Source organism: Schistosoma haematobium, chromosome 1, assembly GCF_000699445.3.
Source record: "Schistosoma haematobium chromosome 1, whole genome shotgun sequence".
NCBI classification, from domain to species: Eukaryota; Metazoa; Platyhelminthes; class Trematoda; order Strigeidida; family Schistosomatidae; genus Schistosoma; species Schistosoma haematobium.
This window is the reverse complement of record NC_067196.1, coordinates 29614884-29672136: the sequence shown is the minus strand read 5'-3', so window position 1 is coordinate 29672136 and position 57253 is coordinate 29614884. Positions and strand designations below refer to the sequence as shown.

At 34.5% G+C, this 57253-nt stretch overlaps 3 protein-coding genes across 4 annotated transcripts; 1 reads left to right on the top strand and 2 right to left on the bottom strand.

The window, feature by feature from the left end:
* Positions 1-3405: 3405 nt before the first annotated feature.
* On the bottom strand, positions 3406-9491 carry MRPL43_3 (39S ribosomal protein L43, mitochondrial). Its single transcript, XM_051215355.1, has 4 exons — positions 9423-9491; positions 7091-7291; positions 3890-3996; positions 3406-3850 (listed from the first exon to the last, which is right to left on the bottom strand). Exons 2-4 carry the CDS (start codon positions 7219-7221, stop codon positions 3528-3530), a joined length of 561 nt encoding a protein of 186 aa, XP_051073665.1. The 5' UTR covers positions 7222-7291; positions 9423-9491; the 3' UTR covers positions 3406-3527.
* A 4274-nt stretch (positions 9492-13765) lies between these two features.
* MRPL43_1 (39S ribosomal protein L43, mitochondrial) lies at positions 13766-24720 on the top strand (the record flags this gene model as incomplete). 2 transcript variants are annotated; one of them, XM_051215341.1, is made up of 5 exons in its annotated part: positions 15048-15257; positions 17405-17511; positions 17551-17868; positions 19579-24617; positions 24672-24720. In XM_051215341.1, the coding sequence occupies 2 exons, from the start codon at positions 17586-17588 to the stop codon at positions 19620-19622; spliced, it is 327 nt and encodes a 108-aa protein (XP_051073664.1). The 2 variants fall into 2 exon arrangements, with proteins under 2 accessions (XP_035587937.1, XP_051073664.1); XM_035730584.1 differs by lacking the exons at positions 15048-15257; positions 19579-24617; positions 24672-24720 and adding an exon at positions 13766-13956 and having other exon boundaries at positions 17405-17873.
* MS3_00007067 (uncharacterized protein) lies at positions 20909-54125 on the bottom strand. Its single transcript, XM_051215327.1, has 3 exons — positions 52810-54125; positions 24747-24909; positions 20909-23184 (listed from the first exon to the last, which is right to left on the bottom strand). Exons 2-3 carry the CDS (start codon positions 24774-24776, stop codon positions 21808-21810), a joined length of 1407 nt encoding a protein of 468 aa, XP_051073663.1. The 5' UTR covers positions 24777-24909; positions 52810-54125; the 3' UTR covers positions 20909-21807.
* Between the last annotated feature and the right edge of the window lie 3128 nt (positions 54126-57253).

Below are 57253 nucleotides of genomic sequence, written 5' to 3'. Positions count from 1 at the left end.
TGTGAATGACCGTGATGAACAAGTCAACATTACAAGATTATTCTGAAGTGAAAGAAAATAACATACGTATGTGCACATTCTTTTGTATATATTATACATACATACATCTGCAAATTATCTAAATACATATTTGTAATGTTAGTATTTAAAATATTCTCTTTTGCAATTGTTCAATGAATACTTTATAATGCTATATTCATAATGATATTATGAATCTAAAAAGAAATAGGAATATAAATCGAAATGGATATCGAAAATTTCCCACCTGATTGTTGTGTGTTTTTGTTCTAATTGCCTTCATTTTCTACCACAACTACTATCCTTTGATTATGTTTGTAATACGCAATTATACATAAACACACACGTATACTAATACACACGCAGACAGATACAAACGAATAAGTACACTTATACTTATTGTATACACTTATGAATTACCAATGTTCCTTTTTCTTATTGTTAATAATAAGTGAGAACAAAAACATTTGATGGATAAAAAATCATTGAACTTTTTGATGAACACCAGATTATTGAACACTTATTTAAAACCTTTTTGTCTGAAAAGTTGTTCATGATATACATTCGTGGCTACCTAAATTTTAGTGGTGATAAATTCTGTATGTTAGACAACTTAGTAAGATTTCATTGTCATCGTGGACAATAATATCAGTGTTATGTTCTTCGGTTACCCAACCACACACATACATACATACTCTCCATATCAACCCCAGTCTGGTATAAAAGTGAGAAGACTAGGAATGTGTGGGAAGCTCTAGCTGACGACCGAATCAAAGTGTACACGACTAATACGTACTCACATGCGTATGTCTCCTTCCACATATCTTACCTATTGTTTGACCTTAAGCTAGCATGTGCACACAGGAACGTGATATTTCTGCACTAGCCCACTTTATCAGTCATACGTTGACTTTGAAGTATCAGTTTGAGTTACAAAGCTTCTCTACTATCCCATGGATATTTAACATCGGTAATACGTTATCTATTATATAATGGAAGGAATGATCTTTATAAACTGTTGCTCTATATTTACTAACTTTTACTGGGTAACATTATTGATTATTGAATCAATTTATTGGAACATGTAACATCCGTAGCGTCACAATGATTCCACTTGTTTGTTCGTCGTAGTGTTGGTTTCTTATGATTGAATGTGGACCCGTTTACATTAGATAAAGAACACGTACAATCTGACTCAGTAAAGCCAAAAGCTTTTATACAATATTCATTTATAGAAATCAATGCTAACCAGTCTTTATCAAATACATTAAATAGATTCTGTCTAATTTAGGAATAAATTTTTCTACTGAGAATCATATTTCACCCAACTGTTCACAACAGATGTAATAGGGGTTTACGTGAATCAGTATATGGAAAATTGTGAATTAATACAGAATGAGTATTCACATTGACCAATCATATAATCTATATTACGATTTGGAGTTATATCTTCTCTACAACTGGCTATCAACATACGACCAAACATCCAGACCCTGTTATAATCACTTCCGTTTGGTTAGCCGAATTTCAATGTCTTTATGTGATTGGTGCAACTGACCTCAAATATGATAAACTGACCTGGACAGGTAGTGAATACAATGGAACATAATTTCTTTCAGACTAACCTTTATGATTCAGTCACTTATATGACGTTTATGAGAGTTCTCACAGTATAAAAGGCCCACATTTAAGAGATTCACCGATTTTGTGAATATTGTTAGTGCTGAAGTATACGAAGTTTGCAACTGATTTTGAGGAAATCATCCGACGCGAAGACAGACAGGGTTGACAAACGAAATCCTACCTTAATATTGGAAAAATAGATGACAATGCGTTACACTTTGCCGCTTATGTGTACAGACAATATTAACCACAATAACACTTCTTATTTTTCAATAAACTGAATTATTATTGTATTACTTTGTGAAGTAAGAAATACCATCTTATTCAGCCTTGATTAATTTCGTCTTCATGTTGACTGTAGATCTAAAGGCTAGACAACAGTTTAACGATAATTACGAAGTAGAAATCTAATTCGCATGCTAAATACAGGTTTAAGTATTCGGCTCTGAATCTCATTGTCCGCATGAAGACTAACTATATTGCCCATCTAGACAAACTTTAGTGCGTAGAGCAACGTCTGGACTTTCTTTTGAGATCATACTACTAGGTGAATTGGTGCAACGACGGAAGCACAACGCCAAGTACTTGGGGGCTCCCTTGTGGAAGAAATGAGTAAACTACAATCACTTAGTCATAGATGCTTTCAAAGCGTTGTTCACATTTGGTGGAACAATCGAGTGAGCCACGCCGCGGTTACCAGACGAAAATGAAAAACGCGTTGGTGGGACTGGAATGTGTACTGCGTGTGTAAAACAACCGCCTACCTTAGCTGGATTAGAGATAGATGGAAGAAAACCACAGGTAGCCAACCCAAGACATCCCACCAGTCCATGAAGTCAGTGTCCATCGGACTGAACCATTGTGTTAGGTGCGGACTATCTGGTTCGGAGGCATCGGGTGACTATAATGTTTAATACAAACAGGCTAAATCCATACAACTGTATACTCATTTCGACGGAACATGCAACTACCAAACGCATTACTTCAGTTCTATTGGTTAACTTCTGCTCAGTTGTGTAATTAGTTTGAATGCTACATATGCGAGTCCTTCTAACATACCAGTGTTTAGTTCCCCGTCTATCTATCTGTTAATTACATTTCATCATTACATTGATCTATAAATATTTGGGACACGCTGATGAGCAATTGAGAATCCGGACAGTTCGGACTCGTTTCAATTCACTGAAGATTAGACCAGTCTAATGCAATGCTGGATTTATTTCATCCTAATCCCTATACTATGGTTATTTCAGTCCAGCTGTGTTCGTTAAGTTTTATCATACTTTGATTGTTTATTATTACTGCACTTGTCAGTTAATTCAACTACTTGAATATACATTCAGGGCCATTCATAGTTGAGTTCTTACTTAATCCGTCCGTTCTCAGTCATCAAGTTGGTGACAATGAATATAACTGTGACATAGCTCAGAATCCGTCAAGCGTGGTTGCATCCAACATTCATCTCCTCCTACATCCTCGGCCTCGATATTGTTTCAAGATTGTTATGCTGTTTCAGTCAGCCAAAGAAATTTCACCAATTATCGCTCTTGAGTCAATTTTAAATAAATGCTTGCCTTGGTTGAAACTATATCGATTCACTGCAATTTTTACTTCGTTCACAAAATGAAGAAATAGTTTCACTGATAGTAAATAATCTCCCAATTGAGTGGCCGACATTTTCGTAATTTCTTCAATTACATTTATAGGATTCATGGTATGTACTTCAACCCAAAGAAAATGAGTCTGACAGAATAAATAACAAACTAAAAATCGTGCAAATACTTTATTTTTTCTAAGTGTTATGGAAGATATTTAGCTGAAGCATACATTATCCACAAAAATGCGCTGCAATGGTTTAGGTATAAAAATATATTACACTAAAATTACTAACTGGATAAGTCAGACAGACGATATTGTTGAAGTTTTGCTTTTTCTAACAGTACTTCTTCGGCTGATAACACATTTTGTTTATTTTGACAAAGCTGACCAATGTTTCTTACAATTTCATTGGGTGTTTTTAAAACTGTTTGATTATATAAGGGTTCGTAAAACGGATGCCACATGCCTTGAATTGAAGGGCGTTTAGTTGACCAGTATTTATACATTGGAAAAATATTCACTCCAGAACGAGTGCGTAAGAAATTGATCCAGTTAGCAATTTCTTCACAAGTCATATCTTTTGCACGTACATACTGCCAGTTACCACATACTGAAATAATAATGATAATTCGTAAATATTCAAACCTACGATACTCAGCAACTAGAAGAGGAGGTCTATTTCTTCGTGGCTTTACATAGATAACGGTTGCTGGATTATCTCGAGCGAAGTCCACTAAATGATTTTCAATATAATCTCTGTGTAAAAATCATTAATAGTAATAGCAAGAAGAAAATGCAAAATAATTTCACATTAATGGTAAAGGTTATGGGTCGAAAAATTTGGCAGTGCATATATTTCATGTACTAGTTACATTCAGATATGAATATCGAAACCTTATTATGAAACGATTCTAGAAGTGATTATTAAAATATTTGTTGACCACAAAACTCAAAGGCTATTGCACTATCAAACCTTTAATAACTTTATTGGTCGAAACTATGGACGGTTAACTTGAAATTACGGGGTTTTGGACCGAATGGATGGGGAAATTTTCGTCGATTGAAATACCACTAGTGGTTTATAAACCGGACACTTGTAGTTGAACCAATGAACTAAATAGGTGGAATGAGATTGATACTGACTTATTACTCAAGAAAGCTAGCGACAATCTACTAAACAAGAACTTCGTTTACTTTACCCAAAAAGAATTCGATATCCATTGACCATCTGAAATAATTAAGGATGAAGCCTGCCAACAGTACTTAACAAACTTAGTACTCAAAGTTCATGTCACGAGGCCATGCACTGGAATTCTGTTTTTTACTCGATTATTGGGGTAGTACTATTACCAATGACAACAACAATTAACCTATTCATCAGGTACTTAGGCATGAGTCACACTGTAAGCATGACGGCTGATGATACCACCCGAATACCTGAACCAAAGTAGGTGAGACGGGGTTCGAACGTGGCGTCTGCTGGCCGGGAGTCGAAAGTCACAACCACTAAGCAACCGTTCTGTAAAACTGTTCAGTCTTTGGTTAACTGAAAATCATAAAGAATGGAAGTCATAAGTATATGCTTGCTAATCACTAAGGTAAAAAGTCAAATACGGAAATGTACAACGATTCACTTAATTATGAAGCCAGGAATTTAACAAGACCGTACACCAGCAACAGGTATCTATCATAATCGATTAGAAAGTTAAAGAAAATATGTGTGCTGAATTATAATACTAGTAACAGCACAAATGTTTAATACGATATGCGTTCATTCGAATGATTAGACAATAACAGAATAAGATGTTAAACACATATTGTGGTGTTGTAACCAGTATAGACAAACGTATTTCAAAATGAATCAAATGAGTAAACTTGCCAAACACAACACAAAGACAGTTCAAATAATACGTTTGTGTACAGAAAGAGCAATTGTGTATGCACCTGAACCACTAGGACTGATTTAAAGCCACGTAGTATTATTATTTTAACACATAGATATTGGTACAAGAAGGCACCAAATACATATGCGCCAAACAAATCTCATTCGATATGTGTGAGGGCTGTGATACTGCCCGGGTGCCCAAACCGAAGCAGGTAATTTTCTTAGGGGGCCACTCCCCGAACCTTCGACCTGAAGGTCTGGTCCACAAGGCAGTGGAGCATCGTATGGAGATGCAGTTCCATGGAAGCCGGTGACCAACAATTGGTTCATATGCCATTTGTTCCTGCAGGATACTGGAGCACATGTGCACCATTGGTTTGGGATCCGGTTAAAGCGCCGGACATTCGCTTTTCGTCCTCTCATTTTCGTAAATAACACCCCCGCCACGAGAAGGCAGTGAGTAGGACTTCCCTGGCAGAGGCTATATACGCATGGCCATGTGAGGACATTTCGAGAGGGAGAGCGGACTCTCCCCACTCTCGGCCGTACCAGGGCATTTGGGGGCCACGTAAACCCCAATCGTAAATTCGATTAGTGCCCACATAGATTTGACTAATGGTCAATGATTTTATGGATAGTCCTTGTCTTGATTCGGTCACCCTTAGTCTTCATTCAACTCGCAAGTTTGTGCCTAATTTTTGAAGCGCATTTTTATAATTTTTATTGTCATAGATACCATAATTATTTCGACTTATTTATTAGTTTTACCTAGCTATGCTAATTTAGAATGAAGAATTGGGATGATGAATGTTTGTATCAGGTCCTACATTGATTATGAGAGTGATTGACCAAGCTATTCCTACACTAATAAGAATAGTGTGGAGACTTTGGTGGTGGTCATAAATCCGTGATACATATTCCAACCATCTTTATGGATAGACAGCTATGCAGGACAGTATTCACTTAGTAGACCCAATACAAGCGAGTGGTACCTACAGGATACATAGTATCAAATAATTGCAGTTTATGCATATACTCCACTTTCAGTTATTACGTCCCTAACTCATGAGATAATAAGGAAAGGATAGGCAGAGTACCCCCCAACTTACCTGTACGGGCCATGTGGGGGAAAATCCGCTTTCCCTCCCAAAATACTCTAATTACTAATTACTTACCCTTGTCAACCCTCGTGGAGCATAGGCCCCCAACCATTCGGCCATGTGTTTATGATTTCTGCCATGAAGGTATAACTCACTGACTTCACGAAATAGGGTGGTGATTACGAAAGTGAGAGGAAAAACGAAAACACTACGCTTAAACTAGATTAGTGGGTACGGAGAATCCACCAAGGGATGGAAAACCATGACTGCAAGTCAATGATGTGCGTAAGCCCCAGGATGCTGAGGGAATGAGCGATGAAAGAACGTATTTTTGGTAACTGGATACTATAGAGCGGCACCTACAGGCGTTAGTCCACTCTCTTGAGGTTAAAGGTTCGAGGAGCGGCCCCTTACATAAACTACTTACTCTGATTTGGATGCCTGAGCAGTATCCCATCTGACAAAAACTTATTTTGTGTGAAGCATACCACTTTTGGAGTCTAGAGGTGCCAAATTTTATAAGAACCAAACAAATAAACGGTGAAATAGCTCAATAAGAAACATTTACTTTTCACTTTCAACCCATAAATGTGAGCTGACAGAAGCTAAATGAAACTGTTGTATTCACTTCAAGATTTTACTAATCGAAAACCCGTTTGGATTGTTTGATTTGCCAGATTAAGTGAATTGGATAATAGTCTCATTTGCTCCACTTTTCTACGTCAAATTATGCATTATTTTTAGCTAACATAACTATGTCACCCATGTGCAAAAGATCAATGCAGAGTGAGTACTATTACCCCCAGTGATCAACAAAACCCCGACTAATCAACTGATGATAGAAAGCAAAGGGTTAGTAACATACCTGACACCTTGACTATCTCGTCGAAATTTACAGCACTTTAGTGTTATTCGCTGTAATTGAGGAACGAATCGTGGAGTTGTAGTTCCATAAACAGCATGTAATATGGCTCTTGGTAAGGCGTTACCAGACATGTAAAGTGATTTTAAAATCTATTTACTGATTAATTTCCAATACTGGGAATTTTTGTTTTTATGCTTTGTACTAGAAAATTGAAAAAAATATGCCGATTAAAGTGTAATTTCTACTCAATACAAAAGTACTTGAACTAAACAGAAGGCCATAAGGAAATAAGAAAAAGCTAGGCAATGAAACTGGGAAAGTTGTGAGAACCACAAAATTCTCTGATAATCATTGAAGTCGAACATATAGATAAGGAATGAATTTAAGTATTCGTTCAACTTATCATCGAGTTCTGGATCCTTTCTGAATTTCAGCACATAGAAATATCAAAAAATTTTGAAGAGTTTATCAAATCATGAATTTAATTCACACTAACTGGCTTATGTCAGTCAGTAACAACGTAGAACTTTGTACGTACGTACATCAGTTCGAGTTGCCAAACCACAATAACACAGAGATGCAGCTGTCGATTCAAATCCCGTAGTGGTAGAAGTGGTAAGAGTATAAGCAGTAATCGGAAAGATTAGGGTTTGGAGATGTTATTTAAAGAGTATAATCCAGTGAAATAAATTTGGAAACAGAAAAAAGAAAGGGACATGAAGAATTCAGAAGATTGGAATTTGGGAGAACACAAAGAGTGGATGCACCTACGCCATTGCAAACGATTTTGAGCCATGTCATTCAAGATCTCTAACCATTGGTTGCTATCATCTCGTGGACCCCAATCAGGTAGTCTACACCTACCAACATGGCTCAGTCCACTTGTCAGTGACTTCATGTATTTGTGCCATGTTTTGGTCTGGCCGCCCCTAGCTTTCTTCCAACCTACTCCTATACCATTGAACATCGCACGTCGAGGCAGTCGGTGTTTGTGCATAGGTAACACGTGTCCCAGCCATCTCAACTGATGAGGTTTCACTACTTCATCAATTGATTTGTCATCCTTACCTAGTATCCGTTTCCTAAGAACTGCATTACTTACTCGGTGGTGACAGGATATACGAGCAATGCTTCGAGGACACCTCTGCTCGAATGCTAATAACCTACTATATCTTCTACTCTTACCGGCCATGTTTCACTGCCATAAAGTAGGACGGAACGAACTGCTGCACAGTAAACACGTCCTTTGGTTGACAGACGGATATCTCGCCTACGCCATAAAACTGGCTTATGTTGGCGTGAAACATCAATAATAGATTAGCAGAAACAGAGTGGTATACCGGCAGGTCCTGGTTTTTGTTCAGCTTCTAATTTATTGTAAACTTTTTTATTTGTTCATCTTTTGTCTATCCAAGTGAATATGGGTGTTCTACATAAAATCATCACACCGAAATCATCTAAGATGGGACTACCCGTATTTTTAAGTAGGTAGTGCCGGTTAAAAAACTACTTTAAAACTGATACCTCGAGCCGATGGGAGTAATACATGGAGCTTTAACACTTGGCTGTAGAGTCTTAGAAAGAATAAAAATGAATTTAAAATGTTTGGGTTATGAATTTGAACGGAGAATGAACATGATACTTGGATATGTCAAAAGGCATCCCCGAATATTTTTTTCAATGGCAGGAATACGAGAAACATGATTCAGTTCCTACCTTTAGATACAGACATTTACACAAGCACGTATGGCAACTATCGAGAAAAGCCTATGATTAGGATAAATTAATCAGCAATTACTGGCTATAAGTGTCCGTAACAGAGAACAGGATCAGTCTAAAGACCGTTTATAGAAACGAAGAAAACCTCGAATCCAGACAAGTAAATATCAAGGACTTGAAGAAAGTGACGGGAGAAAACAACCAGCGGAGAGAAAAAGTAATGAATAGCCAGGGGAGATTTCTGTATAAAAGAAACTACTTTAACACCAACAAAATATCAGAAAGACGAAGAATGTTAAAGTGGATTGATATGCTCACAAAATACAATACTGTTTTCTTAAATGCAAGCTTTTCATCAATTTGCTAAGTTTTGGACTCAATACTTTTGTACTATAAGATACAGGAACAAAAGTAGTGGAAAAACTGGAGTGAAAAAACATGGATCTAAGCATTATATGACTTTATATATATATATATATATATATATATATATACTCTAACTAAATATTCTAAGTCCAACAAAAACGTATGAAACAAGCGAATCGTGAAGAGCTATAAATACAAACCATCATATCTAGTAAAATAGTGTATAATGAAAACCAACAGTATATACAACAATACGGCTCAAGAAAGCATCCGCTAACACACCGTAACGCAATTGCTCGAAAACTTTCCGTTGATTGTCCAAGTTTTCAAATCAACCAGCTGTAAGATAATTTTCATTTCTTGGCACATTGTTGTGGACAGAACAGAAGAATCTTTTGGCAATCGAGCTTTACGTTCGGAAGTAGGGCATCATCATTACTTACAAGTAGGAAACAAATTAAGAAATCAAAGACACTGTAGCGGTAAATAAATCCCCAAGATAAATAATTCTGAAAGTCTTCGACGTTTGATGCTGATCACATTAGTTTTGCTGGATACATCTAGCTAAAGGCGTTCGGTCACGCATCTTTACCGGATCACGAGTGAGTGCGCCGTGCTACACATCCCTTTCGACTGGTAGCCAGCTTATACCCAACGTTCCACGACATACAGGTAGCCTTCCGAATATATTTTCGAACTCCTTCATTCCCGTCTTCTGATTTGTCTGGATTGATATAGATGAATTATAGAAGTGTTGCTGGTAGGGGCGTTGTCAAATTATGAATACTTGTGACATCTTTAAAACACTAGCACTCAGCGTTTGACAACACTTGCCCGTTAACTGGATATGTGACTCGTGTCACTGAAAGTGTAAAATTTTGATCCATGTTGGTAATAATACACTTACCTTTACTAGTATAATAATGGATATAATCAAAACTTTAGATTTGCCATGATGTAACTATCTAATCTACAAGATCCTACGCTGTAGTCACACATTATCTATAGCTAATCGTCCTATCATGAAAGTAGGTAGCTGCCACTGAAGGATATATTTGAATTTAGAAGAGAATAATATATTTAATATGAAAAGCAAATAGTTACGTAGTGGTGGCCACATCTGCATAGTTGAGCCATGACCGAAACCTTTAAAACGTGACTACAACTCTGCTTGGGAAGATTAGCTAACTGTTCATTACTTAGGTTCTGCGTTTAGATAGTTGGAGTGTTTTCATGGTTACGGAGCAAGGCGAAAATTATCATGCTTACTATTCAAGGCGGGATATGTTCGGTTTTCGTCAAGCAGTGACTGATGTCTGCAATAAAGGTACTCTGTTTACTAGAAAGCGTGAAATGTATTGTTCATGAGGACATTTAAAGGAGGAAAAGTGAGTTAGTGACTCAGCAAGCGCACAAGACACACCTTATAGGTAAAGCAATTGGAAGTAATTAACGATGACACAAGAGTATAATAAAGACAATCTGATGATGAAGGCTAGAAACTAAAAGAGTAAGAGTTCCAATCCGTTGCAATAATTTCTGTTAGTCATGTTGTGTGTTGTTTACTACTGCTTTCTGTTTTGTCGCACTTCTCTATGTCTCAATTGACCTAAATATCCTTATTTATCCTGCTCTTATGTTGCTTGTGCTATGTTGTGCCTGATAAATAAAAATATTTTCGGTCTTTTATCGTAACGTGGTGGCGGGTTGTCTATGTTATAGATTTCCGAGTTCTCATTACCGTAAATAGTTAACATGTTTTAACGTAATAGATACATGTTCTCATCTCAATCCTTCATTTCAATGTTTTGGTTAACGCTGATTTCAGCACCAAACCCTTCTACCTCCTCGTATGGTATTGTCCTCGCTTACATATTGCGCTTACTAGCTTTGTTACTGAGGTTGCTTTAGTTCCTGAAATCTGTCTGTATGGTAACCAGGCTTTCTAGGAGCCACCATTCTGTTAGAGGTTTTTTACAGGCATGCATTGGTTTACTCAGAGGCGGTTATCACGCGATTAGTAGAATGCAATATAGATCTCCGTTTAGATTATTTAAATTATCCTAGGATTTACGGTTTGGTAACCATAACAAGCGAGTCGTCAGTTCGTCGTGGCATTGGACCCTAACCACACAGTCGGCGAGACTCTAATTTAGGGACGACCTTTGAACGAATTTTAAATGAACTTGACAATTATTAGCCAATCAGAAGATGGTTAGTGTAAAGTGAAAATATATTATAAGAAAGTAATGAATTACAGTGGATATTCTTCTTTTACACGATTTAAAAACTTGTTAAGGTTTGATAAAGGTCCAGAGGTTCTGAATTCATAATGCATAAGGTCCCTGAACCCTCAAATGATGCAAGATCAATTGAGTCAAACTTATTTTCCTATTCGTACCTTAGTGAATGAGATGATTCTAATTTTTACGTTACTTGGGTTTTTCTGACGTTAAATTTTTACACTTCATAGCGTAATTTCGAAGTTTTGTGCTCAGCGACTACAATTTGATGAACTTTTGAATTAATCTGTCGACGACTGGGACAACCTGGCCACGATACTTCTCTTAGACGTACTCTAGAGGAAGATGTTTAGGTGTGTTCTTTGGTCTTCCAATTTTCAGTTTCCCTTCAGGATTCCGAGTTAGTGCTTGCCTCGTGAAGCAATTTGATGGTTTCCACAATGAATGTCCTAGACACTTCCAACGTCTCTTCCTAGTTTGTTCTCTCCAACAGTAGGTTGTTCTTTCCCACAGTAGGTTGTTGCTGATGGTATCCGGTCAACGGACATTTAGTATCTTGAGTAGACACTTGATTATACATGCTTCTGCCTCTTTGATGATGGTTGTGGTAGTTCTCCACGTTTCATCTCTGTACAGTAGGACTGTGTTGACGTTCACATTGAAGATTGTGACTTTGATATTGGTTGATGGTTTTTCTGAGTTCTATATGTTCTTCAACTGCAGGAATGATGAAATTGTTTTTTCAATCCCTGCCTTTACGCCCTCATCGGATCCTCCTTGTTCATCGATGATACTGTCCAAATACGTAGCGATTTTGCACTTCTTCCAGAATTTCTCGATGAAGCGTGATTGGGTTGGTGTTCGCCGTGTTGTATTTGAGGATCTTGCTTTTTCCCTTGCGTATCTTGAGGCCTACTGATACAGGGGCGTCTGTTGCAGAGGTTGTCTTCATCTGAATTTGTTGTTGCCTATGGAACAGAAGGGATGATTCATCTATGTATTCTAAATCGTCTCGTTACATTCAAGCTGTCTACTTTACTCCGTGCTTTTTTTGAGATGTGGAAGTCTTCATAATCTAGTCAACCACCAGACGACAGAGAAAGGGGGAGAGTAAGCAGTATTTTATAACGCCGGTCCATACCTTGAATGCATTTATGAGCTACCCTCCCTGCAGGTCTTTATAATGTAGTCCGTCGTATGAATCTTGGATGATTTTGACAATCTTTTCAGGTACATAATGGTGTCTTTAGAATATTCTCATATACATACTGTCGAACGTTTTCTCATAATCAAAGAAGTAGATGTATGGTGACGAATTCCATCCATCTGATTGTTCAACGTCTATCCGTAGTGTTGCGATCAGATTTTCAATTGATGAACGTCCTCTCTGTTACGTCTAAGTTTTGCTCGTTCCAGTTATTGAAGTACGGACTACCGATCTACTTGCAAATTACGAACCCAAATTAACAACAGAACCAAGCTCCAATTTAGATACCAAATTTATTCGTAATTCACAAATAGTCGACCAAATGTCGTTCTAACAACAATTATTACAACATATACAAAACAAACCTTCAAATTTGTAGGTTCCCGGAGCAAACCTCCCAAATACCAAACCAAAGGCAAACAGAGCACCAAAATACCAAACCAAAATGTCCGAAATAATGATATAAACAAACAAGTTCAAAAGTTAAATAAAACAATTACATCCAAAAACACAGTAAATTATTAATGTACAATAAAAGTTTTTAATCCGCCAAAAGTCTTCAGTTCAGTGGTCGGTAATTAAACCCTTCTTCCCTGGTAAGGTTCCAGTTGGAGAATAGTTTTGTGTGGGTTCGAAAGCCCCTGAACTCCTAAGAAGCTTAGGTCGATGGGGGAAAAGAACTCATCGGACAGAGGTGTGATATACTGGGAATGAGTGGGCTGAGACTCCCTGGGTGCAGCTTATGGAATCTGTGTACTGTTAGATAATTCCGACCCATGATACCTAACGAGATATTTGCCTTATTTTTCGTAAGGCTGTATAATGAGGGAAGGAATGATATGAGGGCGTACTTGCTCTATTACATGTAGTTCAATTATAGTGGGACGTTAACTTTCAATTCATGGTTAGAAGAAATGTATTCCAGATTAAAGTTGTCTTAAATTAGTCCTCAGTGAGTGTACTCAGCTACATTTTCCGGCAAACCAAATTTTTGTACCAAGTGTCCGATATCAGTTGTCAATTCGGAATTACTTCACACAGAAAGAAGAGTTGAGAGACTGAAATCTTACACCGATAATATTTGAGGGAAAGTAATCTCAAAACCATCTCCAATTGCTTGAAGGAACCGACTATTCAGAGATGCTTCCAAAAACTGATATGGTCTGTTCTTCAGACAGAGTCGATTGGTACATCAGGAACTTACGAATCAAACAACAACAAAATCAAGTTCCAACTCAGTTATCTAAAGCTTATTCGCAAACTACAACTAGTCAAAAAACATTATTTAACAATAGTTACGACAGAGCCCACCATAAACCTTCAGGTTTTAGGTTTCTACAAATAAACTTCCTACACATCGAACCAAACCAGTATGGAACCGAAAATCTCCAAAACAAGTTCAAAATCTGAGTAAAACAAATATATTCACGATAACACTTAAGTCAGTTACATACCTTGAGCTACTTCTGTAGCATTTAGTAAGAAGAGTGTCTAAGTGGTCAAAAGGAACACTTGTCAGATAATAGCCCCAAGAAATTTTCATGCCACACTATAAAGAATCCTGTTTGTTTATACTGGCAAATGATACATGTGAACTCTGAGGGTGGTGTATGCGTAAACCGAAGCCCCACTATCTGGAGTGTTAGGTCTGTTTCCACAAAACAGCTGAAAGTCGTTAAGAGGAAGTTCATCTTTTGTGATGCCATTTGTACGACAAATTTTATAGAAATCCCTGATTGTCTTTCGTTTGTGAGCTCTCTGATCACCAATATTTTTGGTCATGATCTTGTACATTATAATATAAGCAGTGCATTGGAAAAGGAAAACGTTCGGGTAAAACAGATACAGAGTAAGTTACACTGAGAGTTATCACCAAATAAAATGCCAGTATTCGGTGGGCTGGATTCCTCACGTTTTTTGGAATAAGCAGATTTGATTTGCCAGTCTGAGTTGAACCACTCAGGTCTGAATTGTCAGATATACTTAAATAATCGTCCATGTCTAGCTTTTCGCTGTCTAGTTGTTCAACAGACAAGTACTGGATTTCTGGTGAAGCTCGTTTTAAGTTTCTCTCATGTTATCTGGTAAATTTGCGTTGGATCTCACAGGTCCCAAAATCTCCGGAGATGTGATATTATACCAAGACTAGTGGTGGCTGTCACTACATCAAAAGTGTCTAATTCATCTGGAGTAACACGGGTAATGATTGTAAGATTCATTTTCAATATTTTGTGTGTGAAAATTCCTCCATATATACACTTGCAGTTTGTTCCTATTGATCCCTTTAGTTGTACATTGTTAGTCTTTTTGATTCCATTTGAGTTGTTAATATTTGTATATCATTACAGTTTTTATTTTTCTTACGCCTTCACTAAGTTTCCGTGTTTCTTCCTGAACTGCATTTATGTTGTTTTACTTGGTACTTAGTCTTGACGGCAGCCATGTTGGTTTGTTCCTCCTTTTGATTGCGTTGCTTGTATTGACTGGAATTGTGCATTTTTGATTGTGAATTGAGGCACTCTTCCAGAATTGGAAACACTCTGTGTTACAAAGCAACCAAACATTATCTTTTGGACGAATCTGTACGTGTTCTATCCGGACAGGACAGAATAGCATTTATTTACTGTGACTGGTAATTTTCTCGCATCCTTTATCAACTTCCTTATTTATTGTGATTTAAATTTGATTATTCGAACAATTATCCGTTGGACAGCTGGGTGGTCATATTTGTTTAGGCAACGATGTACATTTAAATTTATGATGAATATTAGAACGGTCATTTTACCAAATTACTTTTTTTGGCTTCAACCGGGCGAGGGCGTGTATCTAACCCACCTAGACAGCTATTCTTCGGTCCAAGCCTCAGTTTGGATCTTACAATGATGATGAAGTAGGATGCACTGGTCTGGGGAGCCTTGAGACTTGATTGGTGAGTACACTGACAAGGTTTAGTATACCTTGAATACACTTCCATAGCATATGTCATGATAAAGGTTAGCTCCCATTGACTTTTCACCATTTCAGATATTTCGTCAATTAATACTAGAAATTTATAGTCTATGTGTGTGCCAGTATAATTCTGTAGTGACTGATAAACTGACCATAGCCTGCATAGTAATGTTCATATGATTAAGAGATTTTTAGTAGATAGTAGATAAGCATAGTAGGTCAACCATTCTATCTGTTAAGTACTGTCTGGTACTATACGCAGTCGTCTTAGAGATCCTTCTGGAGAGATATTACTGAGAACAAACGCTTAATTGCAGGGTAAACTGAATTCTCACTAATATATTACTCAACAGTCAACTGCTGGATGTCAGAGGGAGTACTTTATGAGTTTCTGTTACATTTCCTGACAATTCAAGAAAAATATCGAAATTTCCACACTACAAGCGAGACGGAAGGGTATATTCCCCAAGTTGAAGTGCAAAACAGGAGAAATTACGAAAATGTCGGCCACTCAATTGGGAGATTATTTACTATCAGTGAAACTATTTCTTCATTTTGTGAACGAAGTAAAAAATTGCAGTGAATCGATATAGTTTCAACCAAGGCAAGCATTTATTTAAAATTGACTCAAGAGCGATAATTGGTGAAATTTCTTTGGCTGACTGAAACACAAACGTATTATTTGAACTGTCTTTGTGTTGTGTTTGGCAAGTTTACTCATTTGATTCATTTTGAAATACGTTTGTCTATACTGGTTACAACACCACAATATGTGTTTAACATCTTATTCTGTTATTGTCTAATCATTCGAATGAACGCATATCGTATTAAACATTTGTGCTGTTACTAGTATTATAATTCAGCACACATATTTTCTTTAACTTTCTAATCGATTATGATAGATACCTGTTGCTGGTGTACGGTCTTGTTAAATTCCTGGCTTCATAATTAAGTGAATCGTTGTACATTTCCGTATTTGACTTTTTACCTTAGTGATTAGCAAGCATATACTTATGACTTCCATTCTTTATGATTTTCAGTTAACCAAAGACTGAACAGTTTTACAGAACGGTTGCTTAGTGGTTGTGACTTTCGACTCCCGGCCAGCAGACGCCACGTTCGAACCCCGTCTCACCTACTTTGGTTCAGGTATTCGGGTGGTATCATCAGCCGTCATGCTTACAGTGTGACTCATGCCTAAGTACCTGATGAATAGGTTAATTGTTGTTGTCATTGGTAATAGTACTACCCCAATAATCGAGTAAAAAACAGAATTCCAGTGCATGGCCTCGTGACATGAACTTTGAGTACTAAGTTTGTTAAGTACTGTTGGCAGGCTTCATCCTTAATTATTTCAGATGGTCAATGGATATCGAATTCTTTTTGGGTAAAGTAAACGAAGTTCTTGTTTAGTAGATTGTCGCTAGCTTTCTTGAGTAATAAGTCAGTATCAATCTCATTCCACCTATTTAGTTCATTGGTTCAACTACAAGTGTCCGGTTTATAAACCACTAGTGGTATTTCAATCGACGAAAATTTCCCCATCCATTCGGTCCAAAACCCCGTAATTTCAAGTTAACCGTCCATAGTTTCGACCAATAAAGTTATTAAAGGTTTGATAGTGCAATAGCCTTTGAGTTTTGTGGTCAACAAATATTTTAATAATCACTTCTAGAATCGTTTCATAATAAGGTTTCGATATTCATATCTGAATGTAACTAGTACATGAAATATATGCACTGCCAAATTTTTCGACCCATAACCTTTACCATTAATGTGAAATTATTTTGCATTTTCTTCTTGCTATTACTATTAATGATTTTTACACAGAGATTATATTGAAAATCATTTAGTGGACTTCGCTCGAGATAATCCAGCAACCGTTATCTATGTAAAGCCACGAAGAAATAGACCTCCTCTTCTAGTTGCTGAGTATCGTAGGTTTGAATATTTACGAATTATCATTATTATTTCAGTATGTGGTAACTGGCAGTATGTACGTGCAAAAGATATGACTTGTGAAGAAATTGCTAACTGGATCAATTTCTTACGCACTCGTTCTGGAGTGAATATTTTTCCAATGTATAAATACTGGTCAACTAAACGCCCTTCAATTCAAGGCATGTGGCATCCGTTTTACGAACCCTTATATAATCAAACAGTTTTAAAAACACCCAATGAAATTGTAAGAAACATTGGTCAGCTTTGTCAAAATAAACAAAATGTGTTATCAGCCGAAGAAGTACTGTTAGAAAAAGCAAAACTTCAACAATATCGTCTGTCTGACTTATCCAGTTAGTAATTTTAGTGTAATATATTTTTATACCTAAACCATTGCAGCGCATTTTTGTGGATAATGTATGCTTCAGCTAAATATCTTCCATAACACTTAGAAAAAATAAAGTATTTGCACGATTTTTAGTTTGTTATTTATTCTGTCAGACTCATTTTCTTTGGGTTGAAGTACATACCATGAATCCTATAAATGTAATTGAAGAAATTACGAAAATGTCGGCCACTCAATTGGGAGATTATTTACTATCAGTGAAACTATTTCTTCATTTTGTGAACGAAGTAAAAATTGCAGTGAATCGATATAGTTTCAACCAAGGCAAGCATTTATTTAAAATTGACTCAAGAGCGATAATTGGTGAAATTTCTTTGGCTGACTGAAACAGCATAACAATCTTGAAACAATATCGAGGCCGAGGATGTAGGAGGAGATGAATGTTGGATGCAACCACGCTTGACGGATTCTGAGCTATGTCACAGTTATATTCATTGTCACCAACTTGATGACTGAGAACGGACGGATTAAGTAAGAACTCAACTATGAATGGCCCTGAATGTATATTCAAGTAGTTGAATTAACTGACAAGTGCAGTAATAATAAACAATCAAAGTATGATAAAACTTAACGAACACAGCTGGACTGAAATAACCATAGTATAGGGATTAGGATGAAATAAATCCAGCATTGCATTAGACTGGTCTAATCTTCAGTGAATTGAAACGAGTCCGAACTGTCCGGATTCTCAATTGCTCATCAGCGTGTCCCAAATATTTATAGATCAATGTAATGATGAAATGTAATTAACAGATAGATAGACGGGGAACTAAACACTGGTATGTTAGAAGGACTCGCATATGTAGCATTCAAACTAATTACACAACTGAGCAGAAGTTAACCAATAGAACTGAAGTAATGCGTTTGGTAGTTGCATGTTCCGTCGAAATGAGTATACAGTTGTATGGATTTAGCCTGTTTGTATTAAACATTATAGTCACCCGATGCCTCCGAACCAGATAGTCCGCACCTAACACAATGGTTCAGTCCGATGGACACTGACTTCATGGACTGGTGGGATGTCTTGGGTTGGCTACCTGTGGTTTTCTTCCATCTATCTCTAATCCAGCTAAGGTAGGCGGTTGTTTTACACACGCAGTACACATTCCAGTCCCACCAACGCGTTTTTCATTTTCGTCTGGTAACCGCGGCGTGGCTCACTCGATTGTTCCACCAAATGTGAACAACGCTTTGAAAGCATCTATGACTAAGTGATTGTAGTTTACTCATTTCTTCCACAAGGGAGCCCCCAAGTACTTGGCGTTGTGCTTCCGTCGTTGCACCAATTCACCTAGTAGTATGATCTCGAAAGAAAGTCCAGACGTTGCTCTACGCACTAAAGTTTGTCTAGATGGGCAATATAGTTAGTCTTCATGCGGACAATGAGATTCAGAGCCGAATACTTAAACCTGTATTTAGCATGCGAATTAGATTTCTACTTCGTAATTATCGTTAAACTGTTGTCTAGCCTTTAGATCTACAGTCAACATGAAGACGAAATTAATCAAGGCTGAATAAGATGGTATTTCTTACTTCACAAAGTAATACAATAATAATTCAGTTTATTGAAAAATAAGAAGTGTTATTGTGGTTAATATTGTCTGTACACATAAACGTCAAAGTGTAACGCATTGTCATCTATTTTTCCAATATTAAGGTAGGATTTCGTTTGTCAACCCTGTCTGTCTTCGCGTCGGATGATTTCCTCAAAATCAGTTGCAAACTTCGTATACTTCAGCACTAACAATATTCACAAAATCGGTGAATCTCTTAAATGTGGGCCTTTTATACTGTGAGAACTCTCATAAACGTCATATAAGTGACTGAATCATAAAGGTTAGTCTGAAAGAAATTATGTTCCATTGTATTCACTACCTGTCCAGGTCAGTCTATCATATTTGAGGTCAGTTGCACCAATCACATAAAGACATTGAAATTCGGCTAACCAAACGGAAGTGATTATAACAGGGTCTGGATGTTTGGTCGTATGTTGATAGCCAGTTGTAGAGAAGATATAACTCCAAATCGTAATATAGATTATATGATTGGTCAATGTGAATACTCATTCTGTATTAATTCACAATTTTCCATATACTGATTCACGTAAACCCCTATTACATCTGTTGTGAACAGTTGGGTGAAATATGATTCTCAGTAGAAAAATTTATTCCTAAATTAGACAGAATCTATTTAATGTATTTGATAAAGACTGGTTAGCATTGATTTCTATAAATGAATATTGTATAAAAGCTTTTGGCTTTACTGAGTCAGATTGTACGTGTTCTTTATCTAATGTAAACGGGTCCACATTCAATCATAAGAAACCAACACTACGACGAACAAACAAGTGGAATCATTGTGACGCTACGGATGTTACATGTTCCAATAAATTGATTCAATAATCAATAATGTTACCCAGTAAAAGTTAGTAAATATAGAGCAACAGTTTATAAAGATCATTCCTTCCATTATATAATAGATAACGTATTACCGATGTTAAATATCCATGGGATAGTAGAGAAGCTTTGTAACTCAAACTGATACTTCAAAGTCAACGTATGACTGATAAAGTGGGCTAGTGCAGAAATATCACGTTCCTGTGTGCACATGCTAGCTTAAGGTCAAACAATAGGTAAGATATGTGGAAGGAGACATACGCATGTGAGTACGTATTAGTCGTGTACACTTTGATTCGGTCGTCAGCTAGAGCTTCCCACACATTCCTAGTCTTCTCACTTTTATACCAGACTGGGGTTGATATGGAGAGTATGTATGTATGTGTGTGGTTGGGTAACCGAAGAACATAACACTGATATTATTGTCCACGATGACAATGAAATCTTACTAAGTTGTCTAACATACAGAATTTATCACCACTAAAATTTAGGTAGCCACGAATGTATATCATGAACAACTTTTCAGACAAAAAGGTTTTAAATAAGTGTTCAATAATCTGGTGTTCATCAAAAAGTTCAATGATTTTTTATCCATCAAATGTTTTTGTTCTCACTTATTATTAACAATAAGAAAAAGGAACATTGGTAATTCATAAGTGTATACAATAAGTATAAGTGTACTTATTCGTTTGTATCTGTCTGCGTGTGTATTAGTATACGTGTGTGTTTATGTATAATTGCGTATTACAAACATAATCAAAGGATAGTAGTTGTGGTAGAAAATGAAGGCAATTAGAACAAAAACACACAACAATCAGGTGGGAAATTTTCGATATCCATTTCGATTTATATTCCTATTTCTTTTTAGATTCATAATATCATTATGAATATAGCATTATAAAGTATTCATTGAACAATTGCAAAAGAGAATATTTTAAATACTAACATTACAAATATGTATTTAGATAATTTGCAGATGTATGTATGTATAATATATACAAAAGAATGTGCACATACGTATGTTATTTTCTTTCACTTCAGAATAATCTTGTAATGTTGACTTGTTCATCACGGTCATTCACAATTAAACTTAATGACCATTTACATTTAATTAGTGTTCAACTCAAACATTACTGACGAAATAGTACTTGTGTACAAATGAAATTGAATACGAAGATAGTGTGTATATGTTAATAGAGTATCAGTTGTAAACGTCCTTGTCCAACATTATATCAATAGTCCTAATGGTGGTCGTAATAGTAGTAATATTAAACACAACAAAAATGATCATGGTTTTAAATGCATCACAGTTCATTCTTAAATTTAAAAAAAAACAACTGATTGAAATGTATTAAGTGGGTTAAATACTGTGAAAATGATACTTGCGAAAACAGTGAACAACCAAATAAAAATCTATAACTTTAGTGAAGAGATTTATACTGCTATGTAGTAGTTTGACATAAATGTAATTGTAAATTTAGGAAGTGGTATTATTTTAAACATGATCTAGGTGAATCATTTTCTCTATAAAATTTCCAGCTCCTCATAAATAGCCTGTAGCACATGCTATTCGAAGGCATTTGTTTGATTTCATTGCGCACATCATTTTCAAAGAAAATCGAGTGTTCCACGATCGCTTTCGTATTTACATGTCGTAATATCGGCCAAAAATAATACTCTTCAAATTTCATATAAACAGCCCGGTCAATTAGTTTGTTAGCTAATTTAATGTCATGTGCTAAGAGCTTTTTAAATGTTGCTGGCTCCAAGTTACCCATGAGACCAAAATGAAAATTATTCTTGGAATGAATGACTTCTGGTGAGTAATTTGGTAGATATTGTCTTAATATGAATGAGGCTTGCCTCAACTTTTTTGGCGATGGACATTTGATATGTAAATAATGAAATAATTTCATAACCCGTGGGTTCTGTAGCCAATGCCGTTTTTGTTCGCCAGTCCACTGGACTATATCCTGTACAATTTCAAATAGATCATAATATATCTTTGTTTTCAGTTGTGTTTCATAAAATTTAACTAGTATTCTATCATCACTATCATTACCAACAGTGTTTATCTCGAACGATGATTTGAAACTCAACGAACAATTGTCCACTTGGTAATTGGACATTGAGTCTGTTTTGTAGGTTAATCTAATTGTCTGGCGCCATTTATAGTCCAGGAGCATCAACCACTGATCTAGCAGTTCCGCTAGAGTATTTGATGTTACCTTATTAATATTAGTCATTGAATGTTTGTTAATAAGAAGTTTGAAATCCCGAAATGCTTGTCTATATTTATCTAGGATTTGTAAACTCATAAGCAATTCTGTTTGTACGAGTTTTGCAAGTTTATTTTTCAGCATGCTACAGTGCTTAAGTTTTGCTTTGTGATGCAGTGTGTTGAAGTGATAGGCAGGCGCTTCTAAAACTAACATTTCTTGTGAACCTATTTTCACAGTATTACTTGAGGATGATGGAGATATTGTTGAGGTGCTATTTACGTCCGACTGATTGGAACCTTCTTTATGCATTGAAACGAAACGTTGGAAACTTGGGGAGTTTCTTTGTTTTTCAATAACAGCTAGTAATCCTTTTGGCTGGAATCCATAAACTTGCCACGTCGCTTCAGGTTGCCACAGTTGGTGAGTCCAACCGGAAGCTAATGTATAGGATTTCTCATCAATTACATTTAACGTTGGAGACGTTCCATCATAGATTGTTGCGTTAGTAAATGGATTAGAAAGGAAGTGTTTTTGAGATTCGTCGGTGATGTCGTCTTCAGTTAGTCGGCGTTCAAAGCCTATTCCATGCCTTGATGCTCTGAGGTGCCATTCACAGTTATCGGTTAGTGTCTGGTTAATTATACGCTGTGTAAAGAAGACAATAAATGATGAGTAAATGTACATGAAATAAACAACTTCTCATTATATGGCTTCAATGGATATTGAGTGTGTAAATATTTGAATTAAAAAAACTTTCAAATTCTCCTACTTTCTATTTGTTTTGTCAAGTCTTGTGAAGTTTTATCAAGCTTTTTATCAAACCTGAGAACGATAAATACTACTCATTATGAGTGCTTACCCTAATCAGTTTTTCGGGAATCGATAACTTAATCGGATTTCCAGTGAACGTCGAGAGTACATAGAATATGTAATCCAGTTGGAAAAGTAAACTGGTTAAATCCAGAGTCTTTTAAGATTAACATTTAAATACCAAAACAGAGACTCGCATTTGTGTTGCGCCTTAGAAGAATGAGATGATACTTTACGAATGAACAAAGTGGATCAATTCAGCGAAATAGTAGTTGAGGTAGTTAAGTGGATTGGATGTTTACAAACTCACATTAGCCTTGATAGATTGGTACTAAACTAATGATTGATATAGAATCAGACTATTGACACTTTCCAACTTATACTCCATCATCAAACAAATTTAAGGTTGACGAATTCCTCAATAAATGATGACTCAACTCGATGCTCATTAGTCACTTACTACCACATGAATATTCTGAAGTGCTATTTAAATGTCACCGCTCATTAAATAGATTGAAACAAGAGTAGGGAAACGCCTACCAAGGATGTTCAACACTATTCATGAACTGTTGAAATCTGACCATGCAGCTGAATAGCATAACTCCTGCTTAGGTCTGGGCACCCGGGAAGTATCACAGTCCACACACAAATCAAGTGACTTGTGTGGCGCATATATATTCTGATATGATGGAAAGAAAAGTCAATTTTCGATTGATTTACTCATTATGAGTTTAGTTCAAGGTTACTTCCATTTTGACTCAATATAATGATTACTCAATGTAGTATTTGTTCTCTTTTCTCGTATGATATTTTATTCTATATAATATGCGATATTCTTGTATTCCATTGACATGAACTATGCTCAGTATGTGATTTGTTATAAATGTGATTTCATTCTAATTATTAATCAAAATGGGTGTACAATCAATATATAAATGAGTGTATTTTCTAATAGGGTCGTCGTGTTTTGGGGTTAATAAATCATCACTTATACCAGTCTTTATCTTCTTACTTCCGCGTCGTGTGAACTGCAGAGGTCCCTCGTTCCGAGTATAAGTGGTAAGCGTTTCCGACATAACAATCAGCGACAACCAGATACAAAAAGTAGCATTAAAAGAACCAAGACAATAAGCATTCAAACGACAAGTTATAACATATTCGGTGCCTGTTGGTACCAAATGAATAATAATCGCATAACTAAGAAGCTAAAGCAAAACAGAATAGCACTGATTGCGTTTCAGTTTATAGTATTTATCCAGTTGGGATCAGTAAGTTGAAAACACTGCCTATTCTGTTCAATATTTTCATAACAATTGATGCAGATATCTGTCCAAGGTCAGTGATTCTTAAATTACCAAAATGTATTGAGGCAACTTCATAATTAAATAGTTACATACCTCTGTATAGACTGTCCCATTCAGATGCATACATATACATATGTTTTTGGCAAATTTACGCAGGATTACTCGCGATCCATCACGTGGTTGTAGTAACTTTTTAGTAAGTTGTCTTTGTTCATTGGCGTTGACCACTCAGCAATTATCGAAATCGTAATCAGTGCTAGTTGGACAGGAGAACAAAGGACAACAAAATTTAGCGTCGCAAACATATATAGACAAGAAAGAAACGCAAAGACAAAACGAATATGGTTTCACAAATATTGGAGTATGTCAGTTATTTCTTAACAACTATTTCGTTCTCTTGGAGAAACTAACAAAATGAAAGCCAAAACAAAATGAGATAATGTACTTTCACCTAATTTTCACTGATTCACTAGTGTCTGTCATTTTCTAGTTGTTGGACGGTTTAAATCTCAACATGACAGACTGTTAGTGATGCTTACATGGGAAGAATATTAACCGATTTAGAGAATTTAAAAGGAATAAAAGTGACTGAAAACACTGATTTCAGCAAGCATGCGCAAGGTGTCAAGTTGACGTCTTATTTAATTGCTTTGAAAGTAAAAGAGATACAATTGAGTAAATTGTGATACTCAATGGTAAACATTAAGCTTCTTTTAAGGTGTTATTCACAATGAAATAGATTCAGATTCGGATATACCATGAACTTAAGTAACTAGTGAATGTTGTTAGATATAAGTTAGTAGCTGTTCAATAAGTTTAGCCAGAATATCCAGAAAACCTGATTCGACTTACTTGAAGTGTGCGTTTCCCATTGTTCGTTAATAGCTCTCATGAGACCGTGACAAATGTTATGAGTTCAAGTCCTAGTGCTTCGGGATAATCTGAGTTGGTAAGGAGCTAAAATATGAACAACAACACTGGAGTGCAGGTGTGTTTGACTGAGAAATCCCGAATAAGAATTAGTGCACGTCCTAGATTCCACTATTAGTCACAGTCCAGTGTACTAGGAACGTGTAATTAGAAGGGAATATCGAGGCATCCATATATGATGTACACATACCAACAGAGACTTATAAATTGGAGTCCTGAATAAGGACAAGGTGAAATCACACGACTTTACTAATTAACCATTTCGAAGGGTAAGGGAGCGCTTTTTGTTTAACGATAGAACTAAGACTCTTTAATTCTCAATACTTATCTAATTAATCTTAATGTTTTATGGTTAACATCTTCAAATTTCAAATGGGAATTAATTATCCACTAACATGAGATGAAAATAAATACATCAAGTAAGTGAATCCACACATTTTTCTGATCAATCAATTAATCAGTTTGAGAAATTCTCATATTCATTATCGATGGGGCGGTAGTTAGTTGATTATCATGATGAGTTGTTATAATGAAGCGTTGATCTGTGGAGTTGACCACATGGGGAATATGATAGTTGTTATCAGTCGAGTTGAATGATAGTCACTCATTATGATAAATTAGTTGAGACTGAAAACGTGAACCGTTGGATTTCAAGTCAGTGGTCTTATAGTATTATTCCCACTAGCAGACGTTTAGGTCCTGGATTAGATCTCATATGTGGTCTTAAATAAAGGTTGTTGAGAATACGAAAGTTGTGACAAAACAGTTATTCAACGCTCCATTGGTTATCAACGGTCCTTCACTTGGTGCTAGTCCGTGATGTTAACCAATGATAATTCATCTTACAAAAAGAAGAATACTCACATGAATAAATACTTGTTAAAGTATCTACAACTACCAACGAAGATAGTGGCTGACATGTAGGTATATAGAGAAAAAAGCAAATTGCAAACAACTAAACAAATCAAATCCCCACACATAATTTTTGTTCACTTTTGTCACGCCAGTTTCTTGTTTCGACATGTTTCCTTAATTTCTGTCATTCGATAATAAATTTCAGAAAAAAAGACCACCACTTTGTAGCAATAACTCTGGTGCATATTTTATGTTAGTTCAATATGCTGGTTCTAAAACTGTACAAGTAATAAATAAATGGGCATGTTCAATAATAGGCGATTGAGTTGAGGGTAATGTGGATCTTTGTGTTTATCTAATATAGTAACAGCCATAAAAGATAACACATTCTTTCTGATAATCGTGATAAAGATTTTAAAACATGGTAATAATTTCGTTTCCATAAAATAAATGAAACTTATTTAATATATTTGTTGCTATAATTATGAGTGTATGACAAATTGAATGATACGATAGATAAGCTTACATTCATTCACAGATAGATTAGGAATTTATTTTAGGTTGGTCACTTGTTAGTTATGAATGGAAATAGTTTTATCCGAAAGTAATTTTAGATTAATAAAATTGTATAACAACTAGGAAATATTGACCAATCTCTACCTTCCACCCTATAACAATCATGTACTCAGTACTGATTAGTCCCTACAAGAAAATTTCCGGTGCTGAAAAATCTCTGGTGTGAGACAGGAATCACGAATTGACTGGAGTTACGAATGCAAAATATTGGGTAGTACTGATTCAGTGATCTGAAGGTTAACCAGTTGCTGTGATGGCCGAAGATTGTGGGCTCGATCTAAGCATGTGTTGTTGATATACACTTAGGAGGAGTTCCGTAGTAGAACAAAACAGTTATCCAGTGCCTGCCGACCTTAAATAATTCATTAAACGAAGTCAATCAGCGGTGTAAACTACAAAATTGAGGAAATATTGGTCAGTTAATGCCACATGCACCAATCAAGGACATTCACATTGAGCGCTGAACAGTTAAGTCTACTTAAGCAATAATTTAAATTACAAGTCTATTGACTAATTTTGAAATGATGGAGAAAATTTGTAGATTAGGTGGATGCTTTGGAAGGTGTTTCATTCTCAAGGGGTTTATTTGTTTGTGAAGCTTCCATCGTTGTTGTGGACAGCATCACCAGTGTTGGGAAGACGAAGGAGAATTCACAACTAATAACTAACGTTTATTTAAACGTAAACTAACTTTTGTGGTCACTAGATTAAAAACAAATAGACTGTTCAGTATGTTTGTCTGGTTATTAGAGTTAAAAAATTGTCTTATTTGAGTAGAACAAAATCGTCAATTCGTTGTTCCTGGAAGTTATGGCTTGACCTCATTACAGAACCACTGTTCAGTTAAATGAGAGACAAGTGTATTAGTTTTACATCACGACCCCATCAATACAGAATATGTTCGGAATTATGTTTGTAGTCGAAGACGAATGTTTTTGATCTCTTTAGTTGAAGGTCATTTGAACTACTTATAAGTATACCAGATGTTATGACTAATAATTTTGCATACAAAACATCATATTATGAAAGAAAGTCTCTCAAAAAGTATTACTGAGGCTTCAGGCAAAAGACTAGCTGTGTTTAGAAATGGAAAGTGAAGTAAACACTACTCCATACGGAGATCTATCTGGGAGTTGGATTTTGAGAATACTCTCTACTCTTTGCGAGTAGACAAGTCGCGGAATTCCCCACCATCTGAAATGGCCCAAACAACTTCCACAGAGTCTTTCAGGAAGAAAGTTGATGTGTTCTTAAAGACCTAGAACAGCATCCCATACTGACTTACTGGTATTTCTCTCAGTTGTACTTGTTTTATAAACCTAGGCCCCTCCCTATCTGGAGTAATCAGTGATCCATTGCTACTAGACACGATACCTGGTTCAGAGAAGGGCAGGCATTTGAACCACTTAACAATCTCAGAATTCAACTTGTTTCAACACACCATATTGACCGGACAAGGATTTAGAAGTATCCACTATCCTTTCGACTGTTATTTTTAGTCGTTTAGAGAGTTTTCGATCAATTGCCATTAACTTGGTTGTTTCAATTTTTGGAAAGAAATATTATCTGACAAAAATCAATGGTTGTTCCGTGAAAAAGACCTATACATTATATATAAACATATGTCTAATAATAATAATAATAATAATAATAATAATAATAATAATCTGAAACTAATGTGAACACATCATAAATACAAATATCACTTAAATAATCGTTTTATGAATTTCCTAAATCCTATTTATAGAAATATGTTAATAAGATGCAAGTGTACTTTTTCTTTTGAGTTAATTTCCATATGATTAGAATATTACATAAACAAATAAACGTCTGATTAGTGTAAATGATATTTTTCCAAAGAAGAATAGTTTTTATTTCAGTTGAAAGATGAACTGTGTAGATCTCTTCATGGTCTATCATACGACAAGATGTTCACAACTATCAACAAAAATAAAGCAAGCAGACAGTAGGAATTAGTCAATTCAAAATCTAGTATATCTACCGAATGTATATGAATGCTATATATTTTGATTATTGTTATCCAGTCAACACTTTGATCAATCTATGCTCGAATGGAACAAAATCTGTCTGGTTAGTTAGTACGATAAAAGGCTAAATTGATACATGATGTCCATTCATATAATAGTTTGTGAAATAAAGAGGGAATGAAGAATATGATTAAAATTATAAGAAACCATACATAACGCTTAGGGTTGAATAAAGGATCTTCTAGATTAGTGTTCCTAAATTAATTATCATCCATGTATAATATTTCTTCTAAAAAGAAACCATTTAAATTGCACTTGGTCTTATCAACAAGATTTCAACTAGGAAATCCACTAGTTATGCACTCAAATTCATATCGTATTTCTATGGTCCATTCGATACCTCTATCACGATTTCCGACACGCTCTGAAGCCGTCGTGGGGTGGATAGTCTAGGTGGGTAATTCACAGAGACCTGTATACCCATGAACGTAAATCAAGTGGAAGGTCGCTGAGTTATTGTTTCTACTTAGTTTGTTGCCCTTTTCTAGTGTGCGATCATAGCCACACATGAATTCACTTAAATGTAACCAATCTCAAGCTAATTAACCATTAATGCTGATTACGTTACGAAACACTCACTAGGTAAAATGACCTGACATAATAGTGCATGCCGTTTGGTGTTAGCGAGTGAAAGTAAGCGACAGGAAACACTGGATATCACAGTCAGAGATGTTGTTACTGAGCTATATGTAACTCAGATTACCAATTGTAGGACTGTGACATTTACACACTGAGTGATTGCATCATCACAACCACTGCTGTTTTGTCTAGTTCTAACTGCTGATTTTCAAACACATAACGCAACAATAGTTTCAGACTATGAATTGTTCAGAAAATGATTTCACATAAGAGGAGTTTGTGCTTCGAAAATGATTCTAAGCGTGTGAGATGCGATATAGTAACATGTATTGTGCTCAACTCTCATTTTCCCGAAATCTTTCAGCTAAATGAAGAGTGTTGTATAGGGGTCTACCACATCGTGCAAATAGTCCATTCATAGTACCGGCTAATCGGAATCTGAATAGAGTACTGAAAATAACATTTGTTGTGGTGGTCAGTAATGCAAGCCTGAATTCCCAAACAGACATGTAGATTCTTAGTTTCAAATCGACCTTGTTGACAAATGCCAACAAGTACAAAATTCAAACCAAGAGTTCTTCTCTAAACGATTTGAGGAGTTAAGTTGAAGTCAACAATTACCACTTTTCTTTCAAGTCAGAAGTTTATGAAAGCTGAAAATAACAATGGTCAATTTTAGGACGATCTCGTCCTAACCGAGAGTTTTATTCCATTCTAGTTTATGGCCGTTCCCACATTGATCAGAATGGTGTTCGTGTATGTAAAAACGATAGTCATTTATTATGTTGTTTTATGTTACTGTCTAGAAACAATTAAGAATGACATTATGGTCATTCTACTTTCTATTAATAATCTTGTCATTATCACCATCACCATCATCATTATTATTATTATCGTCAAAATCAATTCATTGTAAACTGAATTATTCATATTATCATCTTCATTAATCTTCATTATTTCGTTTGTAAACACAAATAATACTTCTTTAATTAAACGTAACAACTGTCTACTTTGTTTTTTCGTGCTAATGTATAGTGGGATATTATTTTCCGCCAAAAAAAGCTAAACAATTTCAAAAAAATAATTCATTATCTCTATTTATGTCTTTATTTATGAAAAAGGAGATGAAATTGTGGTTAAAACTACAACTTAAATGTCTATACACATTAATAATTCATTAATCTGTGAGTGAAATTATAGGAGAGGACATTTCCAAAGTTATTAATCATGATCACTGTAGATAAATGTGCGAAGAAAACAATTTAAATTACTTAATAGTAGTATTTTGCTACTTATCAACAAACTATAGAAAAGTAGATGAATTTACAAATAACAATGCAGATGACCTGGCCCTTCTATCCCATACACATCAACAAATGCAAGTGAAGACAGTCAGTGTATCAGCAGTCTCTGTATGCAGCATTAGACCTCAACATACACAAGGGCTAAAGTAGGATCCTTAAATACAACACAGACATCACCAACACAATCACACTTGATGGAGAAATTCTGGAAGTGGTGCGAAAGTATTACGTAGTTGGACAGCATCATCGATGAACAAGAAGGATCCGATGCAAATGTAAATGCAAAGATTGGCAAAGTAAGGGATGCACTCGTACAGTTGAAGAACATATGGAACTCAGAAAAACCATCAACCAATATCAAAGTCACAATCTTCAATGTGAACGTCAACACAATCCTACTGTACAGAGATGAAACGTGGAGAACTACCACAACCATCATCAAAGAGGCAGAAGAATGTATAATCAAGTGTCTACTCAAGATACTAAATGTCCGTTGACCGGATACCATCAACAACAACCTAATGTGGGAGAGAACAAACTAGGAAAAGACGTTGGAAGTGGCTAGGACATTCATTGTGGAAACCATCAAATTGCTTCACGAGGCAAGCACTAACTCGGAATCCTGAAGGGAAACTGAAAACTGGAAGACCAAAGAACACACTGAGCCGAGAATTGGAGACAAACATGAACAGATTGAATATCAACTGGAAAGGATTTCATAGGACAGAGCAGGATGGAGAATGCTGATTGTCGGCTTATGCTCCTCCAGGAGGAGTAACAGGAGCAAGTAAGTGAGTAATGTAAACAAAATTGAGCATCTGCAATGACAGTGTAAAGAACGTGTGGATCATCATCATTATGGTGCGAAATAGCTATTCTAGTGACATTCTGAAACGATAAAATTAAAAGATCAAAATATGAATGAACGTTTAGGGTTATAGGAGTATGTGCTCTTTCATTTGATATATTCAATACATAGTGACTAAATACATTTCTGGTTTTTAGATTCTTTTTCTTTCTTGAGAATTATCGGCTATAACTAAAGCTTGAAAAATGTCAGTCCAGTGTTTCAAAAGTACTTAAACTACGTTTAAAAATCCCAAACGTTTGCAGTTGCAAAGAACGAGCACAAAATGAGGCAAACTAACTTTGTATACAAAAATAGGTTCATTAGAATATATATTACTTATTGATTAGTGATTTTTAAAGCCGGAAAGTTCTGCCAATCTTTTAAACCAATCCACACACACACACACACACCATCTTGAATAAATTTGCATAAATCATATTTTAGTGTTTTTTCATGACTGTCATGGGTATTCACCATAAGGTTTCCGAGCTTGTTTTTGCATATTGCCGAATCTATCGGAATCCATGTTCACAGACTTCACCTTTATACTAGAAAGAACTGTAGTACAACCACTCTCTCTGCTTTAACCATCGATATATATGAGTGTGTTTCAGTCGAACTTTGCCTAACCCTATTCATTCAAATAAATTTCTAATTCCTTTCCCTTTCGTGTTTTTACATGTTCCTACCATGGAATTGACTTTTTATCAAAATATTCTGTTAACTATTCTTTTTAACTATCACGTAATCTAACCACTGTTTAACTGAGTTTTTCAACTTTTACAAATAACTACCTCAGTTGTCACAATAATCTTTCTTCCAACTACTCAATTAAACACTTCATATTACTTTATGATCACTGTGAAATTATATAACTATAATGTTATACCACTACTCAATTATTACTATCATTACTGTCGTTATCACTATTATATTATTGTTATAAATCATACATGTATATCAGTGAAGAGCCATAATGGAAAACTGGTTGGAAAAAGACTTGTCTCTATTCATTTTGTTTTACCAAATTTGTAAATGAGATTTTTCACTGTACTGAATGAAATCTGTGGAGCAAAAGTCAAGGTTGAAGGTTCTCAATGAGTATCTGAAGTGCAATGCGAGGTTGAGTGAAGAAAAGATAAATGTTAATTTTATAGAACAGAGTATGTAGACTAGTCTGTATCCAAAAATATACTAGAAGTGTTTTAGTACCTCTAGAGTTCGACCAAATGGAAGGACCTTTAAATGGTATGCTTTAAACCAAATCGGTTCTCGGAATCCATATATTATTATTGCAATGTTAAAATATTGTAAATGAGAGAGTTTGTGCTGTTGAAGAACTTCCTGATAGCCTAAAAGAACAATTTTCGGACTGCGTGAGGATAGTGGTTGATACAAGAAAAGAAAGGAAACGTACTGAGTTGAAGAAAAGCCAGGACAGACAGACTCAACAAATACTATTTCCATCTAACTGAAGTCAGTATGAACACAATTTTCCCAGTGTTGATCTCAACTGTCCTGAGTTGGGAACTTGTCACTACGCCTTAAGTTTTGTGACATTAAGAAACGGATCAATCAAACGGGCATTGAGACTCAGTGTGAAAATCCTTTTCACGCAAAAGTTAGAGCTACTGACTTCAACGAAAGATGATGTCGAAAGGTTTAAATCAGTACTAGTGAACTACTGGTTTAGATAATTAAATGGTGGACACATCAATATTGAAATCCTAAATGGAATTCACCATAACTATTGAGGAAAGAAGTTGATCAACAATCAATGCAAGCAAGTATTTGGATGGATGATAAGTGCTCAAATACACTTGAAAGAATTGGATAGGATGTCATAATGAAATGATATTTATTTGTACAATTGATTTGTTCGAGATGAGAAAATAAATGTTGGTAGGACTCATCTGAGTTATGCACAAGCTAATAAGTTCAGTTGGTTCATGATTTTCAAAGTAAGTATTCACAAATGGAAAAGATGAGAAATGAATTTCTCATTACAGGACTGCGATTTTTTGGAAAGTGAAACAATATACAGTTTTGGGGAGACTCTCAGAAGTAATCTAAATATTGGATTGAGACCAGTGGAGATATTTTTATCACTGAGTATGACAAGGAGGATTTACAAGAACATGGGGAGAGAAAACAGTTGTGTGTTACACTCGTTGTGTGCTAATCATAGTTAATAAAGTGTAAAACATTCATTCGCATTGTTTATTTATATTACTAAAGCCGTTGTGGATTAATCACAGACTCTTTTATATTCAATGGTCGACTTTAAACCCTCTAATTGCTAAGACGTTTACAAATCTTAGTAAGGCGGAGTTGCATCGTTTGTCGATTGCTTAGATTAGGTTCATAATATTAATCTTGTATCTCATGTTCAGTAGATGAAGTGAGATCAAACTAATGATAGTATTTTGAGTTTTGAGTAACAGATAGTTAGGGATATATTAAATCGTGAATAAACCTGTCCGGTTCTCTATCTTAACGCACCTACTATTGTACATTCAAATGAATTGGTATGTGCAGTTCATATTGAAACATGGTGAGCATTTCTATACCATTTACTTTGTTAAACAATATGTGGATTACACCAGAATTAATTTCACTGTAAGAAATATACTATTTTAGGTTTATTTTAGGCTTCCATGGAATTATATCATGCGAAAGAATCAATCGGAGAAATACATACTTTTTGTCAGGTTTATTTAATTCAGTCATCATTTACGTAGATGTACTTATGAATATCATATATTATGTGATGAAATTAACAGAAGTGAAGTTATATTCTATCAAATCACTCTTGCACATAACACAGTTACTTCGAATACAAGAAAAGTATATGAAACGATTTTGTGGATGATGAAATAAATTACGTCGTATAATACATAGTGCATGTATGCATAATTACTGGTCACCCATATCCATGAAGGTTTCATATATGTGGAGATATGCTCTTTTCTCACTTCGACTGATTCTATTGAGGACAGAGATCGACCATTAAGCAGTCACACTTGTAGAATAAATTTATTTTCCGACTAACAGTAAAAACAGTAGCCAGATTAAAGGCCAACAATTTACTTACAATCAATCTACTTTCCATTTGATCTTCGTATATTTAAACATGAACATGAGTTTTCACCATACTGTTATCATCATCACTATCATTACTGTTATTGTTATCGTTGTTGCCATTTTCACTAATTTTCCTCCATTTTTTTGAATGTTACTATCCATGATTGTTATCTCATCATATTTAGATGCAGAGTTTAATCTTATAATTTTAGTCTAAGTGCCAATAATCATGATAAAAACAATAATTAATGTAAGAAGCGACAAAAACATCTTAAATCCCATTTATTTTTTGACAACAACGATTAGAAGTAAAATGTAAAAGTTTTGTTTTTAACATTTTTGTTCATTTGAGAAAATGGTTGTACCACCCACTACATGGTCAAATCAAACAAAACATGAAAATGAAAAAAGGAGATCGGATAGCTTTAGACACCATGCGACATTGTTAAATATGCCGTTTTGCTAATTGTAAAAAAATGTATTAGAGATCATGTGGATTGCGACCAGTGAGTGGAATCCAGGTTGTGCGTTTTATCCAACTTGGGACTCATCAATTTTAGTTACTTACATTCTAGTGTTGATGTTTACATTACGATTCGAACCCAGTACATTTTGCTTGTTTACATACTCTAAAACTACGTGGTACAAAAGGATTAGATCTAGCCAACACACTCAGTATCCACATATAACTACAGTACTGATCGAATTCAATGATAAATGTAAACAATGGGACGATGTAAACTCTTATTAATAACATGTAAAACATGAGTATATGTATCACTTCAAAATAAATTTATCATGTCAATTCATTCGAGTATGGCATGACATTTATTCTGATAAAAGAATTTTTTAAAAAATAGTGAAAAACAGTAGAAGGAATTCAGAATGAGCAATTCAAGTGAAACAAGAGATAGTGTTCTCTCAAACTATAGAGTTTTGGAAACTTTCACCTTGAAAATAGCTTCTTCGTTACTGAGTGATTGGTGGAGGAGTACTGAATATCAAGGGACACTAGACAGCTAGGTTTATCTCATTCGAAACATACAATAGTGTGTCATCAACCTCCACTCTAGAGATAGAACTCAACACCTTCAGAGTTCTTGAAAACTACATTAAGTGAAGACCATTCGATTGGAATAAAATGACTTACGTTTCCATTTTAACATATGGCGAGACAGTCATTCGATGAAATCAGTTTAACAAATCTTCTCTTCCCATCCGAAAATGTGGCACTTTCATGTTTCAAAAGCATTTCTGCACAGTACTTACTGTCACACCTATTCTGTACACAATTTTGTTCTTTTGATTAATCTTACTGAGCGATTACTGATATTATACGGTATGTTCCACTATGTTCTAAGAATGTGGAATATTTGACGTGCGATTTGTACCCAGTCATGTAACCTGCCTACAGTGATTCAACATTGCTTTAATTCCATCCTCTAATCTACATGCCCTTTAATTTTACATTCAAATCACGCATAAAAGAAAACAGTCAGCCGAAATGCAATCGATGTTACCATTGATTTGAAACACCTCACTTGTGATCGCATAAACACGATTCAACACATCAAACGTAAGAACATTTATTATCAAAAATAAGATGAGAGTGTTGTGAATTGTCATAATGAGATGGGAGAAGCTTCTCTATAGATCAGTCGGATTACTAATTGAAAATATGCAAATCACAAAACGTTCTCATTGACTTTAATATTCCCAATGCAACCTTGCAACTTTGTTTAGTGGAAAGTTGCTTTAAATTCCCTCATCATTCTGAGAACAACTTGAAACATATTGGATGAGTTTACGACCATATTTGTTAAAAACAATACTCACTACCGAATATGAAAACCACTACACATTTGGTGAGAAGCGTACATTTCTGAGTTTGGAAAATGATAGAACGTGTACACTCTTTAACTATCTGATATGAGAAAAGGCATCTCTTGTGTTTATCTTATCATAATCGACAATCCTCACTCTAAATTTCAATACCCCAGACATGAATTAAATAATGTGAAACAAATAATTAGATTAAGCTCTCACTCTCTGGGACTCTGGTTAGATAATAAAATCTGGTATGTAGACAACTGAACAAAAAGAATAAATTGTGATTTCTTCCTCTTCAAATGATTGTAAAATAAGTGAATGAACCATGCGGAAGATGTGTTTCATTTATTGCACCAGACGTTTGATTCAATATATGATAAGTGTAAGTGTAAGAACAATTACGTGTACATACCTTAACATGGAAGAATTTTGATTGATTGATTGATTGATTGATTGATTGATAAAGATCACATGATGAAAGACTGAACTAATAAATAAAATCAACCTTGTCTAGTTACATAGTCTGGGTCACTTGTCAAGGAGAAACTGAACCGATGATAAAGAAATTGTTTGTTACTACTGAAACGTTCTTTTGATGGATTGATGTGATAAGTTGTGATAGATTATGATTTGTGGGGTTATCAAACACAATCTATGTACAAGACATATGGAGGTTTGTCCTCAGAAGTAAATTGATTTACAATTCAACTGACTAGTTACACACAATTAAATACATCCCATACACATTCAAAGCTATTTTACGTCAACGTTGAAACAACCAAACATAGTAATAGATATCAATGAAAATTCTTGATTAAGTGGCTTTCGATTGGTAATTAACATGATATTAAGAATTTCGGAAGACACAATCCAAACAAGACGACTACTATCTCTACCGAAACATTGCTGTTCGATGTTGTAAACTGTCATGTTGTTAGATATTGGTGGATTGATTCCACTCCTTTTATCTGAACAGTAAAATGTTGTGAAAAAATATCTAAACCATGAGATCATTATCGAAATAGCTTAATAATGCTTTCAACTGAAAAAACTCCAAACCACAGGTAAACGACCACCAAATGGTGCATGATCTTACATAAAACTGGTATATTGAATTTTACTTTGACAGTCTAGTGATAAAATAACAAGCCACTTTTACACACCTACTCTCACAATAAAAATACACCATTTATGGGTTAAGAGATGTTATCAACGGATATCTGATAGTAATTCATCACCCGCAAAACAAATAGACCGAAACTTTACACTAAATAATGAATCGAGTGAATTTGAACACAACCCTACAACTACAATAAACATTTAGCAACTAAAATTTCAATGTTACATCACTTGAGAATTTAGGATACTTCACTAATGAATCAAACAGACAAGATTTTATAGTTTATGTCATGAACTAGTCATGAACATTAGTTAGACGACCATCGACAACTAGGGAGCACTAGACATACGTGTCTTATTAGTGTGTGGGATCTCGCTACAAACCCTCTACATAGATAAAATACTGTGTTATAATCACTCATTTTCGTAATTCGTCTGATCAATAAAGGCTTTGGATGAAAGAATACTGAATAACTAATCAGGATTTACATAATTAATTCACATTTTACAAAGCACACAAATGTGATTAACATGGGTGGCTTTATTATTTCTAATCTGTAATTAAAGTTTTAAACAAAATAATACATAATAGTGATTTCAGACAAATTTCATTTATTTCCTAGTCAAAAGTGTAGACTAGATTATCAAAAACTAACATTTCGAGAATCGGTTTATGCAAGAATAACAATCGTCTGTAAGTACATGTAATTAGAGATACAAAATAATTTTTGTAAGCAACAAATATCTTAACAACGACATAAGCCTTTCTTTGTTTCTTAAGACAAAATCGAGTTGTAGCCATTCTCCCGTAGGATCATGCCATTCAGAATTATTGTATGTATATATACTAAACAAGCACTGATTAGATGAAATCATTCTAACGTGATATTTTTTAATAGTTTATTTTGTATCCAGGGTATTGTAAATCAAGTGTGTGTGCATTTACACACATGTTAGTGTACGTGTGTACAATTACAATCCAGACATATCGCTTTTAATTAACATTAGGTTGAACTTGATTTTTCTCATCTGTAATATTTCCTTCCAAATTTACGTTAGTTTATTGAATGTAGGTAAGTGGAAGATTTGATGGAGTAATTTGTATGTAAGTGTAAACAACGAACTTCTGTTTCACTAACTTTTACATGTTCAGTGATAAGTGAATTTTCCCGGTACTATAACAGTATAATCATCATAATTGTTTCTGATAATCACATAAAATGAAATCACATTTTGACTTAATGATCTGTAGTCTTGATTGGACTAGTTTTTCACTGAAAGTATCACGATTGACAGCTTGGTAACGTGTATCCAGTTCTCATACTCTTTGATTTTCATCAACGTGTCTTATGAAAAATTTAAAAGATCTAAAATAGATTGCATTGGCAAGCAACTCCCTGATTAAATAGCATTGGAGATATCATAATTATCTCCTACAGAATTCGTTTGTTTGTTTACTACTTTGGTAAAAACCATACATGTCTGTGTGAATTAGAAGAGAAATAGCACTTGATCTGTGGGTCAGATGAATCTTGAAGAGAGAAAGCTAATTTAGTAATCTTGAACCATAGACTGTGAAGAAAGTAAGTCTTCATTGATCGAGAAAAATTGAGTCGAAATAAGATGCAAATATACTGCACTGCTACGTAGCTACAAGCTGATAAACATATCGTGGTATTCTAGAATATTCTAACATACCACTTCAATCTACCTGGTGAATAATAAATGGCGGTACTCAGCAATTAACGTTAAATTATAAGAACATTCCCGATGATAACGGTAACCGATAAGAGTTCAAATCTTTGAGAAAAATTCAACTTGGTTGAAATTGAAAATGATCCAACCGTTTTGTTAATCGCCTCATACAAGTTTTTTTTATTATTACTCAGTTTTCATTATTATGACTTTTATGTATGTCGTTTTTCTTCAAATCTGTCAGGTGGACAAATATCTCTGGTTATTCCGACCCGTATATTATTTCCAAACTTATATTATTCTCTTACCCCTTGATTTGATAATAAGAGTCTCGAATCAATTTATAATGCAATCTTTTCTATCCTTCCGTAGACACATATTTTCCATATAACTATAAATACGAATGTGCAGCTTAAGTAAATGATTTCATCGAAAAGAAAATTCTCTTTGCAAAATTCCCTTTATTTTTATGCAATGACACAATGGGTCATTTTAATCACAGCTTTCTTTGTTGTAATTAAGACACACATTTTATGTGAGAGCTAGTGATACTAATCAGTTGTCTAAATCAAACTGAATAGAATCGAATCGAATGTAAAACAGCTGTTGGCCCAGTCTTACTTTGTTTCTTGTACCTGTTAGTTAATCAAATCAATCATCCCTAACAATTGACTACGTCATCATGCCTTAAACAGTGAAAATGAATTTGAAGAATTTCATCACATTTAAACACTTTCTACAACGTCAAACAACAAAACAGTCATTTCAATATGATTGATTCACTCATTACAACTGTATCATTGGTGGTTGTCAGTGGAGGCCCGAGACAGTAAATGAAAATAAACCAGATGTGTTAACATTCTGTCTTCTTATATAGTGCTTGATTAAGGCTAAACAAAATTATCAATATGTTGACAGAATACTGTTTTTTAAGAAAATATTTATAACTTTGCTTGTCATCAATCTTATCTTCCTATTTCTGATTTGCTCCATAAAAGTCACATTGACAATAACAGACGAGATAATTAAATGTTTATAAAGCGAGAAATGTGAACTTATCTATTGGAGTACTAACGAACATTAAGCATAAAACACTAAACACTGAACGAGAAACGTTCTCTACCTAGTGGAAAATTCAAAAACATTCTAACATGGTGTTATGAAATAATTAATCTATCAGACTGCTTTCTTCTTACTATTTCACACTCTCTTTCCGTCGCCTTCCCGTGCTATATAATATACATGTGTATTTAGTTTACAGTTATCGGATATATATGTATATAGATACATATTGACCTCCATGTAACTATCTGTTTCCAGGGTCCTTCATTATTTCCCACATCATCAGATTGTTGGTTTATTAGCTGAATAAGACCGAAATAGGATAATTTGTTTTATAAGCGAAATTGATAGAAAGAAAAACATTGTGTCGGTGCACACACACAACTAGATACACACCTTGCAGTGTGTTGACACGTAGACATTACATACACGTACACAAGCGAATGTATACAATTATATCCTGACAAATTTTCAGCATCTCTGTAAGTGTATTTTATTTCCAACTTTAAATCAAATTGGCTTTTGATTGCATCTCGTCTACAATTCACTTGTTGTGGTTCAGATTAGATGTGTGTTTCATTGTATGCACACATACACTAAAGTACAATGGAACAATACTGGTCTAATTTAGTTATTATTTTTGTTGTGTACATGACACAACTGAATACAAGAGGTGTTAAAATATATCGAGAAAATGAGTGATGCAACTGTAAATACAAAGAAGGAATAATTGGTTGGCTGAGTAGACAACATGGGAGAAAAACCCACAGAATCTATTTCTTCATTGTACAATCGTTAATATCAGACATGCAGTACACAAAGTATGATACAAATAAATTAAAACATTTTGATTAATTTTAATTAACTAATCAACTAGATAGAGAACTAGCACAATAAAAAATTACAAGTTAAATAACAATGCCTAGTCATGCAAAATCAACTAATTAAATGGTAATGAAAGAAATTTTCGGGTTCAATGATAAAAAAGTCATTAAATTATATGATATCCGGTATGATTATTTTATGAAATGTATACACAAATGTCTGTGACATTTTGCCCACACACTCTCCCTCTCACCTTTGTAATTGTATGCACTTTAAGAAATAGATTGTAATTTACAAATAACTAAACACTATCGAATTACTTTCTTGTCTCAAAAATGATTAATGCATGAATGAAGAAATGAATAAGGGTGAACTCATTCATTATAGGTTCTGTCAGGATAAATGTTGTAACTTATATTTCCTAATACAGAAATAATTGTAAAACATTATAGTTGTCTAAAAATTATCGGGTTTACAAAAAATAACATTTGGCTGAAGCGACGATAGAACATTTCATTTTTAGTTGTTGAGGAAACAATAAACAACTGTCTTGTAATCGTTTGTCACTCCTTAACAATGTGCACTCATCACCCTACCTGTTATCGAAACCACTAATTCAGGATCTAATCGTTAACATTTCCTACTTCAGTCAAGTTACAATTTATAACTACCGTCTACATTTTTAGTGTGATTGTGTGTATTCTATGTTATTTGTGTACATTATTTATAATACCGTATGTTCATGTGGTCGAGTGAATGGATAACATAATTGGAAACAGATAACACTGATCAATACGAGAGTGGAATAAGTATGAGTGTTCCCCTCCTGTTCAGCGGGTTGGATATTATATTTTGACTGGACCAGTGAGATTATTTAGACCATGTAGCGCATGATACTGAATCGAAACTGGATAAACTGCATCAACCAACAGACCAGAATGCTGACACTTATTTTAGTCGCTTCCTGTCATTATGAGATAGTCTTTAACAAACCATTCACCATTTGTTGTGACTTTCGTTTCAAATATGACACATCTATTACCAAATTAACTACTAATGTCATTTGAAGTAAGTTGAAATAAGATTTCTGTTTTACTTTGACATTGTACTCATTATGTGCTGATGACAACTAACAAATCCCTAAGATTCATGAATTAATTAACACTAAGCTAAAATGAAAATAACTGACATTACAACTGTTCCAAGCTAATAAAGCTAGGACAGATTTTTGATTTTATACCAGAAATGTAAAGCCGCAACTGATGATCAGTCGGATTTCGGAATCAGTTCGACATACGCTATAATGACTGGCGTTTGATCAGTCAGCTCGTCCCTAGTTAGTATGATGGAGATTCATGCATAGAATTACCACATACCATGTAAATATAGGATTGTTGCTTGTTGGAAGGCAAATATTACTGACAGTCATATTGTTCTACAATGGAACCGCGTAGGACCTGATTCCAGTAAGTGGTATTTCCATACTCAAAAAATCTGTTTATATTTTGACCAAAGCCGAAAGTATACATCATTCCATGATCAATGCATGTAAGAAATATTCTAAAAATAACCACTAAGATGTAAGCATTTTTATGTTGGTTTTATTAGCCAAATCAATAATGTTTACTATTTTTGTTTCTATTTACTTTCTTCCCATGTTGCAGTCACCATTAAACTGGTTGATTTTGCATAGTCTAGATTCTAATTTCTTGTGGAGAATGGATTTGACCTTTATTGCAAAATATTGGAAACTTTTTAATGTGAACGTTGGTTTCATTTCAACTGAATAGTTTCATATTTACTGAAAACGATATATCCGATCAACAAGTTGTTAATGAAATCAATACACGAATATTTTCTCTGTCATTATGTAATACCGATACCAATATCGTATACTGCAGGTTCGTTACAGGACTATACTGTTGATGACGACTGATCTTGAGAAGGTGAGAAGAAGGAGGGTGTAAACCTTTTATATTTCATTGCAAACAAGTCTCCCCAATGTGATCACATCACCTCAAGTTAAACTGCGAGAAATGAATTCAGATTTGATTGAGAACTGTTCTGACAACTAATGTGACGATAAGCAAAACTTATCATGTCTCTTGTTTGAAAGTGATTGTTTGATTGAATATTCACTGAGCAACGAATTATTGACATTCTATGACTCTTGTAAACTATAGTCAAACGAATAGAGTTTCAAATTGGTCAGTGACACATGAGAATAATATGAGTAATCGTGAGGTGCAAAGTTGTGTTTAACTTGCGATCCATGTGGTTTGGTTAAAGGCCTTATTATCCTGGTTCAGACAAATGTTGGTTGATACATTGCAGTGGAGTACCTCTCAGATTATATTTAAAAAGACTATTTTATTAGCTAAGGTAAGCCACAAACCCAAGTACCTCGTGAAAGCTCACATCCTATAGACTATATGTAAGTAGGAATAAACACATCCGCTTGAGGAGGTTGTGCATATTCCTACACAGTTTCGTATTGAAAACAGTAGTTTCTTTTATTTCCTTACAGTAAATGGAAGAATACCTGACCAAACGGCCCCGACTAACTCCAACACACATGGTTTCTAACCTATTATACATGTAACACTACTGACCAGTCAAACGATGATCTAACCAGTCGATTTTCATTCAATCACTGTGAATTATGTTAAAATAAAACTGAATTCCTAATATATCAAGATTTGATTAAAATAACGTATCTCGTAGTTGCCATGCGAGTGATTATGAATATACAATCCCCCGATACAATGACTTCCATAGATGCAAACTATAGATTATCGTTTACTATTCACATGCATTCGAATTTCAATATTAATTGTCCCGAAGGCTCTATTTGTTTGGTTGAGATAGTGACAATCAGTTGTACATATATATATATATATATATATATATATATATATATATATATATATATATATGTACGTTTAACATATAAGTTGTTGTTTGTATGACGTAGCCAACACGTATATGTAAAAATGATTTACCTAGGTAAATATTATTTTAATAAGTTGTGATTATAATTAAGTGGTAAAATAGAGTTTCTTATTTGATTAGTTAAACATTGTAGACTATTGGATTTGCTTATATTAAATGTCAAATCCAACTGTTAGTTTTGATTTATATTCCCTGATAATTTGATCTATTGTGGTGGAGGAAAGCGAAAAATAACGGAAGAGAATAACACATCAAGAGAAAGATAAACTAACGAAGGTTAATCGGGCTTTTTTTATTGTTCAAGTCTCATGTAGTTATTGGGACAAATCATTCAATTGAGGAATGAGATGAAAATACAAACTAGCGAAATTATATGACGATGATAATTCAGTGTGGTTGTTCATTTGTTAATACATAAAAGTGGGGATTAGGCAGAAACCTCGACTTTTAACTCAACCGTCAAGTGTTTATTGTGGGTAGGAATGGATGAGTAAGTGTGAAAAATTCTTCTACATTCTAAGAGTGTTTCAATTATACTTGTAATCTGTTTGAAATGACGTTAGCCACATACATCCAAATAGTTTATCCAAATCAGGTCGACACTTATGCACTTATGCATCTCAGTTGTTAAAGCGAAAATTAGTTTACCTAGTAATCTCTTTATACTCTCTCCATATTATGGATAAATAACACTTGATAATGACCAGAGTAAATCAATACCTGTCAAGTACATCAAACATTCTGGACAATTAAACCAGGTTAATTTGAAGAGTTAATGGTCTGTGCACATTTTATCGAATTCATCGAAAATCGCTCAGAACTGACCAGATCACTGGTGATCTTCGTCTCTAACAAGTAAACGGTCATCCAGTTATCAATTCATCATTTTATGCTTACTGAGTAAGAGAAATAAGTCTTTTGATATAATCAAAAATAATAATCAGACTTTTTCAGCTGAAGCACAAGCTTTTTCATCTGGTGCCATAATTCTTGGTTTTGATGCCATCAGTTATAACAATGAACAGCAAGTGCTTGCATTTCAAGAGGAATATCACTGTACTTATTATTACAGATATACCATCCTGGAGAATCCAGACCATGACAAACTTAGACGCTGTCTGCCAACTGTCTGTAATCATTAAACGATTTCACACGAATTAGCCATAGAACAGTATCAGACTTACGTTCATTGAGAAAGAAGCTATAGCTATTGACTGTATGGATCCAACTATCTATATGTTTCAAGGTAGAAATAATCCCGAACAAATACGACTGCTTCTCTTATGGATGAATCATGAGAAAGTCTACGATAGTAAACTACTCAAGTATTAATTACTTCAAATTCAGCAATGCGTTGAGGAAAGAACTGCTATAGATCTATGGCGAAGTTCTGAAAAATTAATGTCCATATCAACGTATCTTTAAAATTTATACAGTCGTAATATAATGCAATTTTTCTTCACCTAGCAAGGTCTACTCACACATGGGTGTATTATTTCCACATTTTACTTCTTAACTATTAGTTTCTCATGGTTTGGTGTCTAGTTGTAAAAGAATGAATATATGCTATTCATAATATTGAACAAATAACAGACGTTATATTCAGACTACGGTAACAATATTTGTTTGTTTAGGGCCAGTGAACGGTCTAATATCAACCGAGACACAACCGAAACGAACGGACTGAATAACTTTGATATCACCTGATAACTGCGAGAAATAAAATCACCGTATAATATTCCAAAATTCATAATTCATAGATCCTCATGGGGAACTGTGATGGCAGTTGTTTGAACAAGTTAAGCATATCAATTAGTTCTACTTACTACCAGAAGAACGTTTAATGTCAGATAAAATAATATAATGTTTTCGTGACAATTAATGGCCGGTACAGTTAAGGAGTGAACGAGAGATTTCCACTTGATGAAATCTGTGTGTTCTTACATTAATGAAATAGTTTGCCTTTGAAAATGAAAATTCCTGATCTAAATGTAGCTTTCATCATGATATCATTTTAACAGAGGAATCACAGAAAACCAAAAATAACTAAACAACTGTTTAAGCCTTGTTACTAATGTGATTTCTCAAGTAAATAGGAGATTGAACACTCGTCTATAAAAAGCCACACTGCCTAGACCTTGAATTCATCTGAAAAGTCGGAGATTATAACGAGCCAAACCTGTCCACTCATGATTCTTTTATTTTCAATTTGATGTGAACTTGCTACTGAGAGATTGAAAATTGAATATTCTAACCACTAACCTACTTACTTCTCAATTTCGATCATTTTTTTGACGAATAAAACTCAAAGGCATAAAATAGTCTGAATAAGGAATATTAAAAATAGTGTGTTCAGGTTAAGTGCCTTTGTATTTCAATGCAATATAACGATGGTGATTGAAGTTGTAATATAAGCTCGATGGTGTAGATTTGTAAATCAGGTGTGTTTGGTGGGCTGATTCAACAATTTGCTAATTTAGTCAAAAACTCTCAATAGACAAGCTAGTTTCACCGAGTATATTCATCGACTACTATACAAGTGAAACCTTAAGCGACCAACCGAACTTCGCACTAGCAGTTGAATGATGGGACCTCATTGAATCAATGGTAACGAGACTATCTAAGGCCTAGTTGAATAAATGATATATTATCGGTTGTAAATACCTGGTATTAGTCGCAATAAGAGCCTCCAGTATACAATGACCGATGGTATATATAACAAGAATGATTGCTACACAATTTCAAACCTTGTTTTTAGCCTCAGAATTCACTAATATTCATTCCGAACTTTGTTTAGGCGTGATAGGTAATAGTTTCAGCTAATAAGAAATTCGAGAAATGTGAAAGAATTGATTGACACGAAAAATACTTTAGATATGCATTTTCACAACTCCTTATTTTTAGAGAGGAAGTGATCAACGCATTACTGACACATTTAGTAAAATATATTCAAACTAGTTTTCCATCAAAATGCAACAGTAATATCGATTATCTAGATCCAGTCAAATAACGGTGAAACAGACTGGTCAGTTTAAATGATGTCCCTTACTATCTCCTCAGATTACAGCTTCAAACATTTCCCTATTTATTCCGGTTTGAATAGACAACTAACATCACCATCTGCTTGTCATATAAAAAGTGTGGTTTACAGTAGGACATAGAAATGAGCGCTTAACAAACAAGTTATATCACAAGTCTGAACCAGCACGAAAACAACACGAGTTATCGACCTACCGGATGTAAACAGCATTTAAACTGCACTGCCCAAAAATGACGCCCAAGAATGGAAGTCTGAAATTTTTACAGTCCTTTCACTGATTCTTACAGTGACAATCACCTAGTTATGATAGCCTTCCTATGTATCCCATTAATGTATGTTGAGTTTCGACTACATGAGTATTGGTTATTCTAAGCTTACTGTCTTACTCAATACTGATGTGCAATCTAAACTGTTGGTGAGTAACAACAGAATAACCACAACTTGATAACGTCCATTATTGCTGCTCCTAAAGTCCAACTTTTTCCTGCTATTTAGGTCGGAACATCATCTGAATATAAAATAGAAATAACGTTACAAGTGCTTTGTAGATTAAATTTTGATCATCTTCAAATTCTTCCTCTCTATTACTGTCTACCTGAAGTTACCACAGTGTTTGTCCCCGCTAAATATAGAACTACGATAGACACTGGATGTTCGTAAGAGAAACAGATATTTCTCTAGGGATGCAACCAATTCATTAATAGGGATATTGACAATAAATTTTGCACTCTTACAAAAAATGTTCAGACATACATTTCCTCATATCCAAATGGAGAAGTCAACTCATCCAGCTATCATAGGAACGCTTCTATGGCAATTACTTATACATTAAATACATTATTTTACCCATTATGTAGATTAGTGAAGTTTGTTTCAAATATTTCTTTACCACACCACCAAGCAACTAATCAAATGAGATACTTATATTTTATCGAGAATGAAATTCCATAACATCACACTATTTGCTGCATTATTACAGTAAATGTTTGTGTAATTTATGAGTAAACATCTGAGGACCATTTGAAATTAACCAAACTAGTTTTGTGTTACGAAGTTGGGAATAAATTCCTACGGAACATATTGTTGGAGTACAAACACGTGTGTAAAGTGGTTGGAGATAGTTGTCAGAAAGTCTTGGACCTGAGATTTCTGTTTGTCGGTGTTCTTCACCAAGATGCATCCACAATCTTGAGATGGCTAATGCTACCTGTGAAATTCGAAACTGACCCACCCAACCTCATAATCCGAGACCCAACCACTGAATTGTTAGAAGCTACTGGTCTCCTGTAGAACTGAGAAATTTGCACTTATTCATCGTGAAGTAGTAACCAGTGTGATGTTTGCTTAGTCCATAATGCTGACCGGGTTCTATCGACCAGATTGCAAGGTAGTCATTAGTTCAAGTAAGTCGACATCGTGTCGAAGACATTTCGATGTAAGAGAGCATCAGTTCCTCAAGATTATGAGCACACTCCTCTGATGAGTGCCAACACAATAGAAACCTGATTCATGTCTTTCTGTCGATTAACTCCAACCACCTTACATCAAAACGTGGTGCACGCTATGTCAAGTCAGCACGAAAGGACTAAACAAACGTGACATTGATCACCACAGTGACAACTCGATGCAAGTAAATGTACATACTTTTATGAAAATACACAAGTGTTAGCTGAGGAATTTTGATGGATAATTACACAGTTAAGATTAGTAGTTTACTATCACAGATTAAAATCAAATCAATGATCTATCGAAAACACTGAAACGCGTTTTCGTCTTAGTTGTCGACTATTTAAAAGTATTAATTGGGTTGGAAACTAAAGGTAAAGCAGATTAGACCGAGGTGACACTAAATGAGAATCATATTACAACACACAAACACACATTTTAACCAAGTTAGTCATGCATGAACAGAAAGAATCACTAATCCAATGAATTCATTCCCAAATGACTCCAACCATATCTCATATTGACAGTCATTCAAATGATCACACTCTTCTCACACATCTACCTGTGAAACAAAATGTTTAGTATAGGAAGCATGTGACCATTTACTCGGTCTACTACTGACTTTTGAACAATCTTGTTACACACACTCAATTTTGCTAATGCGAAAAATAACAGAAAGGTCAAACCAGTCGATTGAAATGTGATCAAAAAAGATTTAGAACCAGGGTGGATTGATGAAAAGTACCTTTTTTTGATTGTTCAATGTTCAGACTCATGTGACTATTGTCAGTGAGTAGTAACCAATATCATTTTTGTCTGGTTTATTAGTGCTTTATGGATTTTGTCGATCAAGTTGAGATGTAACCCCTAATCTGAGTGGTTCAACATGCAGATGGACTGTATTTGTTTCCACATGATTAGTTGTAGTGAACATGGTGATCTGGAGACGAGTTATGTGAACATAATATTAGTTACCGTTTGGTGATCATCAGTGTAATCATCCTAGTCCTAAGGAAGAGTCGATCGTGGTTGTGTCTCTGACTATGATGTGTGTTAATAAAGATGATGATGAAATCCACTGGTTCCCTCAATATTCCAGATACGTTTGGTCGATACAAATCCTAGATCTAGGATTTCCTGCTAACTCCCTTCAAACCTTCCAATATTAGGAAATTAGCACTCAGGTTGTAACTAATTAGTCCAACTCATATTCGAAAGATGATCTGGTACGTCCGAGGGTGGCCACGTGTATACAGTCACTGCCAGGGAAGCGCTACGTACTACTTTCTCGCCATGTGGATGTTTACGAAATTAAGAGGACGAAAAGCGAATGTCCGGTTCTTTAACCAGGCTGGTGGATATGGAGAGTCCATCTAGGGGAGTTGGAAAACCTTGATTACAAACCAATGGTGCACATGGGCTCCAGTATCCTGATGGAACAAATGGTGTATGAACCAATTGTTGGTCACCGATTACCATGGGACTGCATCTCCTAACGTTGTGCCACTACTTTGTGGATTAGACCTTTAGGTCGAAGGCTTCAGGTATGGCTCCCTAAGAAAACCACCTGCTTCGGTTTGGGCACCCGGGAAGTATCACAGCCCACACACAAATCAAGTGACTTGTGTGGCGCATATGTATTCGGTACCCCTTCGTACCAATATTTATGTATTCAAATAAATAAATATAATTTCAGTAGAAATGAACATTACTACTACATCAACGGTCAATTAAGACATATACGTAATGCAATAAACACAAAGTATTCAGCATGTGTAATCCATACTTTGGTGACGACCTCAGAAATGTAGTTCGATTCGAAATCCCTGATTAATGTTCATCAAAATATGTGAAAATTGGACAAGTGTAAATTGTTAAAAGCGGCTATCGTAAACATTCATAGGGTTTAAATGTGACTACCTTACTACAGAGACAAATGATTCTGAGTTAGCAGACTAGAGCAATGAAATGCCGGTTAATTAATTTGACCTCGTTTTCGTCTCTGTATTCACATGAAAATGCAACGACCTTGAATTTCTCTTTATCACTACAAGACTTGAGATGTAGATTTATTTTATGAATCTCTTGTAGTAAAATAGGTCATCTGTTCGTTGCTTTGACGATTTTATGTTTGTGTGTGTGTCCTGACATGTCAATGATTTGTTTCCACCATTAGTGATAAAATTTAAATAAGAATGACGAGATGGTTTGTGCTAAAACGCCAATATGAACACGTTCGTAATCAAATTCTGTTTCCTCTCAATGAAACGTTAGTTAAACAACTGAGTACACACTATTTAAACACCTACTGACTACTATTCAGTGGCATTATACTTCAATTCGAATGCAGATTTAGTGGTGGGGTTGTAAATGTTATGTGTTCAACTTCACATGGGTTTATGGAAACACACAGTCGAAGAGTTCATAACTAGAATGAAACTGTCTTCAATGGTTTACTGTCTAACTTCACTTGATAGATGTTCTAATAAGTTAGCACCCAATATGAGCTTGGAACTGTGCTCTTTGTAAGACAAATCGTATTTCATAAATATGACTCACTAAACTTCATGATACTCCAGAGTACCAGTTACATAACTTAAAAATGTATGAACAACTGGACTGCAATTCACTGTTGTGTACAAGAATACATAGTCATTTTACTCGAATATGTTCTACTGAATAAACATGTATCAACAATAGACTTGAAATATGTACGTAACATTTAAGCAAAACTAAAGTAAGTTGTATCGATTAATTTAACTATGAACTAGTTAGGGAATTCTTTTCGCAACAAACACTCTGTTCATTCACTCGGAATACTGTTACGTCTATGGTAAAATTTGTATTTTAATTTTCCCTAACTGTTTAGTCTTGTAATTTATGGTTCATTCATAGATACTTGTAGTCAAATTTTATTACAAAATCACACAAAAGGTAATATACATGTAGTACATGTAGAGTGATCGACAACTTATACTTGAAAAACAACTCTTATGAATGAGACGAAGGAAGAAATCTGCTGTGATTCATACATAATTCAAACAAATGAAACTACTCATTTGTTCAAATTTGTATATGCATTAATGTTTAGTCGTGGATTGGTTAACAATCTGTCCGCGAGTGTCATTGGTGCTTTACTTGATCTACAAAGTTAATTATTTTCTAACTGAAAATATTACAATGACTTTTTATTGTTTCCTAATTCATGTGTTTTCATAACTGCTATCAATCCATCACCACAGTATAAATGACAACAATCTTTAAGAACAGACATTATAGTGACTAGTTATTTTACACCTTGTCAATCGTTTGTCACAACAAAACACAATCATATTAGAGTTCATGAATGCAAAACAATATACAACCGGTCCAAAATACACTACCTAGTACATATATCTAATATGCAATGGAAACATTGTACATATGAAACTGATAATTCATCATGAGGATATTAAGTACTTAACACTGAACTGAGAACATATTTTATTATATAACCATACGATATTTCACAAAATATTTGGGCATGTCTAAGATGTAGAAATACTTTGTTGAAAACACAATTACAGGAAATCTCAGGGAGGGCATCATTTACGTTAAGAAAATGCTCAGATATATATACCATACAGCATAGTTAAAACAACACTAGACAACTATTTACATCCTTACAGATTTGAGCAGTTGCATAGGCTCACTAGTTCCCACACAAAATTTGTGACTTAGAGGTGACAACATTCTATGCGCTTGATGGTTGAGTTTCATTGAGGACTGACACAAATTGAACACGAAACCTTATAGTTTAGTCCAATATGCATAATTTCAAAAGTGTTTATTGAAAAAGCAGTTTGAAATTGTCCACTAAATAATTAACAATGATAAATGAGAGACTGATTAATACATCGAACTAAGGGTCAAGTCGTTACTAATAACTCAGTAATATTATGATAACATTGCAATAACTTACCAGATGTATCTTTATAGGATTTAACTAGTTTAATAGTTCCATTATTATCGATGCTTAAAAATCTTGCTTTCATTGAATAATTTTGTGCGAACGGAGTTAAAAGCAATGGTGAAGTATCTAAATTAGACATATAAAATGATAAGCTACGTCTAGATCTATGTGGACGCATAATCACATTTGTTATTGGTACTTTACGACTTGAATGAGTAGAACTTAATGTTTGAAAAGTTGATAAATCTAAATACTGTAACAATAAATCATCCACACTTGATGCTTCCATTGTGTGATTAGACGATATTACTAGTGAGGGTGGAGATAAAGATGAATTTGGCGATATTGTTGATGATGACAAGTCGGAAGAGTAAATCGATGAAGTGGTTTCGGCAAAAGTTCCATTTTTAGACAATGAAGTAGGTTTACCATTGATACATTGTACATTGAATAAAGTGAATAATAGGTACACAAATATAGCATAATATTGCATGGTAAATTCAAATCGATGAAAACTACTTTCGGAACTGGTTGTTCGATATGAATAACATCGGAAATGTTTACTGGAATCATACTCATCAGTATTTATACATTCATTATGAGCAGTGTCAGAAATAGCTGTTTCATAATTCATATTTTTTGAGGATTTCAGGCGATCAGAAACAGTTTTTATCTCTCTATACCATGAGGGATGTTGATGAAAGTGAGTATGTCGTCTTGATGACAACTGGATTCTATGGTTGTTTTTGAAATACCGATAATTAATGACATCCTTATTTGTCATAATAGTCCTGTATCGGGTTAAACATTGTCCTAGTAGATATTTAATGCATATCACGTAAAATCGTAAATAATATGTCACGAAAATATAGTTGAACCGTACTAATGATCTCAGTAAGGAAAATAGCTTGAAAAATATTTTAGATATGGTTGAGGGTAAAAACGATAATGATGATGACGTTGGCAATGACAAAGAAGACGACAACAATATTGATTGTGATGATGTGGATGAGTAAAGTGAATGCAAAAATGTATGTAGTTCAGCGTTAATCCAAATAATATCCAAGTGTAATGAATTCGAGTTGCATAAATGCATCAGTTCAATTTAAGAAGTAATTAGAAAAGTTATTTATTTATCTATCCAGAAAACAAATGAAATCCGAATGTAGTTTTCATGTGTTTAACAACAACTGGTCAGTTTCATAAATGATATTCATGTGACCGCATAAAAGCACGTTGATAATTAATTACAAGCAATTTGTTCAAGTCTCACTGTTACTACACATGAAACAAGTACAATAGTAAACATCAAGTGTAAATGAATTGAATGATGAATAAGATTTATCATAATTATAATGATGAATAAGATTTTTGTGTTTGTATCACCCACTCAGATTAATTTTATTTTGTAGTTGATTCGCAAATCGACCAATGAATGATTAGGAAAAATAAATTGTATACATACATTACCAAGCACACATATTTAGATGTATATTTATTGTCCAGATTGTGTTCAACATACTTGTACAATTGTATGATGGTAACTATAATAAAAACACATGGTATGTAGTTGATAATATAGATATATATATATACATTAAGATGTGTGTTTCATTAATCTGGTAATCAAAATCCTCCTTTCACAATCCATTTAGAATTTCATGTCGAAGTTTCTTGACTAGCACTCAGAGTAGATTTATCATCACCAGTAGTTACGTAAGTCAAAATTTACCACCCAATCAACTTTGAATGATAACCTAGTAAGAAGACAAATGCAAAAGAACTAAGTAATCACTTCGGAAATCCCTTGTTACCGATTTCGTTTTTAATGTCCTACAATTTAAAGCATGGTATATCTGGTTGCCTCGAAATTTTAATCTACATCTCCACAGAGAGAGAGAGAGGGGGGGTTAAAGAATAGGTGAAAACTATTCAAGAAAGCGTAGGTGCTTTTTTTTAACAAGAAATATCCATCAACATAATCAAGCATCATATTCCTACAGACTGATGTCATCTAATGTATCACTGGTAGCCAGTGAATATTTAGTGATACTTACATGTAAGTCTGAAACTGTTCAGTAAAGCTAATGCATAATCTCGTGTAAGACAGATTCAATAGGACAAAACAGATATTTAGTGATTCCCTAATACAGGTCTAATGTGATTCCCAGTCGATATGAGTTTGTGATGAAGTCCTAGTCTCAGGTTGTGTACAAAATCTTCACTAATCCACTGTCATAATACTATAAGATATTTTTCATTGAAAAAATAAGAGAATTTTGGATAGATGAGTTAAAATAACACTGGAAACACAATAAATGAAGTCAGTAAGCCAAAGAAAACAAGCAAAAATGGCGAGTCTGATATAAAATTCAATGATTAAACTTTTACTCAGGTAATACATGGTGACTACTTAAATACGGTACTAATTATGGTCTGATATCAATGAGGAAACCGTTAAATGATATAGAGAATAGAAGATTGGAAAAAATCGGAAGTCAGTGAAAACCTTCTTACAACAGTGGTTTACTCTAATGTTTCGTGACTCAGTGTGAACCTCTTCATCAGAGTGGTTAAACAAATAGTCTGAGTAAATTAACACAAATTTAAGTAATCTAAAGGAACAATGAAGAGTATTTGGTTCAATCGAAATCAAAAATAAAAATAAGTCTGAATCTGCCAATGTCATGCCATTTCGGTCAAGGTGATTTTGTGTGAGAAATCATTCGGTGCATTTGCATGTATACTGGTAGGTATACAAAATGTGTATTTAATCACGTGAAGAGGCAGATTTGAAATTCGAATGTGTGTGCTTGTGTTAATTGTATGAGGAATGAACTGACTTAAATGTGATTGTCTGTATAATCGGTTCAAGTTGTGTGAACAGTAAGGTCTTCTTTTCTCTAAAGACAGAGAGATCTAATATTACTTGAGAAGACTCAGCTATTCACTTTTCTTTAGAGTCGGAGAATCCTTTCTGAATTATGTGGATATTTGTGGTTTCTGCTTGATAGTTATTGTACATAGCATGTGCTGCTACTGCCAATCTTATCTGTAAATTTTCCAATTCTACAAGATTATCAAGTGGTCTTTTTGTGTAGCCTAAATCTTCCTAGGCACGAGTTGAGATTTCACGAGAAAACTCTCGAACATAGAACACATCACAATCGAGACCACTTCATCTGTAAACGCAATTCTGTGTGGGTGTAAATGAGATCTTTTCCTTAGTTGAAACTAAAGCATTTTGACTAGATCTAGTCACTGTTTAGAAGTCTTAACCTTGTATATTTTCAAGATGCATTTCAGCTCTTCTGTTGTACCGTAACGATAGGACAAAACTATGGCACCAATCTATGATATCTCATTAAAGTTGTTATTTAAAGATGGATCGTTTCGTTTTATTATGTTTCTGATAAAGTTCATGAGGAAATCATCAGGTCTCAAGATGTTTACTATGTGATTTCTTCTTGCAGCTCATCTTCATCGAAAGTGGTGATCTTGTTAGCTCTTCTGATTAACTTCAGAGCCAGGGAAGTTTTTCGTACTGTATGAACGTGCAGAGCTGAAACTGATGTACCGATTTGAATGTGTCCGTTTTCTGTATATGTTCAAATTGAGATTTCCATTAAAATTCCTTTTAACCTAAATTTGTTTCCAATAGCTGTCTTATAGACATTTTGACAGTTACGTTGTTAAAATGCACTAACTAGTTCATTTTATTTTTCAATTTTCGAAGTATAATGTTACAGTCTAGAAGTGCGTTCAACATTCACATTCATAGGTAAGATTTAGTCAGAATTTTTTAACTGAATATATATGTATATAGTGGTTCTTTGTTCCTGTGATACAACTATCCTTTCTGATCTTGTTTATTATGACTGTTATCATTGAACTGATATAGCTAAATCGATCCAACTATAGTTATTCATAATGCACAATGCATGGTTTACCAAATTCATTATATTTTTAAATCTAATGTACTTATAAATGTGGGAATTTACCATCTCAATTGTGAATATACAATAGATAACCTTAATAAATAATCTTAATATATCTAATAGACTAGCAAATATGAATTGTTGTAAAATATATATCTTATGTTTAGAGTTTTACTCACTTAACCATCTTAAATATGTTTTTAAAAAGTTACTATCATTCTAAATGTAATTTCTATGGCTATGAACTTATAGTTTAATAGGGCACAACATTTGATTAGTAATCACTATAATCTAATTTTGTTGACTGGTGAGAAAAACAATGGAAAAAAAATCTTTACCTTAATGATGAATTCGAAAGTCATGAGAAAATGGAATAGAACTAACCTGAATTATTTGTGTGTTATCATGAATGCGAATACTTTCATAAAGGTGAAAGACATAGAATGAATAATGAATAATTTAACTTTTCCAAATAATTGTGTTCATAATACTTCTGGTTCTACTGTATCACTTAT

Bases quoted from the DNA above. Each gene is read 5' to 3' on its own strand.
- MRPL43_3 (XM_051215355.1), bottom strand. From the start codon at position 7,221: ATGTCTGGTAACGCCTTACCAAGAGCCATATTACATGCTGTTTATGGA. The intron at 3,997-7,090 runs GTATGTTACTAA...ATTTTTACACAG, and splicing joins CGAGATAGTCAAGGTGTCAG to AGATTATATTGAAAATCATT. The intron at 3,851-3,889 runs GTAGGTTTGAAT...TTATTATTTCAG, and splicing joins TCTTCTAGTTGCTGAGTATC to TATGTGGTAACTGGCAGTAT.
- MS3_00007067 (XM_051215327.1), bottom strand. From the start codon at position 24,776: ATGCATCTGAATGGGACAGTCTATACAGAG. The intron at 23,185-24,746 runs GTATGTAACTAT...TTCTTTACACAG, and splicing joins ATGGGACAGTCTATACAGAG to CGTATAATTAACCAGACACT.